A 72,089-nucleotide genomic window follows, 5' to 3' on the forward strand; every position below is an offset into this window, starting at 1 on the left:
CTTCGGTCAATAACCAATAGCGGAACCTGGATGCTTGAAAGATTGTGGATGTCGCCTAGATGGGGGGTGAATAGGCATTTTAAAATAATTACGATTTAGGCTTGAACAAATGCGGAATAAACCTAGCGGTTAATTTGTCAAGCACAAAACCTAAAACAACTAGGCTCACCTATGTGCACCAACAACTTATGCTAATCAAGATAAGCAACTATGTGATAGCAAGATATATGACAAGAAACAATATGGCTAGCACAAAGTAAAGTGCATAAGTAAAGAGCTCGGGTAAGAGATAACCGAGGCACGCGGAGACGATGATGTATCCCGAAGTTCACACCCTTGCGGATGCTAATCTCCGTTTGGAGCGGTGTGGAGGCACAATGCTCCCCAAGAAGCCACTAGGGCCACCGTAATCTCCTCACGCCCTCGCACAATGCAAGATGCCGTGATTCCACTAAGGGACCCTTGAGGGCGGTCACCGAACCCGTACAAATGGCAACCCTTGGGGCGGTCACCGAACACGTACACTTTGGCAACCCTTGGGGCGGTCACCGGTACCCGTCAAATTGCTCGGGGCGATCTCCACAACCTAATTGGAGACCCCGACGCCTGCGCGGAGCTTTACACCACAATGATTGAGCTCCGAACAACACCAACCGTCTAGGGCGCCAAGGCACCCAAGAGGAACAAGCTCTAGGGTGCCCAAACACCCAAGAGAAATAAGCTTCTCAAACTTCACTTACACGTATCACCGTGGAGAACTCAAACCGATGCACCAAATGCAATGGCAAGGGCACACGGAGTGCCCAAGTCCTTCTCTCTCAAATCCCACCGGAGCAACTAATGCTAGGGAGGGAAATGAGAGGAAGAACAAGACGGAGAACACCAAGAACTCCAAGATCTAGATCCAAGGGGCTCCCCTCACATAGAGGAGAAAGTGATTGGTGGAAATGTGGATCTAGATCTCCTATCTCTTTTCCCTCAAAAACTAGCAAGAATCCATGGAGGGATTGAGAGTTAGCAAGCTCAAAGAAGGTCAACAATGGGGGCAAAAACGAGCTCAAGAGATGGGGAACCATTGGGGAAGAAGACCCCCTTAAATAGGTCCCCACGAATCTGCCCGTTATGTACAGAATAACATAGGAGCGGTACAACCTCTATGAGCACCGGTACAACCGGTAACAGGCAATAAGTGGTACAACCGGCCCACAACCACCCAACAACCGCACCACAACAGAGACCAGTCCGGTGGTAGAGCGGTACATGACCGGTACAACCTCCGGACCAATTCTGGAGCGGTACAACCTCTCCAAACACCGGTTGTACCGGTCAAGCGGTACAACCTCTCCATGGGGCGGTACAACCTCTCTGTGTAAAACAGGCATTATCAAAACAGCCACAACTTTCGCATACGAGCTCCGAATTCAACGAAACCAAGTTTGATGGAAAGCTAATGACAAGGGCTAACACAATCTTGAGAGAAATATCAATATGAAGCAAATGAGAAAAGTACCATAATAAAATGGTGAGAACCCTTCCTCGGATAAGACCGGTAAAACCTCCAACACCGAAAACATCATAGACGATGCATGCGAACTCCGTTTTCGATGAACTCAAGCTTGTCATCAAGATGACCATAAGCTCTAAGACTCACAAATGAAACAAAACAAGAACCAAGAAATATGATGCAAGGATGCAATGGTTTGAGCTCTCGACGAATGATACGATCAAGCTACTCCCTAGAGAGCCCCCCTTGATGTACGGCAATCGATCCTACAACCTGGTCTCTGTTGGACCACCTTTCTTGATTGTGTTGGCTCGATGAAGACTAGTTGATTGCTCCCCCATACTCCACTATGGGTGAGCCACTCTTTGGCACATCTTCACAATTCCATTGACACCACAATGGACGGCAAGCTTCAAGCTTGATTGCTCCCCCATACTCCATTATGGGTGAGCCACTCTTCGAGTTGCTCCACTTGAACTTACACACTGCAAACTTGATAACGATCACCACTTGATGTCATCCTCCATGGGTTGTATGAGATCTTCCTCTTGATGCAAGACCATGGAAACATACCTAACCCCACAAAGAACTCTCACGTAGACCATGGGTTAGTACACAAAGCATAATGGACAATGCTTACCATACCATGGGATCACTTGATCCCTCTTGGTACTTCTTCTACGCTTTGTGAGTTGATCAACTTGATTCACTCTTGACTTAGTCTTGATCAACATTGAATCTTTCCAACTCTCTTCATTTGGATGATGTCTTGAAGGTAAACATGAATGATCACACAATCTTCTTCTTTAAGACATGCTTGCAATAAGCTCAACTCACACATGACCAATCTTTGGATAATTCCTTGAAAAACACTTTGTCCATCTCATAAACTCCTTGAAACCAACACATGGACTTCAAGACAATCCTATGGACAAATGCTTCAAATATAATTCAAGGCAACCGTTAGTCCATAGAGGTTGTCATCAATTACCAAAACCACACATGGGGGCACCGCATGTCCTTTCAATCTCCCCCATTTTGGTAATTGATGACAATCACTTTCAAGAGAGTTTATATAAGGAATTTTTTTATCACCATGCAATGCAAAAACCAATAATGCATGTGTATGAGATGAAAATGCTTAAGTACAAAACCAAAGCAAGAAGAAAAAACTCTCTAAACTTATCCACAAAACTCTCTAAAACTTCTCCCCCATTGGCATCGATTGCCAAAATGGGCGAAAAGCTTAGAAGGCCAATATAAATTGTGTTCCTCCATAAGTTGTGTATTTCTCAACAAGAGAGTGGAATGGCATACACATATCCAAAGGTAATACTTGGAGGAAGACCAACTATATTGAGGCACCAAGATTGCTAAAGGAAGATATGCCACAAAGACATAACAAAGAGAGACACAAGCAATCAGAAGAAACCAAATGAGGCAAGTAATCAACGGATATCAATTGAACCAACTAGACCAAACATCCTACGTGCCACAAGAATAAAGATATTGTGATATGAGCAAAGGAGTGTTCTAAAGAAACTAGAGAAGCTCCCCATGATTTGTGCACACATAAGAATTTTTGTATTTGGATACAAAGTGCACAAAACAGGATCACAGCTCCCCCAAAATCAATAGAAACTTACAACAAGTGCAAGTGAGCATATAGGAAACTAAACCTAGTACTTGCAACAAACACATGGTTGAGCAACAAGTAAAAGAGGCAACTTAAGAAAGGGCTCAACCAAAATGATGTGTGTGAGTCAAGGCAAAACACTTGAGAAGACTAAAGTATGGATGAGCATTAAGCATCAATAAAGTCTTGAAAGACTGAGGCACACGGTGCAAGGCCTATCATTCCCACACACAACTACAAATGGGTTCACAAGCTTACTAATAAGCATATAAAGAACATATGCTTGTGACAACCCGTTGTGAAGATAGAAGATGAAAGCCTCATCAAGACGTGGGATACCAATTAAGATGGCAAAAGCCTCGTAAAGATAAGCATGAGGAAAATAATCTTCACCACACAAGAGTGCATCAAGATGCAATGATAGAAGACACGCACTCAAGGCAATCGATCCTACAACCCGGTCTCCCAACTACCACTATGAGACCGGTAAAATAGAAAACCTATCAAGGGCAAACCTTTGCCTTGCACATAGTCCACTTGAGCTAGATGATGACGATCTTGACTTCCTCAAGTTGGACCACCTTTCTTGATTGTGTTGGCTCGATGAGGACTAGTTGATTGCTCCCCCATACTCCACTATGGGCGAGCCACTCTTTGGCACATCTTCACAATTCCATTGACACCACAATGGACGGCAAGCTTCAAGCTTGATTGCTCCCCCATACTCCATTATGGGTGAGCCACTCTTCGAGTTGCTCCACTTGAACTTGCACACTGCAAACTTGATAACGATCACCACTTGATGTCATCCTCCATGGGTTGTATGAGATCTTCCTCTTGACGCAAGACCATGGAAACATACCTAACCCCACAAAGAACTCTCACGTAGACCATGGGTTAGTACACAAAGCGTAATGGACAATGCTTACCATACCATGGGATCACTTGATCCCTCTCGGTACTTCTTCTACGCTTTGTGAGTTGATCAACTTGATTCACTCTTGACTTAGTCTTGATCAACATTGAATCTTTCCAACTCTCTTCATTTGGATGATGTCTTGAAGGTAAACATGAATGATCACACAATCTTCTTCTTTAAGACATGCTTGCCATAAGCTCAACTCACACATGACCAATCTTTGGATAATTCCTTGAAAAACACTTTGTCCATCTCATAAACTCCTTGAAACCAACACATGGACTTCAAGACAATCCTATGGACAAATGCTTCAAATATAATTCAAGGCAACCGTTAGTCCATAGAGGTTGTCATCAATTACCAAAACCACACATGGGGGCACCGCATGTCCTTTCAATCTCCCCCATTTTGGTAATTGATGACAATCACTTTCAAGAGAGTTTATATAAGGAATTTTTTTATCACCATGCAATGCAAAAACCAATAATGCATGTGTATGAGATGCAAATGCTTAAGTACAAAACCAAAGCAAGAAGAAAAAAACTCTCTAAACTTATCCACAAAACTCTCTGAAACTTCTCCCCCATTGGCATCGATTGCCAAAATGGGCGAAAAGCTTAGAAGGCCAATATAACTTGTGTTCCTCCATAAGTTGTGTATTTCTAAACAAGAGAGTGCAATGCCATACACATACCCAAAGGTAATACTTGGAGGAAGACCAACTATATTGAGGCACCAAGATTGCTAAAGGAAGGTATGCCACAAAGACATAACAAAGAGAGACACAAGCAATAAGAAGATACCAAATGAGGCAAGTAATCAACGGATATCAATTGAACCAACTAGACCAAACATCCTACGTGCCACAAGAATAAAGATATTATGATATGAGCAAAGGAGTGTTCTAAAGAAACTAGAGAAGCTCCCCATGATTTGTGCACACATAAGAATTTTTGTATTTGGATACAAAGTGCACAAAATAGGATCACAGCTCCCCCAATATCAATAGAAACTTACAACAAGTGCAAGTGAGCATATAGGAAACTAAACCTAGTACTTGAAACAAACACATGGTTGAGCAACAAGTAAAAGAGGCAACTTAAGAAAGGGCTCAAACAAAATGATGTGTGTGATTCAAGGCAAAACACTTGAGAAGACTAAAGTATGGATGAGCATTAAGCATCAATAAAGTCTTGAAAGACTGAGGCACACGGTGCAAGGCCTATCATTCCCACACACAACTACAAATGGGTTCACAAGCTTACTAATAAGAATATAAAGAACATATGCTTGTGACAACCCGTCGTGAAGATAGAAGATGAAAGCCTCATCAAGACGTGGGATACCAATTAAGATGGCAAAAGCCTCGTGAAGATAAGCATGAGGAAAATAATATTCACCACACAAGAGTGCATCAAGATGCAATGATAGAAGACACACAGTCAAGGCAAAAGCTTTCACGGAGCCACCAAAGAAATAACATAAGAAAGACAAGGTGGACATGAAAGAAAGGATATCAACTAGATATGCAACTTATCTCAAGTGTATAAGATTCTAGGTAGACGAAATCATGATGATATATATCTACAAAGAAGGATGTACACCCGAAATAGTTACAACACGAGGAACAAGATATCCAAAGGGAGGTCATACATATACCAATAAGATATTTGCTTGGAAGCATAGCACATGGCTAGATATGGTCTTATTGAATATAAATGAATTCCTACCACACACCCATCAGACATCACAACTAGCAACAAGAGATCATTGTTGGGATGCTTTGAGAAAGGGAACACGTATCACAAGAATGAATGAATAACATGCCATGATACAACCTACACAAGGTTGATGCAAGAAATGTGTGCATGAAGAATATGAAGATACTTGTTACCGAGTTAACATTGGAAGGATGTAGTAGATACCAATTGAAGGTAGATAGTAGTTCATTGATCATCCTAGCTCGACTCCAATAAGAACATGATGACAACACCTTCCTTGTGAGTGAGCCGAGCATCCAATGTACCTCCAATTGTTCCTAGAACAACAACACAAACAAAATGGTACCCAAACTCATTGGGACCAAAGAGTTAGAGAACCAATAATACATCGGACAAACTCCACATAAAAATGTGCATATAGATACGAAAATGAATTTCATGCACATCTCATCCAATTTGAGACTTGGTGGAGTTTCCCCTATATATTGGGTCAAAGAAAGAAAGCATGCCAAAGATACTACACGAAGTTAATATGCATGCTCAAGACTTTCAAGAACCGATACCAAATGACAAAGAAATACCAAGTGAAGACAAGATACCAAATGAATAAATCATCACTTGGAGGATATCAATAAAAGATACATCAAGGAATGAGATATCCATTGATACCCACTAAATAAAGGATATCAAACCCCCAAAAGAGAGGATGGTTCCAAACAAACGAAGCTCTCTACAAAGTTTCATGATGGCACAAAGTACCAAAATGAAAACGGCTTGCCTTCCACCAACACACGCTTGATAAGGATCGCAAGATGAGTGTTTTATAGAAAATAGGATAGCTCCCCCACGACTAGTGCATTATAGAGAATTTGCATTTGAATACAAAATGCACAAGGTGGGATCACCACTTTCACTATATCTAGAAAACACTAGACAAGATCAAGAAATAAACAAGATCCACAAGTGGTATGGAAGACAAATGGAGTTGATACATTCCTTGGCAAGATAAAAGGCAAATAAGGGCACAAGCCAATGTAAAGACGATCAATAAATTCTACCACAAAAGTGAGTACCAATTGTCAAAAGACAAGAAGTAAATGGAAATAGTTCCCGGTGGTAGATATCAAGGATATCCGACATCATCTTCACACCAAACAACAACCAAATTGCAACTTGTAGAGCTAACATGCCACCTAGGAACAAGATAATTTACAATATCAACTCTAGATGACAATATCTCAAATGTACACATTTTCTAGGCTAGTAATATACACATAGCATATTACTCCCCCATAATGTGATACCAATTAAAGATAGACAAGAGGCAATTAAAGGATCCAACAAGAGATAATTAATGGACTATTTAGAATTTGAATTTCTCATGAGAAGACATACCACATAGTGACTAGATAAGCTTGCAATATCAATACTAAGTGGTATTCCCCATGTACCCACCTTTATAGGATTGTGAAGTGCACAAAGCACATCACTCCCCCAAAATGGGATATTCCATTAATCTCTCACAAGAGCCAACTAAGAAATAAACAAGATGCAAAAGGCTCAACGCATGACACGCACGTACATGATGTGCAAACCAACACACACATACTTGATTGCTCAAGATAATCAAGTTGGAAGCACAACATATACAAACACATGCAAGGAACAAAACCAAAACATGCAAGGGGGCAAGTAACTTTTAATGTAAGTAATTGAGGTACAAGTTACCGCAAGGAGGCACATTGGATATAAGATATAATCTTGATGATTCAATTGACTTGGCTTGAGACAATAAGAATGATGAAGTCCCCTTAATTCTTCATAATGTAGCCAATTCTCCAATGACATCCATCACCACCTATTGATCAAGTTTGAGCTTGTTGGTCCCCAACCAAGTTGGGTCCTAAGAGGTTAGTCACAATAGGCTTGGCTACCCGAATGGTTCTTTGCTTCAAACCACTTTGAGTACCAACAAACTTGGCAACCACATTGCCAACCTTATCTTTCCCAAGAGAATAGACATCATCAATAATAATTGGGTTGTATAAGTTACCACTAGTGCATGAAGAGGCGAGGTGACCTTTCTCGCGACATAGGTAGCAACGTCTACTCTTCACTTTCTTCTCACTTGATTTCTCAACTTGAGAAGCATAAGCTTGAGTCTTCTTGGGAAGAGGCTTTTCTTCAACTTGAGGTTGAGAATGAGAGTGTACTTGTGGCCGCTTCCCTTGTTGCTTGTCACTAATGGGCTTCTTCTTCAATGGGCAAGATCTAACATGATGCCCTTCTACTTTGCACTTGAAGCAAACAATCTTGGCCGCATTCTTGACTTGTTCTTGGCCCTTCTTCTTGATCATGTTGGACTTGTTCTTATTGGAGTTGAATCCAAGTCCACCTTTGTCATTGGGGGATTTTTGCACACTCAAGATATTGTTGAGTGTGGATTTCCCTTCATGACTCTTTTCCAAGTCTTTCTTCAAAGAAGTGACTTGGGCCTTGAGCTCTTTGATTTCCTCTACATGGTTAGTCTCAACACAAGTACTAGAGGAAGTATAAGCTTCATCGTTAGAGCAACAAGGCAAGGAAAGCAATTCATCACAAGATGTACCAATATTGTGAGTGGATGAATTACAAGGACTAGCACATGGCAATATAGCATTTTGACTAGAAGTAGTGCTAGTATCCACATGAGGCTCACTAGATTTTACCTTAGCAAGCATGGCCTCATGAGCTATCTTTAGCACATTATGGGATACTATAAGATCATCATGAGAGCTTGAGAGCTTTTCATGGCTTTCTTCCAATTTCCCATAATTGCTAGATAGCAACTCAAGTTGAGCCCGTAGCTCAACGTTCTCCTTCAAAATGGATGCTTCACAAGTAATAGAATTAGTAGCACAAGCATCATCATTAACAACAATAGGAGAGGACAACTTGGCAAGCTCTTTTAAATAAGAAGCTTCAAGTTGATCATGAGATTCGGTGAGTTTGATGAGCTCACCCTTGATGACCCTTGAGCCATTTTCGAGGTGCTCAAAATCCTCAAGGAGTCTAGCATGAGCAACTTCAAGCTTAGCATTTTTAGTTTCAAAAACATTGGCCACCTCAAGAGCTCTATCATGAGATTCCTTCACTCTAGATAATTCTAGAGCAAAAGTCTCCTCAAGAGATTCCTTGGTGGTTTGTTCAAGATCAAGAGCTTGAGAGAGGTCCGCAATCTCATTAGCGTAATCACGCTCATGACCTTCCATTTTATCAATGGTGACCTCATGCTCCTCAAGACGAGATTCCAACTCATCAATATATTTCTTGCCCTCAATTGCAATAGACATGATTTCCATGAAGTTGGAACGAGCAATTTTATTCTTAAAAAGAGCTTTAAAAATCATTTCCCCCTTAATTTTTAAGGAGGCAACATCATCATTCTCTTCATCATAATCAACATCATCATCACTCTTTCCATCATCAATATCATCACAAGATATATTGGGATTCAAAGTGGGAGATACCTTTGAAGCCTTGGCCATAAGGCAAAATGCAATAGATGGTGATGTAGGATCCCTTGAAGCACCATTCAAGACCACATCTTGTTCCATGGAGTGTTGGGTTTCCTCTACATTGTTAGCATAACAATTCGAGGAAATATATGCATTTTTATCATGGCAACAAGACATAGTAAACATATCATCATAAGATTTAGTCAAGCAATTTCTACATGATATGCAAGAACTATCAACACAAGCATGTGCAACATTTGGAGTGCTCAGAGTGCTAAAGTCCAAAGATGAAGCATTGCAATAAGAAAGTGATGAAGGATTATTAACAATAAGCCCATTGCAATGTACACCACTACTCACCATGTCATTACCTTGTGGCAACCCACATGTAAGTGAAGTAGAAGAAGTTGAGAAGGCAACACGAACAAAGGTGGAGGGAGAACAATCATCTCCACAAATCTTGGACACACCATATCTATCTTGAAGCTTTGTCCACAACTCATGAGCATCCCGGAACGGCATGAGTTGAAATATAACTACATTGCTCAAAGCATCGAAAAGGCCCCAAGATGGGATCTCTCGGGTACAGAAGATTGCGGCGGTGGAATTAGGTTTTCGTGGTGCTCCTGGATGTTTGGGGGATACGTGGATATATATAGGAGGAAGAAGTACGTCGGTGGAGCCGAGGGGCCCAGGAGGGTGGAGGGCGCGCCCAGGGGGGTAGGCGCGCCCCCTCCCTCGTGCCCTCCTCGATCATTTCTTGACGTCCACCCCCAGTCTCCTGGATCACATTTTGTTGAGAAAATCACGTTCCTGAAGGTTTCATTTCGTTTGGACTCCGTTTGATATTCCTTCTTCGAAACCCGAAAATAGGAAAAAATAGCAATTTGGGCTGGGCCTCCGGTTAGTCCCAAGAATGATATAAAAGTGTAAAATAAAGCCCATTAACATCCAAAATAGATAATATAATAGCATGGAGCAGTAAAAAATTATAGATACATTGTAGACGTATCAAACATCCCCAAGCTTAATTTCTGCTCGTCCTCGGGTAGGTAAATGATAAAAGAAGAATTTTTGATGTGGAATGCTTTCTAACATATTTGTCAATGTAATTTTTTCTTTATTGTGGCATGAATGTTCAGATCCAAAAGATTCAAGATAAAAGTTAAATATTGACATAAAAATAATAATACTTCAAGCATACTAACTAAGCAATCATGTCTTCTCAAAATAATATGGCCAAAGAAAGTTATCCCTATAAAATCATATAGTCTGGCTATGCTCTATCTTCACCACACAAAATATTTAAATCATGCACAACCCCGATGACAAGCCAAGCAATTGTTTGATACTTTTGATGTTCTCAAACTTTTTTAATCTTCACGCAATATATGAGCGTGAGCCATGGATATAGCACTATATGTGGAATAGAATGGTGGTTGTGGACAAGACAAAAAGGAGAAGATAGTCTCACATCAACTAGGCATATCAACGGGCTATGGAGATGCCCATTAATAGATATCAATGTGAGTGAGTAGGGATTGCCATGCAATGGATGCACTAGAGCTATAAGTATATGAAAGCTCAACAAAAGAAACTAAGTGGGTGTGCATCCAACTTGCTTGCTCACGAAGACCTAGGGCATTTTGAGGAAGCCCATCATTGGAATATACAAGCCAAGTTCTATAATGAGAAATTCCCACTAGTATATGAAAGTGACAACATAGGAGACTCTCTATCATGAAGATCATGGTGCTACTTTGAAGCACAAGTGTGGAAAAATGATAGTAGCATTGTCCCTTCTCTCTTTTTCTCTCATTTTTTTATTTGGGCCTTATTTTCTTTCTTCCTTTTGGCCTCTTTTTTTCATCCGGAGTCTCACCCCGACTTGTGGGGGAATAATAGTCTCCATCATCCTTTCCTCACTTGGGACAATGATCTAATAATGATGATCATCACACTTTATTTACTTACAACTCAAGAATTACAAATCAATACTTAGAACAAAATATGACTCTAAGTGAATGCCTCCGGTGGTGTACCGGGATGTGCAATGATGCATGGGTGACATGTATGAAGAATTATGAAGGGTGGCTTTGCCACAAATATGATGTCAACTACATGATCATGCAAGCAATATGAGAATGATAAAGCGTGTCATAATAACGGAACGGTGGAAAGTTGCATGTCAGTATACCTCGGGATGGCTATGGAAATGCCATAATAGGTACGTATGGTGGTTGTTTTGAGGAAGGTATATGGTGGGTTTATGGTACCGGCGAAAGTTGCGCGATACTAGAGAGGCTAGGAATGGTGGAAGGGTGAGAGTGCGTATAATCCATGGACTCAACATTAGTCATAAAGAACTCACATACTTATTGCAAAAATCTATTAGTTATCAAAACAAAGTATTATGCGCATGCTCCTAGGGGGATAGATTGGTAGGAAAAGACCATCGCTCGTCCCCAACCGCCACTCATAAGGAAGGCAATCAATAAATAAATCATGCTCTGACTTCATTACATAACGGTTCACCATACGTGCATGCTACGGGAATCAAAAACTTCAACACAAGTATTTCTCAAATTCACAAATACTCAACTAGCATGACTCTAATATCACCATCTCCATATCTCAAAACAATTATCAAGTATCAAACTTCTCATAGTATTCAATGCACTTCTATGAAAGTTTTTATATTATTCGTAAAAGCAAATTTCCATGTTGTTCTAAAGGACTCTCAAAATAATATAAGTGAAGCATGATAGAACAATAGTTTCTATAAAACAAATCCACCACCGTGCTCTAAAAGATATAAGTGAAGCACTAGAGCAAAAACTATATAGCTCAAAAGATATAAGTGAAGCACATAGAGTATTCTAATAAATTTAAAATCACGTGAGTCTCTCTCAAAAGGTGTGTACAGCAAGGATGATTGTGGTAAACTAAAAAGTAAATACTCAAATCATACAAGACGCTCCAAGCAAAACACATATCATGTGGTGAATAAAAATATAGCTCCAAGTAAAGTTACCGATAGACGAAGACCAAAGAGAGGATGCCTTCCAGGGCATCCCCAAGCTTAGGCTTTTTGGTGTCCTTGAATTTTACCTTGGGGTGCCATGGGCATCCCCAAGCTTAGGCTCTTGCCACTATTTGTTCCATAATCCATTAAATCTTTACCCAAAACTTGAAAACTTCACAACACAAAACTCAAAATAGAAAATCTCGTGAGCTCCGTTAGCGAAAGAAAACAAAACACCACTTCAAGTTACTGTAATGAACTCATTATTTATTTATATTGGTGTTAAACCTACTGTATTACAACTTCTCTATGGTTTATAAACTCTTTTCTAGCCATAGATTCATCAAAATAAGCAAACAACACATGAAAAATATAATCTGTCAAAAACAGAACAGTCTGTAGTAATCTGTAGCTAACGCAACTTCTGGAACCCCAAAAATTATAAAATAAAATTATGGACGTGGGGAATTTATCTATTAATCATCTTCAAAAAGAATTAACTAAATATCACTTTCCAAATAGAAATGGCAGCGATTCTTGTGAGCGCTAAAGTTTATGTTTTTCACAGCAAGATCAAAAAGACTTTCCCAAGTCTTCCCGACGGTTCTACTTGGCACAAACACTAATTAAACACAAAAAACACGACCAAAACAGAGGCTAGATAAATTATTCATTACTAAACAGGAGCAAAAAGCAAGGAATAAAAATAAAATTGGGTTGCCTCCCAACAAGCGCTATCGTTTAACGCCCCTAGCTAGGCATAAAAGCAAGGATAGATCTAGGTATTGTCATCTTTGGTTTTAGGGAAGAAAAGAGCAAACTTATTATCTATGACATTAATCTTTCTATTTTGATAAAGCACATGGCCGTTAATGGTAGAAGAAATATTAAGCATTTTACGGAAATTTGTATCTAAACTAACTTTCATCTCTTTGATAGATTCGTTTTGGTAGGAGAGCAAAAGAGATGTGGATTCAACCTTCTCATTCATGGGGTGCCCAAATATGGTTTTCATATTTTCATAAGTATCTACGGCATCCCCTTCAAGAAAACCTTCTTAAAATATAGAATCTAAGACATGCTTAAACGAAGAAGGTAGGGCAACATAAAAGCTCTTTAAGTAAATTTCAATTTGGTATTGGGGCACATAACTGGCCCGGATCCTTAATAGTCTATCCCAAGAATCTTTCAAAGATTCATCGAGTAAATAACGAAAAATTCTGGAATCATCTTCATCAAAATTATTAAGATTCTCATTGATAACTCCGGCAGGTCTTTCCATAGCATCATTATTTATGAGCTTAGAGAGGACAAAAGGACTATCCAAGGTAAAACCCGAGAGATAACCCTTAGCCCTTTTTGAATCGGCCATGGTACAAGAAAACAAAAGGGAAAGGAGACGGATAAAATGGAAAGGGTGAAGTGGGGGAGAGGAAAACGAGAGGCAAATGGCAAATAATGTAATGCGAGGGATAAGAGTTTGTGATGGCTACTTGGTATGTCTTGACTTGTGCGTAGACTCTGACAACGGTGCCAGAAATGGCTCGTTGTTAGGAGTCAAATCTTGACTTGACTTGGCGCAAATCTCCCCGGCAACGGCGCCAGAAATCCTTCTTGCTACCTCTTGAGCACTGCATTGGTTTTCCCTTGAAGAGGAAAGGGTGATGCAGTAAAGTAGCGTAAGTATTTCCCTCAGTTTTTGAGAACCAAGGTATCAATCCAGTAGGAGATCACGCTCGAGTCCCACACACCTACACAAACAAATAAGAACCTCGCAACCAACGCGATAAAGGGGTTGTCAATCCCTTCACGGTCACTTACGAGAGTGAGATCTGATAGATATGATAAGATAATATTTTTGGTATTTTTATGATAAAGAGAAATAAAGATGCAAAGTAAAATAAATGGCAAAGGAAATAACTAAGTGTTGGAAGATTAATATGATGGAAGATAGACCCAGGGGCCATAGGTTTCACTAGTGGCTTCTCTCAATAGCATAAGTATTACGGTGGGTAAATGAATTATTGTCGAGCAATTGATAGAAAAGCAAATAATTATGAGAATATCTAGGTATGATCATGTATATAGGAATCACGTCCGAGACAAGTAGACCGAAACGATTCTGCATCTACTACTATTACTCCACACATCGACCGCTATCCAACATGCATCTAGAGTATTAAGTTCATAAGAACAGAGTAATGCTTTAAGTAAGATGACATGATGTAGAGGGATAAACTCATACAATATGATATAAACCCCATATTTTTATCCTCAATGGCAACAATACAATACGTGTCAGTTCCCTTTCTGTCACTGGGATCGAGCACCGCAAGATTGAACCCAAAGCTAAGCACTTCTCCCATTGCAAAAAAGATCAATCTAGTAGGCCAAACCAAACTGATAATTCGAAGAGACTTGCAAAGATAAACCAATCATACATAAAAGAATTTAGAGAAGAATCAAATATTATTCATAGATAAACTTGATCATAAACTCATAATTCATCGGATCTCGACAAACACACCGCAAAAGAAGATTACATCGAATAGATCTCCAAGAAGATCGAGGAGAACTTTGTATTGAGTTCCAAAGAGAGAGAAGAAGCCATCTAGCTAATAACTATGGACCCATAGGTCTGAAGTAAACTACTCACACATCACCGGAAAGGCCATGGAGTTGATGTAGAGGCCCTCCGTGATCAATGCCCCCTCCATAGGAGCTCCGAAAAAGCCCCAAGATGGGATCTCTCGGGTACATAAGGTTGCGGCGGTGGAATTAGGTTTTCGTGGTGCTCTTGGATGTTTGGGGGATACGTGGATATATATAGGAGGAAGAAGTACGTCGGTGGAGCAACAAGGGGCCCACGAGTGTGGAGGGCGCGCCCCCCTGCCTCGTGCCCTTCTCGATCGTTTCTTGATGCCCACTCCAAGTATCCTGGATCATGTTTGTTGAGAAAATCACGTTCCCGAAGGTTTCATTCCATTTGGACTCCGTTTGATATTCCTTTTCTTCGAAACCCTAAAATAGGCAAAAAAACAGCAATTTGGGCTGGGCCTCCGGTTAGTAGGCTAGTCCCAAAAATGATATAAAAGTGTAAAGTAAAGCCCATTAACATCCAAAATAGATAATATAATAGCATGGAGCAATCAAAAATTATAGATACGTTGGAGACGTATCAAATAGATCAAATGGAAAGAATAGCTTTGAGGTGGTTTAGTACCCTGCAAACAATTCCTATCTTTTGTTCTCCGCTAATAGGAACCCGGGAGTGATTCTTCATTACACTTTGAGGGATAATCATATGATCCAACTATGTTAGCATTGTTGAGAGATTGCACTAGCGAAAGTACGGACCCTAGGCCTTGTTTTTAAGCATTGCAATACCGTTTTTGTGCCTGTTTACTATTAGTTACCTTGCTGTTTTTATAATTTCAGATTACAAAAGCCAATATCTACTATCCATATTGCACTTGTATCACCATCTCTTTGCTGAACTAGTGCACCTATATAATTTGCCGTTGTGTTGGGTGTGTTGGGGACACAAGAGATTTCTTGTATTTGGTTGCAGGGTCGTTTGAGAGAGACCATCTTCATCCTACACCTCTCACGTATTGATAAACTTTAGGTCATCCACTTGAGAAAATTGCTACTATCCTACAAAACTCTGCGCTTGGAGGCCCAACACGTGTCTACAAGAATAAAGTTGCGTAGTAGACATCAAGCTCTTTTCTAGCGCCGTGGCCGGGAAGGTGAGTGCTTGAAGGTATATCTTTAGATCTTGCAATTGAATCTTTTAGTTTGTTGTTTTATCACTAGTTTTTTTATAAAAGAAAACTACAAAAAATGGAATTGAGGTTGCATCATATTATTGACCATCTTTATAATATCTTTCTTGAAATGTTGGTTCTGAAAATTGTGCTCAATTGTTAGAAGAAGAAGTCAATAAAATGTTTGGCACACAATATTTGAATGATGAGCATGATTGCAATGTTTTTAGTATGAATTATTTGAATGTCCATGATGTTAATGATATGCAAAGCTACAAGCTTGGGGATGCTATGTTTGATGAAGATGATATTTTTTGGCCCCCAAGTTTTGATGTGTAAATTTATTATGATGAAAGCATGCCTCCTATTTATGATGATTATATTGATGAAAGTGGGTTTGGAAGAGTGTCAACTTTAGGAAGTAATGATCCCACTATTTTGGAGGGTGTTGAATCTTATTGTGATAATTATGAAACTGGATTTAGAGAGGTCATGACTTTATTTATTGATGAATCCATTATTTCGGAAGAGGTTACAATTGATTGTGACAACAAAGTTGCTATCTATGATGATTATGGTGATGAGATATATGTTATAGAGAATAATTATAAGCATGAAACTTGTCATCATGATTCTTATTTTCAATCCCATGATAGTTATTTTGTTGTGTTTGCTCCCACTACTATACATGAGAATAATTTTGCTTATGTGGAGAGTAACAGAATTTCTATGCTTATGCATCATGAAAAGAATGATTTATGTGATAGCTATATTGTTGAATTCATTCATTATGCTACTAAAAATTATTATGAGAGAGGAACATTTGCTTGTAGGTATTGCAATAATATCGAGTTTCCTCTCTATGTGTTGAAAATATTGAAGTTTTCCTTGTTTTGCCTTCCTATGCTAGTTGATTCTTGTTCCCATAAGTTGTTTGCTCACAAAATCCCTATGCATAGGAAGTGGGTTAGACTTAAATGTGCTTGCCATGTGATTCATGATGCTCTCGTTATGTTTCAATTCTTATCGTTTATGTGAGCATCATTGAAATCGTCATGCCTAGCTAAAAGGCATTAAAGAAAAGCGCTTGTTGGGGGACAACCCAACACTTCTACCTACTATTTTCGTGTGTTCACATGATTATGCTACTGTATTTACCATGTTTTATTGCTTTTGTTTCAATAAAGTGCCAAGTAAGACCTTTCAGTTGGCTTATGGTGATAGTTGATTTGATCTTGCTGAAAAACAGAAACTTTTGCGCTTAGGAAAACAATTCTCATTTTTAACAGAAGCGTGATAAAATTCTAATTCTTTTTGAAGAAGATTAATAGACAGATTTCTCAGGCTGTCCTAATTTTCCAGAATTTTTGGAGTAGCAGAAGTATGGTTCGAGTACAGATTACTACAGACTGTTTTGTTTTTGACAGATTCTGTTTTCAATGCATAGTTTGCTTGTTTTCTAGTTTCCATGGCTTATATTTCTCAATATAAATTGTGGAAATGATATGCTACAGTAGGCATTGTGTGAGAACAATTATGAATCTTGTCTTTGACAGTACCAAAAGTGAAATGGTTTTCTCTGTATCATACTAACCCATCTCACAACGTTCCATTAAGTTTTGTGTGATTTAAGTTTTCTAGTTTTGGGTGAGATATCGATATGAGGAGAATAAGGAGTGACAAGACCCTAAGCTTCGGGATGCCCAAGTGTAACACCCACTATGCGGCTATATCTCCCACGTGTCGAGGCACGACTTAGAGGCATAACCGCATGGTGGTTTTTTCACAAGAGGGGTAATCTTCACACAATCCCATGTACTGAATAAGAAAGGGATAAAGAGTTGGCTTACAATCGCCACTTCACACAAATAACAAGTTAAACATACATCATCCAGAGTACAATCAATGTCCGACTACGGAACCAAAATAAAGGAAGACAACCCCAAATGCTAGACCCCCAATCGTCCCAACTGGGCTCCAGTACTGATCATCAGGAAACAAAACATAGTAACGACCAAGGTCCTCGTAGAACTCCCACTTGAGTTCGGTAGCATCACCTGCAGTGGTATCATCGGCACCTGAAACTGTTTGGAAGTATCCATGAGTCACGAGGACTCAGCAATCTCACACCCGCGAGATCAAGACTATGGGTAGGATAAGGTAATGAGGTGGAGCTGCAGCAAGCGCTAATCAAATAAGGTGGCTAACATACGCAAATAAGAGTAATATGAGAAGTTACGCAAGGGTCGAAAAGATATAAGTGATCAAGAAGTGATCCTGAAACTACTTACGTTCAAACATAACCCAAGACCGTGTTCACTTCCCGGACTTCACCGAAAAGAGACCATCACAGCTACTCACGCAGTTGATTCATTTTAATTAAGTCAAGTGTCAAGTTCATTACAACCGGATATTAACAAATTCCCATCTGCCACATAACCACGGGCACGGCTCTCGAAAGTTTATACCCTGCAGGGGTATCCCAACTTAGCCCAACACAAGCTCTCACGGTCAACGAAGGATATTCCTTCTTCCGGAAAGACCCGATCAGTCTCGGAATCCTGGTTACAAGACATTTCGACAATGGTAAAACAAGACCAGCAAAGCCGCCTGATGTGCCGACAAATCCTGATAGGAGTCGCACGTATCTCGTTCTTAGGGCACACCGGATGCACCAGACATCGGGTTGGCATAGACCCTGGTGGCCTAGGGGGCGTCGGACATCACCCAGGTTGGACCAACACTCAGAGGAGCACTGGCCCTGGGGTTTAAAATTAAGATGAACCTTGAGTCTGCAGAACCCAAGGGAAAGGTATAGGTGGTAGGTAGGCAAATGGTAAAACCAAGGTTGGGCCTCGCTGGAGGAGTTTTATTCAAAGCGAACTATCAAGGGGGTCCCATAACCCCAACCGCGCAAGGAACACAAAATCAAGGAACATAACATCAGTATGACGGAAACTAAGGTGGCAAGAGTGGAACAAAACACCAGGCATAAGGCCGAGCCTTCCACCCTTTACTAAGTATATAGATGCATTAAATTAAATAAGAGATAAAGTGATATCCAAAATATCCATGTTCCAACATGGAACAAACTTCAACTTCACCTGCAACTAGCAACGCTATAAGAGGGACTGAGCAAAAGCGGTAACATAGCCAAACAACGGTTTGCTAGGAAGGTGGGTTAGAGGCTTGACATGGCAATATGGGAGGCATGATATAACAAGTGGTATGTAGCGCGACATAGCGATAGAACGAACAACTAGCAAGCAAAGATAGAAGTGATATCGAGGGTATGGTCATTTTGCCTGCAATGTACTCAGAGTTGTCGAAAGCTTGGTCCTCGTTAGTGTACTCAACAGGTTCCTCGTTCACGTACTCGTCTCCCGGCTCTACCAAAAGCAAGAACAAGCAACGGAACAACAATCAATCACGGTGCAATGCACAAGCAACATAATGCAATACATGGCATGATATGCAAGATATGATATGCAATGCATATGAGTGCTCCGGAAAGAAAAGGATGATCAAGGCATCAACTTGGAAAACCAAGTATGCCACTGGAAACATGAGGTGTTTTCGGTCGAAATCGATATAAGGATCACCGGAAACAGATGCACGGTTTGCAAATGACAAGCAATACAAGGATGATGCAAATTTGTGATTAACAGCATGATAGCATTTATAATGCAACAAGAAACTAAGGTACTGCACTCCAACATAGCAACAAAGCATATGAGCATAAAGTACACATGAAGATTTACAAAACATGAACACTAAGCGCCTGCTAGTTCACACTAGAACAGGTCCAAACAAGCATGGCAAAAGTGCAAAAGATATCAGGTTCACAGACTTAGTGAAAATACTAACATGTCAAAAACAACATCAGGAAGCAATGTTTAGAGCAAGCAAACAACATGCTACAGGAACATATCATAGCAAAAAAAGGCATGGCATGCTTCTACTAAAAGCATAGAACAAAACTCCCTTGCCGAACATGAGCCAAAAAGGCATAGAAGATATAATGGCACCCATGTAAACATAGCAAGTTTTATAAATAGATTCAGACTTGGAAGAAAAACAGAGCATGGCATAAACAGATTCATGATAGCAACTTTGAAAGCTCATGCCACTCACCACAAAGCATTACATGACAACACAATCATACCAACAGTAAGAAGACATGTTCATGAAGCTAAAAAGGGCAAGAGCAAGTTCATAGGGCACATGCATCACTAACAAAGCACGTGGCAATATTGATTGACATGTTAACAATCTGCCAGGAACAATATTTAGCAAATGTAGAGCAAGGAAATGACATACTAGAGTACTCCATAATTGCAATCAGAGGCATGTATGGATAGAGCATAACCACATGAACAAAACATCCTTACTGAAGTATCTCAAAATTTGCATGGATATCATGGTAGCAACATGTTTATAAGGCATCAAAATAACATCAGGAAAAGGACTTGGCAAAATACAACACTTGCACCCCTGTAAAGATGGCATGAGGGCGATCATAAAACATGTAGACATGATGCTCATAGGATGCACACACAAAATGCAACAAAAATGACAAATCATCAAGTTCTGTTAAGAATCAGCAGTTAACATCATATATCACTCTTGCAATGATAATAATGGCGTCAATATGTACAGTAACATGCATGAAAATGCCACTAACATGAAGAGGATAACGAGACGAACATTTTGATATATCATATGCGCAAAACGGAGTCACGGGCATGGAGATATGACATGATGAACAAGTGCATATGATGTTAGGATTTCAGGACTAGGTAGAATTTACACCTCGCGGGAAAAATGGACGTGGAGGACCCGGGATGGGTACGCAGCGTTTGGATCGAGGGAGTGGTGGATCTCATCCCACTCCCCAGATCCAGTGACTCCGGTGAGGCGGCGGCCTCCAGCGAACTCCGCTGATGCGGCACGGACGACGGGGAGGCGCGGCACAGCGGCGACGGTGAGGTGGCGCAACAGCGGCTCGGCGGCGGGGCGGTGCGGTGCGCCAGCGAGGAGGCGGCTGCGGCTCGGTGGCGGTGGTGTGGTGGCATGGCGGCAGAGCTGGCGACGGGTGGTGCGGGGAGCAAGGCGGGGGTGCTAGGGCAGCGCGGCGCCAGAGTGGAGCGGGGTGAGGGCGCGGGCGGCGACACGCGCGGGCCCGGCAGAGGCGACGAGGCGCGGGTGTCGACAGTCGCTGGCGAGCGACGGCGGCGGCGTGGGGATCCAGCATGCAACTGTGGCGAGCGGGCAGGTGCGGGCCGGATCTGGGCCCTGGGTGGCGCGACGAAATGGGGCGCTGGCGGCGGTGACATGGTGCGACGTGAATGGAGGAGGGAGGCGGAGGAGGTGACATGGCATCACGTGATTGGCCGGAGTGATGTGGAGGCTGGACATGTCTGGCACGGACGGATGTGTCCGGCGGCGCGAGGAAGAGGAAGGCTAGGGTTTAACCGCGATTTTGGACGGGAGAGGCCACTATATAGGTAGGGGGAGCTAGGAGTGTCCAAATGAGGTGCGGTTTTCGCCCACACGATCGTGATCCAACGACGGAGAGCATGGAGGGGGTTTAGATGGGTTATTGGGCTATTTTAGGGGTGTTGGGCTACAACACCAAAGAGGCTATTGCGGTTACCCGGTTAACCGTTGGGGCATCAAATGACCTCCAAATGGAACGAAATTGACAGGTGGTCTACCAGTGATTTACCAAGGCCACTTGACAAATCTCGGCCCATTCCGAGAACGTTTTTCTCCCGCTCACGAAAAGAGACAAGAGGGGTGCACTGGGTGCATGTGGGAATGTCGGATTGCGAAATGAACAATAGGGAAAATGCTCGGATGCATGAGATGAACACGAATGCAAATGAGATGCACATGATGACATGAGATGAACAAAATGCAAAACGAAAGGCAAAACCCAACCACGAAGGGAATATCATATCACATAGCCTAAAATAGCAAGATACGGAGTTACAAATATGGAAAGTTACATCCGGGGTGTTACAACACACCACCACTACAAGAGGATCTCGTCCCGAGATCTAGGATGGCACCGGGGAGAAAAGGAAGAGGAAGAGGAAGGTAAAACTAAGTTGCTTCTTCGACAAACGAGTGAAACCAAAGAACCTTGAGAGGTTAACATTATGAAAAGAATACAACGAAAATGAACGAAGTTGAAAACACTCCGATAGAAAAGAGGAACAAGGAACATTGCAAAAACCTTGGGGTTGCCAAGACATGAATGAAGAACTCCAGCGACTAGGAAGGACATGCAACCACTCCGGTTGAAATGGAATAAGCAAGGAATGAGAACGAAAGAATGCGGCAGCACTCTGGTAGAGAAGAGAAGCAAAACTTGACAAAATTGGAAGAACTTGAAAAGAGGACACAACACTCTGGTTAAATGGATAAGCATGAAAAAAACACGATCCTCAATTCGAGATGATGAGTGAAGAGAGCAACCTCACAATGCCTCCGAAAGAAATAAAAGAATGGAATGAAAGGAACGGAGAATAAAACATCATGTGCTACCTCAAATGAATTTGAGAGAGCATCCTTGTCGGTGTCAAAACCGGCGGATCTCGGGTAGGGGGTCCCGAACTGTGCGTCTAGGCCGGATGGTAACAGGAGGCAAGGGACACGAAGTTTTACCCAGGTTCGGGCCCTCTCGATGGAGGTAAAACCCTACGTCCTGCTTGATTAATATTGATGATATGGGTAGTACAAGAGTAGATCTACCACGAGATCAGAGAGGCTAAACCCTAGAAGCTAGCCTATGGTATGATTGTTGATGTGTATGTTGTCCTACGGACTAAAACCCTCCGGTTTATATAGACACCGGAGAGGGTTAGGGTTACATAGAGTCGGTTACAATGGTAGGAGATCTGAACATCCGTATCGCCAAGCTTGCCTTCCACGCCAAGGAAAGTCCCTTCCGGACACGGGACGAGTCTTCAATCTTGTATCTTCATAGTCCAGGAGTCCGGCTGAAGGTATAGTTCGGCTATCCGAACACCCCCTAATCCAGGACTCCCTCAGTAGCCCCTGAACCAGGCTTCAATGACGACGAGTCCGGCGCGCAAATTGTCTTCGGCATTGCAAGGCGGGTTCCTCCTCCAAGTACTTCATAGAAGATTTTAAACACAAAGATAGTGTCCGGCTCTGCAAAATAAGTTTTCCACATATTGCCATAGAGAGAATAATATTTACACAAATCTAATCTGCTGACGTATTCCGTAGGTGCGACACACCACGGCCAAGCCTTTATCCGAGTCGTTTAATTATCCCACCTCAGCGCGTCATGCGAGGCGGTTTCCTTGGCACGTCTTGTCAAAGCAGAGATCGTGCCCCCTTATTCCGGGATTCTCATCAATACGGGCGTGGGTAACCCAACCGCGCCTTTGATTACGGCGCTTGGAGATAAGCAAGTTTTACCAGGCTGGTGGGGACATGTAGTCGCGTCCACCCATATAAGGGGATAAGGATCCACCTTTTCACCCACGCCTTCTTCCTCCTTTGCCTATCCATTCTTGCGCACTCGAGCTCCAGCGCCCAAGTCCGCACTACCACCTCAACCTTCTCCAGTCATGTCCGGAGCGGGAGGCAAGTGGATGGTCTCCTCCGTCACGGAGGGACACATCAAAAAGCTGAGGAAGGCCGGATATCTGGCTAGCGACATCGCGCACCGGCTTCCCGAAAAGGGGCAGCTCATCCCCACTCCTAGGCCCCATGAGAGGGTGGTATTCCTCCCCCATTTCCTCCGCGGACTGGGCTTCCCTCTGCATCCATTTGTCCGGGGGCTCATGTTCTACTACGGCCTGGATTTCCACGATCTGGCCCCGAACTTCGTCCTCAACATCTCGGCGTTTATCGTCGTGTGCGAGGCTTTCCTCCGCATCCGCCCCCATTTCGGCCTATGGCTTAAGACTTTCAACGTCAAGCCGAAGGTGGTGCGCGGCAGCCAGGCGGAGTGCGGCGGTGCCATGGTTGGCAAGATGGCCAACGTCCTGTGGCTCGAGGGCTCCTTTGTGGAGACCCTGAAGGGGTGGCAATCATGGTGGTTTTACGTCACCGAGCCGCGCGACGCCGAATGGGTCACACCCCCTGAGTTTCGATCCGGCCCCCCTACGCGGCTCACCTCCTAGAAGGAGACAGGCCTGTCTTGGGGTAAAAAAGGAGAGCTGACCAGACTCCAAACATGCATCCAAACCCTGGTGGACAAGAAGCTCAAGCTTGTCAACGTAGTCCAGGTTATGCTCATCCTCCTGATCCTCCCGTGTCAACGACGGGCCTTCAATCTGTGGGAGTTCGACCCGGCGCAGCATCAAACTCTAAACAGGCTCTTCGACACGACGTACGAAGATGCCTGGAGGATGCTTTTCAAGGGCGCCGAGGCTCCCGCATCCGCTGCCGAGGATCGCGGATTCAGTACTCAGCATCACGCTCATGTGATAAGCTGTTTTTGTCCTTTTACAGGGTATCAGTTTTTCATAGTTTGACTCTATGCGGGATCTAAGCTCCCTTATCTTTGACAGGATTGGCAGGTGACGTCCGGACAGATCAACTGTCCGGCTCCTTTGCCCGAAGGCCCAGCGGACGCTCGCTTGGCGAAGCTGCTGGTTCCGGCGCCCTATGTGGTGCCGGAGAAGAAGGCCACGAAAAGAGCCACGGGGACTCGAAAGAGTGCCCGGCGCCAAGAGGTGTCGGATTCATCATCCGACGGTCCCGAAGCACCTTCGTCTCGTGAAGACGAGGAGGAGTAAGAAGAAACCTCTCCCCTCCAGCGGGAGGAGAGAAGAAAAGGAAGGCCGCCCTCTCTGAGGAGGCCGGAGGGTCCAAGAAGGGGAAAACCCTTCCTCCGGACTACTCCGCCGACGCCGACGACGGCGGAGAGGAGTGGCAGCCTAGGGCCAAGCCCCTGGCAAAATCGTAAGTATCCGGATACCGGAGTAATTCATAGTATTCGTTTATCGCACAACTTTCCCTTATGTCGAATATGCTTATGCAGCCCACCCAAAGACTGGCTCAACGCGTCGTCGAGCGGCTCACTGGACTCGTCGAATGTGAACTCGCTTCCGACGGCTTCCTCCCCCCGCCCTACGGACGACACCTAGGTGTTGTCCCAACAGGTTCCAAGCAGGGAGGAGGTGGTCCCGGAGGCGCCGCAAGGCGACCTCCCGGACTCCAGGAGTAAAGGGGATGAAACCCCCCAGGGCTCCAAGTCCGGCTCTAGGCCGGACACAGCTCCGGAACGTTCAAAGGTTCTGGAGTCCGGCGAGGGACCTCCTCCCAAGACGAGCAAGTCCACCATGCCGGCGGCCCCCGTCCAACCGGAGGCGCCGGACAATATGTTGGAGGCGCTCCAAGGCGCCTCCATCGACGAGGAGCACCGCACTATTATGAGTGCGGTGGTCCAGAAGGTTCAGTCCGCCAAGAGCGGACTGACTGAAGCTTGTACTAGCCTTTTGACAGGCTTTGAGGTAAGTAAATAATGTGTAAATAATATTACCGCATAGACAGTAGCCCCTGATGCTCTGTTGGGCGTTCGGGAAGAAAAGCCGAATAGAGGATCAAAGAATTCGCAGGAGTCTAACAAAAGGAGTCAATATGCATATGCAGGCTTCTCTGCTGGCGTCCGCCGTACTGACTGCGGAAGTGGACACGCTGAAGCAGAGCCTCGAGAAGTCCGAGCAAGAGCTCGGGCGTGCCAAGAAGCAGCTCGAGGAGAAGGAAGGTAAGAAATACCTTGGTTGAATATGTATATAAAAAAGGTGCAATTGCAAGAAATGACAGGATTAACATGGCTATTGTAGGGGCCACATCTGAGGTGGCGACCCTTAAGCAAGCGCTGCTCGAGGCCGAGAAGAGTGCGGCCGCGGAGCGCACCGAGCGGGAGAGGTATGAGGCCGAGGTTGGCAAGGTGCGGCAAGAGCTCCAGGTTCTCATGAAGAAACATGAGAGTTTGGAGCTTGACTCGAAGACGCGAGCGTCCGAGCTCGCGGCGGCTATTGAAAATGCCAAGTCTGCCAAGACCGAATCCCAGAAGACCCTCCAGGAGTTGGATGAGGTGAAGAAGATAGCGGCGGGTAAGGCATTCTTTATGCAAAGTAAACACATAAACGTGAGTTACTTGATACTTACCCGAATCCGGAGCTCTCCAGGGGCATTTGCAGATCTTCCCCGGAGTGTATCCGATGCCGCCGCATTCTATCGAGCCGAGGAGGGCAGCTCGACGGAGAAGGTGTTCTGGTCTCAGTATGCTGAGGCCGGACACCCCGTGCCCCTGAGCGACCAGCTGAAGCAACTGGTCGAGCTCCACAAGGCGGCCGAACAGGCCATGAAGGGCCTCCTAGTTCGGCTGTGGCCTGGAGAGGCTCTGCCTGGGAGCTATTTCGGGCTGGTGCGGCGGCTGGTGGAGGCCTGTCCAAGGCTCGAAGTCATCAAGCGCTCCGTCTGTATTGAAGGTGCCCGTAGGGCCTTTGCCCGTGCTAAGGTGCACTGGGGCAGGCTGGATGCGGAGAAGCTTGTGAAGGACGGGCCACCAGCGGGGAAAGAGCATCGCAAGCCCGAAAATTACTATAAGGATGTTCTGAAGGGTGCCCGCCTTGTGGCGGATGAATGTACTAGGGATGTAATTTTTGAGTAAAACTCGCTCGTTTTTGTCCTGTGCGCTGAAAACTTGTTCATATGCGCTGAGCAATGCTGCTTGAATTTAAAATATTACCTTCTGTGCGGCTGTTTATCAATACTGAGAGATGGCGAGTCGTCGGCTTCTGCCCCCTTGCCGCTAGTGCTGGGGTGTTCGGGGATAAACCTGGGCGCTCTTTTTCCCATATTTGGGTCCTTCGAGGGAGGCGCTCAGCCCAACGAACGAGGCAATCGGACTATAATGCGTGAACACTCTCACTTAGCCATAGAATTCTATAATTTTAAATTTCGGCGAAGCCCCTAGTATTCGGAAGACCGAGTTCGGGGCGCTATCCACGCCTTGGCCGGACAGAGCCGACTCCTCGCCCTAAGCGGCATAAGTCTTTAGGGACTCGAAAAAACCTCTCGAACAGCGACCAGCTCTCGCTTCATCATGACAGTCAGTTTTAGCTTTCTCCACTGAGGTGCTCGGCCCAGCTCAACTGGGGCACAATCGCAGTGGTTCTCCTAGTGCTACCTTAGCCGATATAGCGGAACGTAAGGCACCAAAACATAGGAGCCGGGCAAACCCAACTATTGACCCAAGACATGATTCGGAGCCGATGCATATAATGCTATAAGTTCGGGGTGCCGCACTTGTGAAAGTGTTCGGACTTCTCACACCATATTGAGGGGTGCTAAAAGCCCCTGGCGTATTTTGGCCGTACCAAGTTGTACGGGTGCAACATGTCGTTAAGGAACATTTATTTATAAAAAGATAATGCAAAAATAGACAAAAGCTATGCATTGTTTATTAAAAATAGCGGCGATCAAAGCAGAGCGATACAAGTAATGCGATAAACGAAAAGTTAGACTATTTAACATGTCTGCTCCAGGGGCAAGCTGCGGAATAGTAGGCGAAACAGGTATACTGCTCGTGATAGAGACCACCTGGGATTTCCGTAATGCGGCATGGCTTGTCTGCTTCCCTGGTTCTTGCATCGTTTGTGCGGCAATTGAACTGCCGAACAGGCCTTCCGAAGAGTAGAGTCCTGGAAGTAAGAGAAAAGTAAAAAATCTGCAGCCCCTGGTGCGGTTTAAGCCGTTTTTTGGGCGTGCCATGATGGTGCCCCTCCCCCTATGCCCATGGTATTTCTAGAGCGTAGTTATGTACGCGAAGTACTGGCGTCGCCTTTTTGCGAGGGTTGGGGTTGGGGCCGCATTGCTACGCCTGCTCGGAACGTGCCAGGCGGTCTTGTTGTAGGTTACTCCGGGCGCGCTTGACGGTGTCCGGACGTTTAATGGCCGGACTGGAGAACTGCCTGGAGAGGCTGCTTTGTACTTCCGCTGCAAGGGCCGCCGTGTGCTCCTCCGTTCGGAGGGAGCGTTCGGTGTTTCCATTGACCGTAATTACTCCACGAGGGCCTGGCATCTTGAGCTTAAGGTATGCGTAGTGCGGTACCGCATTGAATTTGGCGAATGCGGTTCGTCCGAGCAGTGCATGATAGCCACTGCGGAATGGGACTATGTCGAAGATCAATTCCTCGCTTCGGAAATTATCCGGGGATCCGAAGACCACTTCAAGTGTGACTGAGCCTGTACAGTTGGCCTCTACACCTGGTATTACGCCTTTAAAGGTCGTTTTGGTGGGCTTAATCCTCGAGGGATCGATGCCCATTTTTCGCACTGTATCCTGGTAAAGCAGGTTCAGGCTGCTGCCGCCGTCCATGAGGACTCTAGTGAGATGAAATCCGTCAATAATTGGGTCTAGAACCAATGCGGCAAATCCGCCATGACGGATGCTAGTGGGATGGTCTCTTCGATCAAAGGTGATCGGGCAGGAGGACCATGGGTTGAACTTTGGGGCGACTGGCTCTACCGCGTATACGTCCCTTAACGCGCGCTTCCGCTCCCTTTTGGGGACGTGGGTGGCGTATATCATGTTCACCGTCCGCACTTGTGGGGGAAAACCCTTCTATCCATTGTTGTTCGGCGGCCGGGGCTCCTCGTCGTCATCGCTATGCAGCCCCTTGTCTTCATTGTCGGCGCTTAACTTGCCTGCCTGCTTGAACACCCAACAATCCCTGTTGGTGTGATTGGCCGGCTTTTCGGGGGTGCCATGTATTTGGCACAAGCGGTCGAGTATTCGGTCCAAGCTGGACGGGCCCCTAGGATTCCTTTTGAATGGCTTTTTCCGCTGACCGGATTTAGAGCCTCTGAATCCGGCATTAACTGCCGTATCCTCAGCATTGTCGCCGTTAATGCGGCGCTTCTGCTTGTTGCGACGCGACCTGCCACTAATGTCCCTGGTGTCCGAACTACCAGGGTTCTTGGTCATATTGTTGCTACGAGCAAGCCAGCTGTCTTCTCCCGCGCAAAAGCGGGTCATGAGTGTCGTGAGTGCTGCCATAGATTTCGGCTTTTCCTGTCCGAGGTGCCGGGCCAGCCACTCGTCACGGATATTGTGCTTGAAGGCTGCTAGGGCCTCAGCGTCCGGACAGTCGACTATTTGATTTTTCTTTGTTAGGAACCGTGTCCAGAATTGCCTGGCCGATTCCTCTGGCTGCTGAATTACGTGACTTAGGTCATCGGCGTCTGGGGGTCGCACATAAGTGCCCTGGAAATTGTCGAGGAATGCGGCTTCCAGGTCCTCCCAACAACTGATTGATCCTGTTGGCAAGCTGTTGAGCCAATGCCGAGCTGGTCCTTTAAGCTTGAGTGGGAGGTATTTGATGGCGTGAAAATCGTCGCCGCGGGCCATGTGGATATGAAGGAGATAATCCTCGATCCATACCGCAGGGTCTGTTGTGCCATCATATGATTCGATGTTTACGGGTTTGAAACCCTCGGGGATTTGATGATCCATTATTTCGTCTGTAAAGCACAGTGGGTGTGCGGCGCCTCTGTACTGGGCGATATCATGACGTAGCTCCAATGAGCTTTGTCTACTGTGTTCGGCCCTGCCGAATTTGTGGCCGGCGTGACGGTTACCGTCTCGAGCCGTGGGGTGCCCACGCGATCCGTAGATCGATCGTGTTTGCCTTGCCTTGTCCTCCAACATGTCTCGTAAGTCCGGCGCATATTCCCGTGCCTTGGTACGGGGTGCGGCTTGAGTGGAGGGCCGGGAGGCCTCTCTGTCGCGGCCACGAGGTGGCCGTTCGGCCGCATCAAGTGCTTCCTCCTCTAATCGGGGTAGCAACCTGCGCTTTGGGTAACTCTTGGAGGGGCGTTCGAGTTTATGCTCTTCGGCCGCAAGGACTTCAGTCCATCTGTCAACCAGCAAATCTTGATCAGCTCTGAGCTGTTGCTGTTTTTTCTTGAGGCTTCTTGCCGTGGCCATAAGCCTGCGTTGGAAACGCTTTTGCTCAACGGGATCCTCTGGCACGACGAATTCGTCGTCGTCGAGGCTTGCCTCGTCTTCGGAGGGAGGCATATAATTATCGTCCTCGACCTCTCTGTCTGCCGCTCTCTCATGAGGGCTGGTTTCTCCATCCTCCTGTGCTAAACCTTGCTGGAGGGGGTTTTCTTCGGCACTCTCCGGAGTATTATTATCTCCCGTGCTGGAATCACCGTTTTTGTGTTGGCGGGATTTTGAGCGGCGCCGCTGACGCCGGCGCTTTTGCTGTTTCTTGGAGGGGTCATCCTCCGCTGTTCCATCGCCATCTCCCTCTTTTGGGGTGTCCACCATGTATATGTCATATGACGAGGTGGCTTTCCAGGGCCTAGTAGGCGCTGGTTCTTCATCATCTCCTTCATCGGTGTCCATACCGTCGATGTCTTCGGAGTCGAAGTCGAGCATGTCGGTTAAGTCGTCGACAGTGGCTACAAAGTGGGTGGTGGGTGGGTTTTGAATTTCTTCATCGTCCGTACCCCAACCTTGCTGACCATAGTCCGGCCAGGGCTCTCCTGATAAAGAGAGAGACTTCAGTGACTTCAGGATATCGCCGAAAGGCGAGTGCTGAAAGACGTCCGCGGCCGTGAACTCCATGATCGGCGCCCAATCGGATTCGATCGGCAGGGGCGCGGAGGGTTCGGAGTCCGGAGAAGAATCCGGCTCCATGGAGTCACGAGTCTTGCAGAGTACGGGGCTGGTGTTCGGCTCAACCGCCGTTGGGATCACAGCCCCCGAGGTGGCGTCCAACCGCCCATCCTCGATTGGCGCAGTTGGCTCCGAACTAAGGGTCAGAGCCGATGCAGGTGCGGCCTCCAGGGCACTGTTCGGCGGCAGAGCTAGATCATGCTCGTCGTGACAGTGCGGCGCGCTCGGCAGTGGTTCGAATCCGTCGAAGATCAAGTCCCCGCGGATGTCAGCCGTGTAGTTTAAACTTCCGAATCTGACCTGACGGCCAGGGGCGTAGCTTTCGATCTGCTCTAGATGGCCAAGTGAATTGGCCCGCAGTGCGAAGCCGCCAAAGACGAAGATCTGTCCGGGGAGGAAGGTCTCACCCTCGACTGCATCGCCATTGATGATCGTAGGAGCCATCGGGCCTGACGGCGACGGCACAGAGGAACTCTCAATGAAAGCACCAATGTCGGTGTCAAAACCGGCGGATCTCGGGTAGGGGGTCCCGAACTGTGCGTCTAGGCCGGATGGTAACAGGAGGCAAGGGACACGAAGTTTTACCCAGGTTCGGGCCCTCTCGATGGAGGTAAAACCCTACGTCCTGCTTGATTAATATTGATGATATGGGTAGTACAAGAGTAGATCTACCACGAGATCAGAGAGGCTAAACCCTAGAAGCTAGCCTATGGTATGATTGTTGATGTGTATGTTGTGCTACGGACTAAAACCCTCCGGTTTATATAGACACCGGAGAGGGTTAGGGTTACATAGAGTCGGTTACAATGGTAGGAGATCTGAACATCCGTATCGCCAAGCTTGCCTTCCACGCCAAGGAAAGTCCCTTCCGGACACGGGACGGAGTCTTCAATCTTGTATCTTCATAGTCCAGGAGTCCGGCTGAAGGTATAGTTCGGCTATCCGAACACCCCCTAATCCAGGATTCCCTCAATCCTTAAAAAGAAGGATTGAACGGACTTGTTGAAGAATCAACAACGAGAAGAACAAGCTTGTTGAGGGCTTATGGAAAACATCTCAAAACTTGAGGTGAAATCCTGCCACAAACGGAAACAATTGCTTGCTTTAGATCGACAAGGAGATGAAAAACTTCTTCCACCAAGAGGATAGGAGAAAAATTGGATCATAGATAAGCACCACAATAACAACATTCCTTAGGGACGGCTTTAGGTGAAATTTATACCATGCTAACATCAACGAAGGAAAATGATGGGATTAAATATCTCATTCTTGACAACATGTGAATCGCGAAACATGAATGGGAATTGTGAAGAATGACATAACACCACCTCAAAAGATAATGTAACAAAGTTGCTCTTTAGAAGGCAAGATGAAGAATGCTTGAGCTCCTCAAACAAAACTTGTGTTGGGCACCATGTTTATTTTAGAGTAAAGCTTGGCAGATCATAAATTGGAGAGAAATCTTGAAGAATAATTGAAGAATGAAAGGAATCCTTGATGAACCCCCATGTAGAGCCTCCATGAAAAACTTCGGTAATAAAAGAATGATCAAATGAAAGGGAAAGTTGAAAAGAACTTTGGGATAAGCCTTGTAATGATTAGATGAAGCTTTGAAATGATATAATTGAAATAACTTGGAGCTCCGTAAAAGAAAGATGAACAACTCTGAAAGAAGAAATTAGATCCCTTGGATGAAACAATAATAAGAATTACGTTACGCGTATCCTTCATCAATTTAAATTGATGACATGCAGCAGATTTGGCATACTACTTATTGTTGTAGAAAGGATTAAGATAGATATGGCGCAAACTTGAGAAGGTCTTGATGGATCCACGGGTGGGGTTTGGAAATAACGAATGAATTGATATGATAACGAAGGAAGAGAAATCTTGAATGAACCGCCGTAAGAATTGAAAATGAACGAAGAAAAGATAAGGAAACACCGGGAAGAATTAGAAAATGAATGAAGATACTTGAGAGAATTTAGATACAAGTGAACGAAGAGATCCCGAGCTGATTATATAATACTTGAATGATGCACCAGTATGATTTGGAGAACGAGAGTTGAAAGCTTGAATGGATAATTCTGAGATGATGGCTCCGGAGAATCTAACTGAAAACACTCTTGCATTGCTCCAGATGGGTGAAAAGAATTTTCACAATCAAAAACAATTATGAGATGATGGCATAAAGCTAGCACCACGAATCTTTGGAAGAACGGGCAATGATTTAAGAGGAACTCCTCTTTGGTGTTCAAAATCCAAGAATGACGACGAGAAACACCACCAAGAATTGTTTAGACACTCTGCGAGAATCAAAAGCGAAGAGGTTGATCCAATGATGAAAAGAATTTGACAGATCTTTGAGAAATACATATGACTGATGATAATTCATTCTTATGTCAAACTTGGAGAAGAATTTGAGAATAGCTCCGGGAAAATAGAAGAGTCAGGTAAGATCCTTGGAAAAGACCTGTGGGTTAGGGCCCACTAAAAGAAAACACCGTTGAACGATTGCTTAGGAAGAGATAATGCACCGGTTGATTTGAACATCTTGATTGAGGTAACAACCTCGAAATAGCTTGAAAGGATCAAGAATATAAACTTGAATCTTCTGTCATAATCTTAAGCACTCCGGAACAAATGAATAACAAGAAGTGAAAGATTACGAGGTGCACCAGTATGAAAAACATTTGAAACGAGGAAAATGATATGTTCAACAAAGCTTGAATTGAATACACCGGAGAATAAAAGAACGAAGAATGATTAACTCGAAGCTCCATTAGTATCTTCCTGAGAATCACCAAATAAAAACATTGACGGAAAGGAATGGAGTGGCTTCCCATCAATTAAGGATACTTGATTAAGAAATCTGAGTCCTTGAAGAAAAAGGGTGGGGGGCGGGAAACAAAGACAACTTGGGACGGATGAAACAAACACCGTTTAGAGAACTTAGAATTGAACATGCGGATGTTGAAAATGATCGGACCCACTTGAAGAGGAGCACGCCGGTTAGAAAAGAATTAACATGACAATCTTGATGCTCGAAAGGATTAGCACTCCCATAGAAATATGAGAACACCGCTTGGAAAAGGTATGGAATCAACACTTGACATTGAAGCAACTCGAATACCACAACAAAACAAAACAAGGATTGGCTTAGGAAATAAGGCGGAGACGAACATATGATAGATCCCATATCGTATCATGTGTATGTTGGAAAGATATCCTACGAGATACTTGAGTTCCCACCTATAAACTCCCGGAACTTTCTGATTATGCAATATGGTGTTGGGGATACAGGGGAAGCATAATATATATCACACAACTAACAAGCCCTACACTCCAACTGTATCCATCCGTCAACACATAACCAAGAAAACTCCGGAAATCGTGTACCTCAACCTTTGAAAAGCATCCGTTATACGAGTTATGGCAATACTCCCGAACTCCCGCCCAAGTACTGGGTGGCTTCGAGGTTATCTCACCAACAACTGCATAAAAAAGATTTTCAATGTCGGGAGACCTCATCAGAGCGACGAAGGGACTGAGGAGTAAAAAGAATCCTACTCTGCGGTATATACAATTCTAAGACTCAAAACATTATTGTTCTAGACTCGACAACGTAAGTGAATCGATCAAGCAGGGAGCTCCTTAGTCGGGGATGGCTCTGATTACAAACTTGTAACGCCCACAATGCAGCTATATCTCCCACGTGTCGAGGCACGACTTAGAGGCATAACCGCATGGTGGTTTTGTCGCAAGAGGGATAATCTTCACACAATCACATGTACTGAATAAGAAAGGGATAAAGAGTTGGATTACAATCGCCACTTCACACAAATAAAAAGTTAAACATACATCATCCAGAGTACAATCAAGGTCCGACTACGGAACCAAAATAAAGGAAGACAACCCCAAATGCTAGACCCCCGATCGTCCCAACTAGGCTCCACTATTGATCATCAGGAAACGAAACATAGTAACGACCAAGGTCCTCGCCGAACTCCCACTTGAGTTTGGTAGGATCACCTGCATTGGTATCATTGGCACCTGCAACTGTTTGGAAGTATCTGTGAGTCACGAGGACTCAGCAATCTCACACCCACGAGATCAAGACTATTTAAGCTTATGGGTAGGATAAGGTGATGAGGTGGAGCTGCAGCAAGCGCTAAGAAAATAAGGTGGCCAACATACGCAAATAAGAGTAAGATGAGAAGTTACGCAACGGTCGAAAAGCTATAAGTGATCAAGAAGTGATCCTGAAACTACTTACGTTCAAACATAACCCAAGACTGTGTTCACTTTTCGGACTCCACCGAAAAGAGACCATCACGGCTACTCACGCAGTTGATTCATTTTAATTAAGTCAAGTGTCAAGTTCTCTACAACCAGATATTAACAAATTCCCATCTACCACATAACCGCGGGCACGGCTCTCGAAAGATTATACCCTACAAGGGTGTCCCAACTTAGCCCATCACAAGCTCTCACGGTCAACGAAGGATATTCCTTCTCCCGAAAAGTACCGATCAGTCTCAGAATCCCGGTTACAAGACATTTCAACAATGGTAAAACAAGAGCAGCAAAGCCACCCGATGTGCCGACAAATCCCGATACGAGTCGCACGTATCTCATTCTCAGGGCACACCGGATGGGCCAGACGTCGGGTTGGCATAGACCCTGGTTGCCCAGGGGGCGCAGGACATCGCCCAGGTTGGACCAACACTCAGAGGAGCACTGACCCGGGGGTTTAAAATAAAGGTGACCCTTGAGTCTGCAGAACCCAAGGGAAAGGTATAGGTGGTAGGTAGGCAAATGCTAAAACCAAGGTTGGGCCTTGCTGGAGGAGTTTTATTCAAAGCGAACTGTCAAGGGGGTCCCATAACCCCAACCGCGTAAGGAACGGAAAATCAAGGAACATAACACCGGTATGACGGAAACTAAGGCGGCAAGAGTGGAACAAAACACCAGGCATAAGGCCGAGCCTTCCACCTTTTACTAAGTATATAGATGCATTAAATTAAATAAGAGATAAAGTGATATCCCAACATATCCATGTTCCAAAATGGAACAAACTTCAACTTCACCCTATCCATGTTCCAAAATGGAACAAACTTCAAATTCACCTGCAACTAGCAACGCTATAAGAGGGGCTGAGCAAAAGCGCTAACGTAGCCAAACAACGGTTTTCTAGGAAGGTGGGTTAGAGGCTTGACATGGCAATATGGGAGGCATGATATAACAAGTGGTATGTAGAGCGACATAGCGATAGAACGAACAATTAGCAAGCAAAGATATAAGTGATATCGAGGGTATGGTCATCTTGCCTGTAATGTACTCAGAGTTGTTGAAAGCTTGATCCTCGTTAGCATACTCAACAGGTTCCTCGTTCACGTACTCGCCTCCCGGCTCTACCCAAAGCAAGAACAAGCAACGGAACAACAATGAATCACGGTGCAATGCACAAGCAACATAATGCAATACATGGCATGATATGCAAGATATGATACGCAATGCATATGAGTGCTCCAGAAGGGAAAGGATGATTAATGCCTCAACTTGGCAAACCAAGTATGCCGCTGGAAAGATGAGGTGATTTCGGTCGAAATCGATATCAGGATCACCGGAAACGGATGCGTGGTTTGCAAATGACAAGCAATAAAAGGATGATGCAAATCTACGATTAACAGCATGATAGCACTTAGAATGCAACAAGAAACTAAGCTACTACACTCCAACATAGCAACAAAGCATATGAGCATAAAGTACACATGAAGCTACAGGAACATATCATAGCAAACAAAGGCATGGCATGCTTCTACTAAAATCATAGAACTAAACTCCTTTGCTGAACATGAGCCAAAAAGGCACAGAAGATATGATGGCACCCATGTAAACATAGCAAATTTTATAAACAGATTCAGACTTAGAAGAAAAACAGAGCATGGCATAAACAGATTCATGATAGCAAATTTGCAAGCTCATGCCACTCACCACAAAGCATTAAATAACAACACAAGCATACCAACAGTAAGAAGACATGTTCATGAATCTAAGCATGAAAAGAGCAAGTTTATAGGGCGCATGGATCACTAACAAAACACATGGCAATATTGATTAACATGTTAACAATCTGCCAGGAACAATATTTAGAAAAAGTAGAGCAAGGAAATGACATGCTAGGCTACTCCATAATTGCAACCAGAGGAATGAATGGATAGAGCATAACCACATGTACAAACATCCTTACTGAAGTATCTCAAATTGTGCATGGATCTCATGGTAGAAACACGTTTACAAGGCATCAAAATAACATCAGGAAAAGGACTTGGCAAAATACAACACTTGCACCCCTGTAAAAATGGCATGATGGATATGATAAAACATGTAGACATCATGCTCATAGGATGCACACACAAAATGCAACAAAAATGATAAATCATCAAGTTCTGTTAAGAACCAGCAGTTAACATCATATAGCACTCTTTCAATGATGATAATAGCGTCAATATGGACAGTAAAATGCATGCAAATGCCATTAACATGAAGAGCTTAACGAGACGAACATTTTGATATATCATATGCGCAAAACGGAGTCACGGGCATGGAGATATGACATGATGAACAAGTGTATATGATGTTCGGATTTCAGGACTTGGTAGAATTTAGACCTCGCAGGAAAAATGGACGTGGAGGACCCGGGACAGAGGGATCCGGGACGGGGACGCAATGTTTGGATCGGGGGAGTGGTAGATCTCATCCCACTCCCCAGATCCCGCGACTCCGGCGAGGCGGCGGCCTCCAGCGAACTCCGGTGAGGCGGCACAGACGATGGGGAGGCGCCGGGCGCGGCGCAACGACGACGGCTCGGCGGTGCAATAGCGGCTTGGCGGAGGGGCGGTGCGGTGCACGGACGAGGAGGTGGCTGCAGCTCGACGGCGGTGGTGCGGTGGCGTGGCAGCGGATCTGGCGACGGGTCGCGCGGGGAGCGAGGCGGCGGCGCGGAGCGCTCGTCGGTGACGGCGCTAGGGTGTAACATCCCAAATTTTCAATTTGGAATGCTATACATAGGTCATTCATGCATATCATATTTTTATTGCATTCTATTTCGCGACCCTCGAAATTCTAAGCAACTCAGGGACCCTCGGAGAGAGTAGGGGATTTCACGATTTTTCATATTTGAATTCTATCAAATATTGAAACAAGGATTATTTTGGTTTTAATAAATTTTCTCTTCGAAAATATTTCATACCAAAATATTTGAGAGGAGATAATATGACTTCTCTAAAATAAATGAAATATTGGAGGAAAAATATTAAAATCAAATAAAAGATTTTTTATTTGGTTTTTATTGCAATTTTATGTGAATTAGGAAAAATACTCGTTTTTCAAAATTGCATTTTAGGCCCAATTAAATGTTCACCTTATCCGGCATATTTTTAGAGGACAAGGAAAATTTATTTCGGGATTTTTGGAGTCCCTTTAGTATTCTTTTTTCTTTTTTTCCTGCGCGTCGGATTTTTTTAAAAGGTAACCGACCTACGGGCCGTATCCGGCCCGGACTCCTCAGCCCCCCCTTTATAAAGCACCCCGCAGCCCACCCCGCCGCCCCATCCCGCAACCCTAGCCGCCGTCGCTCGGTTCCCGCGCCGCGCCCCCTCGCCGCGCCGCCGCACAAGCCGCCGCCACCGACTTCGCCGGAGTTAGCCGCCGCCGCCGTTTTTTCGGTTTATTTCGGTAAATCCTAGATCTAGATCCGTTTTTCCGTCAGTTTATTTATTTTGTGGACGTTCGTCCGTTCGTTCGTTTTAATGAATGTCGTTCACCCGTTAGTGTGACAAACAGCGAACGTTCGTTCGTTAGCCTGTTCATCCGTTTTTCTTTTCCTAGGGTTTTTTGCAATTATTCTCGATCGCGATCTCTGATCCGATTTTTGTTGTAGTTTATCTTTTCGCTCGTTTATTGGAATTAGACGATTCAAGCGCCTGGATCTTTGTCTCAAAACCCTCTTTCCGTTTAATCAACTTAAACAAGATTTTGGTACTGTAAAATTTGACTTTAGTCCAGATTAGTAATCGGATCTTGTTTCTTTCGCCATTTGAGTTTCGTTGCTCCGTTTGATTTGATTCTTTTTGCAAATCGGAGTTCTTAAGTTGAACTGTCTAGTTAGATCTTCTTATTTGAGTCTTACCAATGCATCTTTGCTTGTTTTGGGCACCTGGGGATATACCAGTGTTGTCCTAGGAGATCCTGAGGATATACCGTGTGATCCTCCTACGGTCCGCCACCCAGGCTCAAGGGATCATAAGATTATTCATGCTACAAACTTCCGTGTGAATCCACAAGCCATTATGGGCTCTGGCATAGTTGAGTATGTTGTGTGACCTCTTTCAGTGGTGGGCTAATAGATGTAGAGGGAAAGTAGGTGTAACTGTCCACCCGGAGTAAAGAGTTAATGCTTCTGAAAGACTATGTCTCGGTCATCCATTTCTTAAACACCCTGCAGTGCGAGAAATACAACGGAGGAGATCGAGTCTTGTGGGGAAAAGTGCGCAAACCTCTGCAGAGTGTATAAACTAATCATGGTTAGCCGTGTCCCTGGTTATGGACATCTTGAGTATCTAGTATTTGGATTATCCTACTGTATCTCATCACTCTAATTTAATTTGCTGGGATGATAATTACTTTTAATTGGGATTGAGATGGGGGTACCACTCTAAATGTTTCAACTACCATGATAGTTAAATAAAATATATTCCTTTGTTGTAGGGAAAAATTGGCTTTTCGCAAAAACCATATAACCATAGAGCCTCCACCAGCCATATATGCATGCAGTGATAGCATTTATCTATTCATTGCTCTACTATGTTACATTGCCAGCATATTCCATGTGCTGACCCGTTTTTGGGCTGCAGCGTATTATGTTGCAAACTTTTCAAACGAGGAGTAAGACACGATAGGTCGTTTGTCATGCACTCAGCTATGCTGTTGGAGTTGATGGACTGACTTTATCTTCCAAGTCTTCCGTTGTTATCACATTAGATGGCCTTAAGCCATATTTATTGTAATAAGTTCTCTCTTGAGACATTCGATGTAATAAGTGTGTGATTGCCACTCTATTATAAATCCTTCGAGTACTGTGTGTGTCAGCATTACCGATCCAGGGATGACACTGAAGCACAGAGACTTGGCTGTTTGAGGTCGGATCGCTACAAGATGGTATCAGAGCACACGTTGAATGTCAGACACGACCACTAAGAAAAGCCATAGGTCACTCTTCTCTACTCATTTCTGACTCCTCTCCATTTTCTACACTTTAGGATGGTGGGCACGAGGAACAAGTTTGCACAACCGGATGAAGACACATCCTCTGGACGACACTTGAAGGAAGTCACTAGATACGTGAACATTGGAATACCAAGATTCACCGGGACCTACAACACCACTTTACCAGAAGAGGAGCGCTGGATGATTCAAGTTCAAGTTCCAGGAAGGACGTTCACGCCAGTCACTAAACCCATAGAGTTTTCCTTTGATGCACCCACTTGGAGTCTAGGCAAGAGCATGGCAGCCCACATTGCTATGGGGCGTATTGGAGAAGTCTACAAAAAGGAGTTGAAGGACACCATATACCATATATGTGGACGCTGATATGAGCAATGGGAGATGATCAGCACCAGGAGGGATAGATCCATTGCAGCATTCATCTAGGAGTTAAACGAACACATTCGTCGCCAGGAGAACCAGATGTGCGCAAGCATGATAGATTTGAAGAAGGCAATGACCAGGATCGCCGAGCTAGAAGAGGAACTCAAGGCTACACGCGACGATTATGAGGAGGAAGTCATCGTACTAGTGGAGAATAATGACAACCTAACAAGGAAGCTAGGAGTTTTTATGGGAGACCCCGTGCCAGGAGGAGAAGACAACGAACCTAAGGAGATTCGTTCTGAAGACTACATCATCATAGACGACACCGACTCCGACCCCGATGATAGTGATGATGATTATGAAGAGAAGATGGAGCGAACATCATGGAGTCTTCCACTGAGCAATATTTCTAGATGACCACCATATGACTAGTAGTATTTCCACATGTATATAGTAATAGTCCGAGCACTTTTAACGATAGTTCTAGACCGTTTGTATGCCCTTGCTTGATTGATTGAGTGAAATGATATGATTGTGTTTGTCTCATGTGCATATGAGTAGTGCTTTCTCACTAGACCTCGTTCTATTCTAATCTCTTCCCTCTAAACCCATCAGATGCCTCTGAGACGTGACCCTGGTTTTGCTTTCCCACTGGAGCTCACTTAGCTGATCCAGCAGCAAAATGCCTTGATGCAGTTGTTAGTTCAGAACCAAGGCAACAACAACAACCCTCCGCCACCACCTCCAGTTGACAACTTAGCCCGCTTTCTGAGGTTGCAACCGCCGATGTTTCCCAGTAGCACCGAGCCTATAGTTGCGGATGATTGGTTACACAGGATAGGAAGGGAGTTGACCACCGCAGGTTGCACAGATGCGGAGAAGATGCGTTTTGCCGCACACCAATTGGATGGACCAGCAGCCGCATGGTGGGAGAATTACACAACCACTTTTGGAGCAGTTTCAGCAAGCATTCCGCACAACCCACGTATCCACTGGAGCTATGAGCATGAAGAAGCATGAGTTTCGCAACTTGTGCCAGGGAAATCGTAATGTGGCTCAGTATGTAGATGAGTTTAGTAAGCTATCTCGTTATGCCCCTGATGATGAGTTTATGGAAGGGCTAAACAATGAGATGAGCATGCAGTTGATGGTGGCAACATTCAACAACTACCAGGAGTTGGTAGATAAGGCTCTTATGATTGAAGGGAAGTAGTAGCAGATTGAGAATCGCAAGAGGAAGTATGAGGGGAAGTACAATTCTGGAGCTCAGCAGAAGCCCCGTCTCACCCCGAACTCGGGAGGACTTGTCCATAACCATGGAGGCCACACTCACAATGGAGGAAGTTCACATAATCATAATGGCCTAAGGAATGGGAATGGGAACGGAGAAAGTAGCAATCAGAACCGCTCTAACCCAGCCACACCCGCCAAGAAGGATCAAAGTCACATTACCTGTTTCAAGTGCGGGAAGACTGGGCACTACACCAACGATTGTCTAGAATTGAAGAACAACAATGGCAATGGAAGCACTGGGAAGAAGCCCAACCCTTTCAACAGAGGACAAGTGAACCACGTGAACGTGGAGGAAGTTGAGGAGCAGCCAGATGCAGTTATCGGTAAGTTTTTGGTTAAGTCTTTTACCGCAATTGTTCTTTTCGATACTGGTGCAACGCATTCATACATATCAAGGGGATTTGTGGATAAGTATAAGTTGCCCACTAAGGTACTTAGGACACCCTTGTTAGTAAGTTCGCCAGGAGCCGTGTATATGGCAAGTCAAGGATGTTTTCAGATGTCATTGACCATTGGAAGACATATTTTTCCCTCAGACATGATAATTTTGGAGTCACAAGGATTGGATGTGATACTAGGAATGGATTGGCTATCGATGTATGGGGGAAACATCGATTGCGTGAGTAAGTCGATTTTACTCACCACCCCGGAGAGAAAAAGGATCAAGTATGTATCCAGTCATTCACCAAGGAGAACCCAAGTACATTCTCTCACGGGAGTTGTTCAGGAGGAAGTGACGGTAGTGAAGGATTACCCGGATGTATTCCCGGAGGAGTTACCAGGCATGCCACTAGATCGAGACATAGAGTTTTTGATAGAGCTGTTGCCAGGCACCGGGCCAATATCTAAGAGACCATACCGGATGCCCGCAAATGATCTGGAGAGATCAAGAAACAGATTAAGGAGTTATTGGAGAAAGGTTACATTCGACGGAGCTCATCACCATGGGGAGCCCCAGTGCTGTTGGTTCAGAAGAAGGATAAGTCCCTAAGAATGGTTGTTGATTATCGGGCATTGAATGAAGTAACGATCAAGAATAAGTACCCACTACCGATGATCAATGATTTGTTTGACCAGCTGCAAGGAGCAAGGGTGTTTTCGAAGATGGACCTGCGATCAAGTTACCACCAGTTGAAGATTAGGGAAAAGGATATACCCAAAACAGCGTTCACCACAAGGTATGGGCTATATGAGTATACAGTTATGTCATTTGGATTGACTAACGCCCCCGCCTATTTCATGAATATGATGAATAAGGTGTTCATGGAGTTTTTGGATAAGTTTGTTGTGGTTTTCATTGATGATATCTTGGTATACTCGAAGAATGAAGAGAAATACAAGGAGCATTTGCATTTAGTTCTCGAGAAGCTCAGGGAACATCAGTTATATGCCAAGTTCAGCAAGTGCGAGTTTTGGTTGAAGGAAGTTGGATTTCCTGGACATGTTATATCAGGAGAAGGTATAGCAGTGGATCCCACCAAGGTTTAGTCATTCACTGAGTGGTTGGCACCCACCTCAGTTGGAGAGATCCGCAGTTTTCTTGTACTTGCGGGATACTACCGAAGATTTATTGAAAATTTCTCCAAGATTGTGAAGCCTATGGCGACGTTGTTGAAGAAGTACACCAAGTTCCATTGGACTGAAGAATGTGAAGCAAGTTTCCAGGAGTTGAAGAAACGTTTGACTACAGCCCCAGTGCTGATTCTACCGGATATACGCAAGGATTTCCAAGTGTATTGCGACGCGTCTCGTTTAGGACTTGGAGGCATGCTTATGCAAGACGGAAGAGTTGTTTCATATGCCTCACGACAGCCTCGACCGCATGAATTGAATTATGCCATGCATGATTTGGAGTTAGCAGCCGTAGTGCATGCCTTGAAGACCTGGAGACGCTTTCTTATTGGAAATCATTGTGATGTGTACATGGATCACAAGAGCTTGAAGTACATTTTTTACTTAGAAGGAGTTGAAACTCAGGCAGAGGAGATGGTTGGAGCTCATAAAGGATTGTGATATGAAGTTGCATTATCATCTAGGCAAGGCCAATGTCATAGCAGATGCTTTGAGCCAGAAGAGTTATGTCAATACCCTCGTAAGCGGAGGAATGCCAAAAGAGTTAGCAGAGGATCTTAGGGAACTTCGTTTGGAGATAGTTCGTACAGGTTTTGTTACAACCATGGAAGTTCAGTCTACATTGTTGGGAAAGATTCGAGAAGCTCAGAAGGATGACAAGGAGATAGCCGAGATAAAGGAGAAGATGAGCGAAGGAAAAGCCAAAGGTTTTCGTGAGGATGAGCACGAAACCTTATGGTTTGAGGACCGTGTATATGTGCCCAATAATGCAGAGATCAGGAAGTTGATACTACAGGAAGCTCATGACTCGCCATACTCGATACACCCCGGAAACACCAAGATGTATTTGGATTTGAAGGAGCGTTTCTGGTGGACGGGTATGAAGAAGGATATTGCCGAGTATATAGTCGTATGTGATGTATGTCAGAGAGTGAAGGCAGAACATCAGAAGCCAGCAGGATTACTACAGCCTATGCCGATACCCGAATGGAAGTGGGATAAGCTTGGCATGGATTTTATCACCGGATTGCCCAGGACCCGATTGGGATATGATTCTATCTGGGTAGTAGTGGATCGATTGACCAAAGTAGCTCACTTTATCCAAGTGAAAACCACCTATACCAGTGCAAAGTTGGCCAAGATATACATGACCAGAATCGTATGTCTGCATGGAGTTCCGAGGACCATCGTATCAGATAGAGGAACATAGTTTACTTCAAAGTTTTGGCACCAGCTGCACCAGACCTTGGGAACTAGGCTCGAGTTCAGTACAACTTTTCACCCGCAGACAGATGGACAGACATAGAGAGTCAATCGGATTCTGGAGGACATGTTGAGAGCTTGTGCACTAGATTATGGATCTAGTTGGGATGATAATTTGCCTTACATAGAATTCTCGTACAACAATAGCTACCAAGCTAGTTTGAAGATGGCACCGTTCGAGGCCCTATATGGAAGAAGGTGCAGAACACCGTTGATGTGGGATGAAGTTGGAGACCGCCATTTGTTTGGACCGGATTTGATTAAGGAGTTCGAAGAGAGAGTTAAACTAATTCTAGATAGACTGAAGGTAGCTCAGTCCAGACAGAAGAGTTATGCAGACTCAAAACGCAAGGAGGTAGTCTATGAAATCGGAGACAGGGGGTATCTGAGAGTGTCACCACTTCAACGAGTTAAGCGTTTTGGAGTTAAGGGAAAGTTAGCCCCGAGATTTGTGGGATCGTATCGTGTTTTGGAACGTATGGGAGAGGTTGCCTACAAGTTGGAATTACCCAAAGTACTGTCAGGAGTTCATGATGTGTTTCACGTATCTCAGTTGAAGAAGTGTCATGTAGAGATGGCCGATATTCCTCTGAGAGATACGGTGCCCCTAGATGCAATTCAGTTGGATAGTGACTTGACATATGAGGATAAACCTATCAAGATTCTCGAGTTTGCTAGCCGGGTTACTCGCAGCAAGGTTATCAAGTTTTGCAAAGTTTAGTGGAGCCACCAAACGGAGGATGAAGACACCTGGGAACGAGAGGATGATCTATGCAAAGACCACACACACCTATTTTCTAGCCAACCTGAATCTCGAGGGCGAGATTCATCTTAAGGGGGTAGGTTTGTAACATCCCAAATTTTCAATTTGGAATGTTATACATAGGTCATTCATGCATATCATATTTTTATTGCATTCCGTTTCACGATCCTTGAAATTCTAAGCAACTCAAGGACCCTCGAAGAGAGTTGGGGATTTCATGATTTTTCATATTAGAATTCTATCAAATATTGAAACAAGGATCATTTTGCTTTTAATAAATTTTCTCTCCGAAAATATTTCATACCAAAATATATGAGAGGAGATAATATGACTTCTCCAAAATAAATGAAATATTGGAGGAAAAATATATAAATCAAATAAAAGATTTTTTATTTGGTTTTTATTGCAATTTTATTTGCATTAGGAAAAATACGCATTTTTTAAAAATTGCACTTTAGGCACAAATAAATGTTCACCTTGTCCGGCATATTTTTAGAGGACGGGGAAAATTTATTTCGGGATTTTTGGAGTCCGTTTAGTATTCTTTTTCCTTTTCTTCTGCGTGTCCGAATTTATTTTTTGAAAAAGGTAACCGACCTACGGGCCGTATCCGGCCCGGACTCCTCAGGCCCCCCCTTTATAAAGCGCCCCGCAGCCCACCCCGCCGCCCCACCCCGCAACCCTAGCCGTCGCCGCCGCCGCTGCCGCTCGGTTCCCACGCCGCGCCGCCGCCGCCACCGCGCACGCCGCCGCCGCCGCCGCCAACTTTGCCGGAGTTAGTCACCGCCGTTTTTTTGGGTAAACCCTAGATCTAGATCTGTTTTTTTATTTTTATTTTTCCGGTTTATTTTATTAGATCGGTTTTTTCGTCGATTTATTTATTTTGCGGACGTTCGTCCATTCGTTCGTTTTAACGAACGCCATTCACCCGTTAGTCACAGACAGCGAACGTTCGTTCGTTAGCCTGTTGGCCCATTTTTCTTTTTCCAGAGTTTTTTGCGATTATTCTCGATCGCGATCTCTGATCCGATTTTCATTTTAGTTTATCTTTTCGCTCGTTTATCGGAATCAGGCAATTCAAGCGCCTGGATCTTCGTCTCGAAACCTTCTTTCCGTTTAACCAACTTAAACAAGATTTTGGTACTATAAAATTTTACTTTAGTCTAGATTAGTAATCGGATCTTGTTTCTTTTGCCATTTGAGTTTCGTTGCTCCGTTTGATTTGATTCTTTTTGCAAACCGGAGTTCTTAAGTTGAACTGTCTGGTTAGATCTTCTTATTTGGGTCTTACCCGTGCATCTTTGCTTGTTTTGGGCACCTGGGGATATACCAGTGTTGTCCTAGGAGATCCCGGGGATATACCGTGTGATCCTCCTACGGTCCGCCACCCAGGCTCAAAGGGATCATAAGATTATTCATGCTAGAAACTTCCGTGTGCAGCCACAAGCCATTATGGGCTCTGGCATAGTTAAGTATGTTGTGTGACCTCTTTCAGTGGTGGGCTAGCAGATGTAGAGGGAAAGTAGGTGTAACTGTCCACCCGGAGTAAAGAGTTAATGCTTCTAAAAGACTGTGTCTCGGTCATCTGTTTCTCAAACACCCTGTAGTGCGAGAAATACAACGGAGGAGATCGAGTCTTGTGGGGAAAAGTGCGCAAACCTCTGCAAAGTGTATAAACTAATCATGGTTAGCCGTGTCCCCGGTTATGGACATCTTAAGGATCTAGTATTTGGATTATCCCACTGTATCTCATCAGTCTAATTTAATTTGATGGGGTGATAATTACTTTTAATTGGGATTGATATGGGGGTACCACTCTCAATGTTTCAACTACCATGATAGTTAAATAAAATATATTCCTTTGTTGTAGGAAAACATTGGCTTTTCGCAAAAACCATATAACCATAGAGCCTCCACCAGCCATATATGCATGTAGTGATAGCATTTATCTATTCATTGCTCTACTGTGTTACATTGCCAGCATATTCCATGTGCTGACCCGTTTTCGGGCTGCAACGTATTATGTTGCAAACTTTTCAGACGAGGAGTAAGACACAATAGGTCGTTTGTCATGCACTCAGCTATGCCGTTGGAGTTGATGGACTCACTTTATCTTCCAAGTCTTCCGATGTTATTGCATTAGATGGCCTTAAGCCATATTTATTGTAATAAGTTCTCTTTTGAGACATTCAATGTAATAAGTGTGTGATTGCCACTGTGTTATAAATATTTTGAGTACTGTGTGTGTCAGCATTACCGATCTAGGGATGACACTGAAGCATAGAGGCTTGACCGTTTGAGGTCGGGTCGCTACATAGGGCGGCGCGGCGCCGGAGTGGAGCATGGCGAGGGCGCGGGCGGTGGCGCGCGCGGGCCTGGCAGAGGCGACGAGGCGCGGGTGTCGGCGGTCACCGGTGAGCGATGGTGGCGCTAGGGCAAGGAGGAGGTGGCGCGGGGATCCGGCGTGCAACGACGGCGAGCGAGCGGGCACGGCCCGGTTCGGCCCGGGGCGGGCCAGATCTGGGCCCCCGGTGGCGCGGTGAAGTGGGGCGCTGGCGACAGTGATGTGGCGCAACGTGAATGGAGGAGGGAGGCGCCGGAGGTGACATGGCATCATGGGATTGGCCGGAGCGATGTGGAGGCTGGACATGTCCGGCGTGGATGGATGTGTCCGGTGGCGCGAGCAAGAGGAAGGCTAGGGTTTGACTGCGATTTTGGACAGGAGAGGCCAATATATAGGTAGGGGAGCTAGGAGTGTCCAAATGAGGTGCGGTTTTCGCCCACACGATCGTGATCCAACGACGGAGAGCATGGAGGGGGTTTAGATGGGTTATTGCGCTGTTTTGAGGGGTGTTGGGCTGCAACACCAAAGAGGCTTTTGCAGTTACCCGGTTAACCGTTGGGGCATCAAATGACCTCCTAATGGAACGAAATTTGACAGGTGGCCTACCGGTGATGTACCAAGTCCACTTGACAAATCTCGGCCCATTCCAAAAACGTTTTTCTCCCGCTCATGAAAAGAGACAAGAGGGGTGCACCAGGTGCATGTGGGAGTGTCGGATTGCGAAACAGACAACAGAGAAAATGCTCGAATGCATGAGATGAACATGAATGCAAATGAGATGCACATGATGACATGAGATGAAATGCATGATGTGAACAAAATGCAAAACGAAAGATAAAACCCAACCACTAAGGGAATATCATATCACATAGCCGAAAATAGTAAGAGTCGGAGTTACAAATATGGAAAGTTACATCCGGGGTGTTACAACAAGCCACCCGAAGTTAATATGCAATGAAGATCCAAGCATGTAAGCTTGGGGATGCCCCGGAAGGCATCCCCTCTTTCGTCTCCAACATTATCGGTAACCTCACTTGGAGCTATGTTTTCATTTGTCACATGATATGTGTTTTGCTTGGATCGTTAAATTATTTTGTTAGGATTTACTTGCTATTATTTAGAATAATGGTTTGCATCTTTTATTTCAATAAAAGTGGCAATGATAGCCTTTGTCATGCTTATTTTGCAAGTATACTTGTTGCTGTTTGAAAACAGAAAGTTTACCGCTATTGCAAAAATTCCCTAGAAAAGTCAGAATGTGATAAAATATTGAAACTTTTTGCGAAATGAGATCTGATAAATTTTCTACAGTGTGGTAAATTTTCATAATGTTTGGAGTTGAAGAAGTATTGAGACTCTTGCATTCTTTACAGACTGTACTGTTTTGGCAGATTGCTGTTATGTTTGCATATGTTTGCTTGTTTAATGATTCTATTTGAGGATAGGTGTATTAAATATGCAGACACATTTAGTATGCAATGTTAAATAATAATTTTAGTGATTTGCTACAATATAGAATGATAAGGTTTTTGCATTGGTTTTTACTAACTTATCTCACGAGTTATTGTTGAGTTTTATGTGGATGAAGCTTTTGATATTTAGGAAAACCGTGATATGAGAGGAATTAAGGAGACACGAAAGCTCAAGCTTGGGGATGCCCAAGGCATCCCAAGATAATATTTCAAGAAGTCTCAAGCATCTAAGCTTGGGGATGCCCCGGTAGGCATCCCACCTTTCTTCTTCAACAATTATCGGTTAGTGTCAGTTGAGCCTAAGTTTTTTGCTTCTTCACATGATGTGTGCTATCTTTGGAATGTCATTTTATTTTGTTTTGCTTGCGGTTTTAATAAAAAGCTTAGATCTGAAAGTTTTTAAATAAAATAGAGTCCTCAAATAATTGCCAGGGAGGCCAAGTAAGTGTCATTCACATCCCGTCAATGAAGTTCTTTTCTATGGAATTGCTCTAGTGCTTCACTTATATCTTTTTGAGCACGGTGTGCTTTAGTATTTTTGAAGAAATTCTCTCTTTCTTCACTTAAATTAATTTGAGATAAAGAAATATTATGCTCATGATCTTCATTCATATCTTTTCGGAGTAGCTTGTCATTTACTCTTGTCCTTCACTTATATCCTATGAGTAAATTGTTGAATAAATTGAATGTCATGAAGTTGAAATCATATCATGCCTAGTGGTAGCTTCACATTGGGTTTAGAAAGTGAAATCTTTTGAGGCTTGGCAATCACAATATTGGTCATACAAGCAATTCATGAATAATTAGTATAAGGAAGAGAACTTTCACATATAAATACACTATCATGGAAATCTTTTGTGATTGTGAGCCCCCATCAAAATTTTATATGCCAAAATTGTTGACGTTGGACAAGGAAGAGAACGTAATGATTTATGTTCGTTCATATTCACATAGAAGTTATATTGTCATAGATCCTTGAACATGTGGTGCTTGCCCCCATCTTTGCTAGCCAAAAATTCCGCACCAAGTAGAGATACTACTAGTGCATCCAAAAACCCTTAAACCCAAATCTTATTTTCAAGAGGCCACTATACCTACCTATATGCGGTATTCTTTTGTCGTTCTAAGCAAATTTGTATGTGCCATCTCTAATATTCAAAATAAATTTCTCTTTTCTGTGCTCATACCGCTCGCGAGGCGGTGAGGGGTGGCCAATATTTTCCATGCTAGATGTGTTATTCTCATGATGAGTGTTTATTCACTTGTCATTGCACGAGAGTAAGGCAAAGGTATTAGGGATGCCCAGTCCCAAAATAAAAAATGAATTTACTTTATGTTGTAAAATAATAATTCCTTGGAAAGTGTTTGTATGGTGGGCACCTGTGGATACGGTTAGCCATGGAAAGTGAAAGTATGGTGGAAAAAGGAATAAACTTTATTTTCTGTTTGGGAACCACCTATGATATATCTAGCATGGAAAGTGTTGGGAGCTCTAAGTCTTTTTTGTTGGTGGGAAAAGTATGCCTCTCAAAATGTTTTTATCTCTCAATTTTCGCTTTGAGCTCTGGCACCTCTACAAATCCCTACTTCCCTCTGCAAAGGGCCTATATTTTACTTTTCCGTATGCAAAGAGTCAAAGTTTTTCTCTCTATTCCTTTTTATTTTTCTTTTTTGGCAAGCATCATGTGGTGAGGAAATATATAGGCACATATGTCTAGTTGAATATGGGTAGCATAAGTTATTATTGTTGACATCACCCTTGAGGTGAATACGTTGGGAGGCAAAATTATAAGCCCCTATCTTTCTATGTGTCCGGCTGAAACGTTTTGCTCATGTGTACAAGGTGAGTGTTAGCAATCATAGAAGACCATATGATGGTTGAGTATGTGGAGCTCTTACTTAAACTCTGTTGAACAAGTTGAATTGCAATTGCTTGGTGACTAAGAGCATAGGTTGTTGGGTTTCAAGAGAATTCATTGTTCGAACCTTAACATGTGAATTGGTTCCCACTATAACATGAGAAGTTTCATAAGAAAGAATTGTTGTTATGATGCTAGGAAAAAGTGATTGAAATTATCACTGCTCAAACTTGTGCACTTTGCTAGCATTCACACTTCATAAATTATTTCTTTTATCATTTACCTACTCGAGGACGAGTAGGAATTAAGGTTGGGGATGCTGATACGTCTCCAACGTATCTATAATTTATGAAGTATTCATGCTGTTATCTTATCATTCTTGGGTGTTTTACAATCATTTTATAGCAACTTTATATCATTTTGGGGACTAACCTATTGACCCAGTGCCCAGTGCCAGTTGCTGTTTTTTGCTTGTTTTTTACATTGTAGAAAATCAATATCAAACAGAGTCCAAACACCGCAAAACTTTTTGGGGATTTTTTTTGGACCAGAAGGAAGCCGATGGGCCAAAGCTGCACCTGGGGGTGCCCCAAGGGGGGCACAACCATCCAGGGCACGCCAGGCCCCCCTAGCGCGCCCAGGTGGGTTGTGCCCACCTCGATGACCTCCGGCACCCCCTCTTTGCACTATAAATTCCCAAATATTCTGAAACTCTTCTGGGTTAACCTAGATAAGAAGTTACGTCGCCGTAGGGCTCTGTAGCAACCGAAAACCAATCTAGACCCGTTTCGGTACCCTGCCGGAGCGGGGAATCATCTCCGGTGGCCATCTTCATCATCCCGGCAGCCACCACGATGAGGAGGGAGTAGTCCACCCTCGGGGCTAAGGGTTTGTACCGATAGCTATGTGTTTAATCTCTCTCTCTCTCTCTCTCTCTCTCTCTCTCTCTTTCTCGTGTTCTTGAGATGTCACGATCTTGATGTATCGCGGGCTTTGTTAATATAGTCGGATCATATGCTGTTTTCCCATCTCTATCTTGTTGTGCTGAATTGAGTTTTTCCCTTTGAGATTTCGTGGTTATCAGATTGAATACTTTTATGGATTTGAGAGCACTTGATATATGTCTTGCAATTGAATATTCGTGGTGACAATGGGGTATCATATTGATTCACTTGATATATGTGTTGGCACTCAACTTGCGGATTCCCGTCGTGACATGGGGGCAATCTATGCATAGGGGTTGATGCATGTTCTTGTCCTTGTTTCTCCGGTCGAAATCTTGGGACAATTTTGTAGTTCTTTGTGTGGATTTAGTATTATGAATATGAATATGCTTAGGTGTTATTATAGTACGAACTCTAGGGTAGATCGAACGGAAAAAATAGCTTTGCGTTATTTTAGTACAAACTCTTGAATAGATCGAACGGAAAGAATAGCTTTGAGGTGATTTAGTACCCTACAAACAATTCCTATCTTTTGTTCTCCACTAATAGGAACTCAGGAGTGAGTCTTTGTTACACTTTGAGGGATAATCATATGATCCAACTATGTTAACATTGTTGAGAGATTGCACTAGCAAAAGTACGAACCCTAGGCCTTGTTTTTAATCATTGCAATACCATTTTTGTGCCCATTTACTATTAGTTACCTTGCTGTTTTTATAACTTCAGATTACAAAAACTAATATCTACTATCCATATTGCACTTGTATCACCATCTCTTCGCTGAACTAGTGCACCTATACAATTTGCCATTGTATTGGGTGTGTTGGGGACACAAGAGATTTCTTGTTTTTGGTTGCAGGGATGTTTGAGAGAGAACATCTTCATCCTCACCTCTCACGGATTGATAAACCTTAGGTCATCCACTTGAGGGAAAATTGCTACTATGCTACAAAACTCTACGCTTGGAGGCCCAACACGTGTCTACAAGAACAAAGTTGCATAGTAGACATCACATACCTAGTTCAATCTCATTACTGGCATGTCTCTTTACTCGTTCCGTAATGACATAGACAAAACACCGTGTCCCTAGTAAGCCTCTACTAGACTAGCTCGTTGATCAAAGGTGATTAAGTTTCCTAACCATAGACATGCGTTGTCATTTGATTAATGGGATTACATCATTAGGAGAATGATGTGATGGACAAGACCCATCTGTTAGCTTAGCATAATGATCATTAAGTTTTATTCCTATTGCTTTCTTCATGACTTATACATATTCGTTTGACTATGAGATTATGCACCTCCCGGATACCGGAGGGATACCTTGTGAGCTATCAAACGTCTCAACGTAACTGGGTGATTATAAAGATGCTCTATAGGTATCTCCGAAGGTGTTTTGTTGGGTTGGCATAGATCGAGATTAGGATTTGTCACTCCGAGTATCAGAAAGGTATCTATGGGCCCTCTCGGTAATGCTCATCATAATAAGGCTTGTAGGAAATGTGACTAATGAGTTAGTTGCGGGATGATGCATTACGAAACGATTAAAGAGACTTGCCAGTAACGAGATTGAACTAGGTATGGAGATACCGATGATCGAATCTCTGGCAAGTAACATACCGATGACAAAGGGAATAATGTATGTTGTCATAACGGTTTGACCGATAAAGATCTTCATAGAATATGTGGGAGCCAATATGAGCATCCATATTCCGCTATTGTTTATTGACCGGAGAGGTGTCTCGGTCATGTCTACATAGCTCTCGAACCCGTAGGGCCCGCATGCTTAATGTTTGATGACGATTTGTATTATATGAGTTATGTGATTTGGTGACCGAATGTTGTTTGGAGTTCAGGATGAGATCATGGACATGACGAGGAGTCTTGAAATGGTTGAGAGGTAAAGATTCATATATAGGGTGATAGTATTTGGACACCAGAAGTGTTTCGGGGCTACCGGGTACGTATCGGGTCACCGGAAGGGGTTCCGGGCAACCCCCGACAAACTATATGGGCCTAATGGGCCTGGTGCGCCCCCCTCATGTGGGCTGACCAAATTGGAGTAGAAAAGGGTAAGGAGGAAAGGAAAAAGGGAATAGGATTCCCCCATCCCTTCCTACTCCGAATAGGAATAGGAAAGGGGGGGGGGCGAATTGGGAGGACCCCAAGTAGGATTCCTCCTACTTGGGGAGCCCCCTTGGCTGCCTCTCCTCCCCTCCAACCTATATATACGAGGAGGGCACCGCTAGAACACACAACAAACATTGTTAGCCGTGTGCTGCGCCCTCCTTCACAGTTTACGCCTCCGGTCATATTCACGTAGTGCTTAGGTGAAGCCCTACGCGGATCACTTCACCATCACCGTCCCCACGCCGTCGTGTTGACAGAACTCTTCCTCGACACTTTGCTGGATCTAGAGTCTGGGGGACGTCATCGAGCTGAACGTGTGCAAAACTCGGAGGTGTCGTACGTTCGGTACTTGATCGGTCGGAACGTGAAGAAGTTCGACTACATCAACCGCGTTGTCAAACGCTTCCGCTTTCGGTCTACAAGAGTACGTGGACACACTCTCCCCCTCTCATTGCTATGCCTCTCCTAGACAGATCTTGCGTGAGCGTAGAATTTTTTAAATTGCATGTGGCGTTCCCTAATAGTGGAATTCGAGCCAGGTCTATGCGTAGATGATATGCACGAGTAAAACACAAAGAGTTGTGGGCGGTGATCATCATACTACTTACCACCAACGTCTTATTTTGATTCGGCGGTATTGTTGGATGAAGCGGCCTGGACCAACCTTAAATGACCACGTTCATGAGACCGGTTCCACCGACAGGCATGCAACTAGTTTTGCATAAAGGTGGCTGACAGGTGTCTGTTTCTCCAACTTTAGTTGAATCGAATTTGACTGCGGCAGGTCCTTGTTGAAGGTGAAAACAATAAACTTGATAAATCTTCGTTGTAGTTTTGATGCGTAGGTAAGAACGGTTCTTGCTAGAAGCCCATAGCAGCCATGTAAAACTTGCAACAACAAAGTAGAGGACGTCTAACTTGTTTTTGCAGGGCATGTTGTGATATGATATGGTCAAGACATGATGTGATATACGTTATTGTATGAGAGGATCATGTTTTGCAAAAGTTATCGACAACTGGCAGGAGCCTTATGGTTTTTGCTTTATTGTATGAAATGCAAACGCCATGTAATTGTTGGGGAACGTAGCATGAATTTTCAAAAAAAAATTCCTACGATCACGCAAGATCTATCTAGGAGATGCATAGCAACGAGCGGGGGAGAGTGTGTCCACGTACCCTCCTAGACCGAAAGCGGAAGCGTTAGATTAATGCAGTTGATGTAGTCGAACGTCTTCATGATCCAACCAATCCAAGTACCGAACATACGGCACCTCTGTGTTCAACACACGTTTAGCTCGATGACGTCCCTCGAACTCTTGATCCAGTAGAGGGTCATGAAGGAAATATGCCCTAGAGGCAATAATAAAGTTGTTATTTATATTTCCTTATATCATGATAAAGGTTTATTATTCATGCTAGAATTGTATTAACCGGGAACTTAGTGCATGTGTGAATACAAAGACAAACAGAGTGTCAGTAGTATGCCTCTACTTGACTAGCTCGTTAATCAAAGATGGTTAAGTTTCCTAACCGTAGACATGAGTTGTCATTTGATGAACGGGGTCACATCATTAGAGAATGATGTGATTAACTTGACCAATCCGTTAGCTTAGCACTATGATAGTTTAGTTTATTCCTATTGCTTTCTTCATGACTTATACTTGTTCCTATGACTATGAGATTATGCAACTCCCGAATACCGGAGGAACACTTAGTGGTTGTTTGGCTAGCAAGTATTAGCCACGGGTATATATAAAACCAGTTTTTAGCTGATGTTTAGCTAAATCAGTTTTACTAGTCAGCTTATGAATAACCCGTTTGTAGGAAAATTTGTTTGGCTTGCTCCTAGCTGCCCCCATGACCTTCTCGCTGATCAAAAGAGCTCCTCCTATGACCTCTTCTCTCACACATTATCACTTCCCCAGATTGGTTATTTGAGATGATTCACAAGCTCCGACGTTTGATTATTTTTCCATTCTTTGTCCTTGTTCTCTTGACGCCATTGGTGGCCTTCCCTCAGGCCGGCCTGGATGACTCCGGGTGCAGAACCCTAGAGGCGCCTCTCCTGTCCGTCTACCTTTCCGCTCCTACCATCCTCGCCAGCGTTGGGTTCCATGGATAGAGAATGCACCGCACGGCTGTACCGTCGAAGTACTCCACTGTCTCGACGTCGTGCGTCTCATGTATCCCATGCATGTCGAGAGAGTCCATGGAGGTGAGGTCGTCCCAGACCAAAATAAGCATGCCAACGTCCCCTTGTGCTTCAGGAGCTCGCAAAGGGTGGCGCACATCACCATCAAGGCATGGTCGGCCGTTGTCCCAGGTGGCATAGGTCGCTGATGGCGTTGTCACGTCCTACAGGCACCATCCCTGCTAGTAACTCTGGCATCCAACGAGCGGGATCCCCGGCACAAACGCAACGACAACCATGTTGTGGCCAGAGGACGAGCTCTAGGAGTCGCCGGCGAGTGGAGTCCTAGGCTGGGTACGAACGCAACAACAACAATGCCGTGGCTGGAGGAAAAGCACTTGGAACGGCGGCCATGTCATTGCTGGAGGACGAGCGGGATGACCATTCGTACTAGGCAGCGGCACACCGACACGGCAGCGGACTAGCGTGTGGACAACAATTAGTTGCGATGGAGTATATGCAGAACATGTTTTTACAAAAATGACTAATAGTCATTTTTCCACAAGCGCATAATTTCAGCTTTATGGAAACCAAGTTCTCCATATCCATAGATTTGTTAGAGTAGCCAAACATGGTTTTATTCTGTTATGTTCGTTTCCTGGTTTATAGAGAATAGGTGATGTACATTCCACCTATCAAAACAACCCCTTAGTGTGCCATCAAACGTCACAACGTAACTGGGTGACTATAAAGATGCTCTACAGGTGTCTCCAATGGTGTTTGTTGAGTTGGCATAGATCGAGATTAGGATTTGTCACTCCATGTATCGGAGAGGTATCTCTAGGCCCTCTCGGTAATGGCACATCACTATAAGCCTAGCAAGCAATGTGACTAATGAGTTAGTTGCGGGATGTTGCATTCGGAATGAGTAAAGAGACATGCCGATAACGAGATTGAACTAGGTATTGAGATACCAATGATGGAATCTCGGGCAAGTAACATATATCGATGACAAAGGGAACAACATATGTTGTTATGCGGTTTCACCGATAAAGATCTTCGTAGAATATGTAGGAACCAATATGAGCATCCAGGTTCTGCTATTGGTTATTGACCGGAGATGAGTCTCTGTCATGTCTACATAGTTCTCGAACCCGTAGGGTCCGCATGCTTAACGTTCGATGGCAATCGGTATTATGAGTTTATGTGTTTTGATGTACTGAAGGTAGTTTGGAGTCCCGGATGTGATCACGGACATGACGAGGAGTCTCTACATGGTCGAGACATCAAGATTGATATATTGGAAGGCTATGTTTGGACACTGGAATGGTTTCGAATAAGTTCAGGCAATTACCGGAGTACCAGGGAGTTACCGGAACCCCCCGGGGAGTCAATGGGCCTTAATGGGCCATGGTGGGAGAGAGAAGGAGGTGGTCAAGTGGGGGCACCCCCAGCCCAATCCGAATTGGGGAGGGGGCCGGCCCCCTTTCCTTCTCTCCTTCGCCCTCTTCCTTCTTCTCCTAGTCCAACTAGGGAAGGGGAAACCTACTCCTACTAGGAGTAGGAATCCCCCTTGGGGCGCGCCATGGAGAGGGCCGGCCCTCCCCTCCTACACTCCTTTATATACGGGGAGGGGGCACCCCATAGACACACAAGTTGACAGTTGTCTTAGCCGTGTGCGGTGCCCCCCTCCACGGATTTCCACCTCGGTCATATCATTGTAGTGCTTAGGCGAAGCCCTGCGTCGGTAACTTCATCATCACTGTCATCACGCCATCATGCTGACGAAACTCTCCCTTGGCCTCAACTGGATCAAGAGTACGAGGGACGTCACTGAGCTGAACGTGTGCAGATCGCGGAGGTGTTGTGTGTTCGGTACTTGATCGCTTGGATCACGAAGACGTTCGACTACATCAACCGCGTTACTTAACGCTTCCACTTTCGGTCTACGAGGGTATGTAGACACACTCTCCCCTCTCATTGCTATGCATCTCCTAGATAGATCTTGCGTGATCATAGGATTTTTTTGAAATACTGCATTCCCCAACAGGTCGAGGGAGAGTCCCAAAACATGATGGCATGGTGATGGTGATGTGATCCGTGCAGGGCTTTGCCTAAGCACTACGACACTATGACCGGAGGAGTAAACTATGGAGGGGGGCACCGCACACGAATAAGAGAAATCTTGGTGTGCCTTTGGGGTGCCCCCGCCCCCGTATATAAAGGAGGCGGGAGGAGGTGGCTGGCGAGGGGTGGCGCGCCATGAGGGGGGAGCCCTACTAGGAATCCATTCCTAGTAGGATTCGCCCCCTTTCCTTCCAATGGAGAGGGGGAAAGGGGAAAGGAGGGAGAGGCAGAAGGAAAGAGGGGGCCGCGCCCCTCCCTGATACGTCCATTTTGCATCATGCTTTTATATCAATATTTATTGCATTATGGGCTGTTATTACACATTATGTCACAATACTTATGCCTATTCTCTCTTATTTTACAAGGTTTACATAAAGAGGGAGAATGCCGGCAGCTGGGATTCTGGCTGGAAAAGGAGCAAATATTAGAGACCTATTCTGCACAGCTCCAAAAGTCCTGAAACTTCATGGATGATGTTTTCCAAATAAATAAAAAACATTGAGCGCAAGAACTTCACCAGGGGGGCCACACCCTACCCACGAGGGTGGGGGGGCGCCCTACCCTTCCTGGGCGCGCCCCCTACCTCGTGGGCCCCCTGGTGGCCCTCCGGTGACCATCTTCTGCTATATGGACTCTTTCGATGGGAAACCAATCATAAGCCATCTTCTCGGATGAAACTCCGCCGCCACGAGGCGGAACCTTGGCAGAGCCAATCTAGGGTTCTGGCGGGGCTGTTCTGCCGGGCAAACTTCCCTCCCGGAGGGGGAAATCATCACCATCATCATCACCAACGCTCCTCTCATCGGGAGAGGGCAATCTCCATCAACATCTTCATCAGCACCATCTCATCTCAAAACCCTAGTTCATCTCTTGTATCCAATTCTTGTCTCCAAGTCCGGGATTGGTGCTAGTAGGTTGCTAGTAGTGTTAATTACTCCTTGTAGTTGATGCTAGTTGGTTTAATTGGTGGAAGATCATATGTTCAGATCCTATATGTACATTAATACCCCTCTGATTATGAACATGTTTATGCTTTGTGAGTATATACTTTTGTTCCTGAGGACATGGGAGAAGTCTTGCTATTAGTAGTTGTGTGAATTTGGTATTCGTTCGATATTTTATGAGATGTATGTTGTCTCTCCTCTAGTGGTGTTATCTGAACGTCGACTACATGACACTTCACCATTGTTTGGTCCTAGAGGAAGGCATTGGGAAGTAATAAGTAGATGATGGGTTGCTAGAGTGACAGAAGCTTAAACCCTAATTTATGCGTTGCTTCGTAAGGGGCTGAATTGGATCCATATGTTTCATGCTATGGTTAGGTTTACCTTAATACTTTTGTTGTATTTGCGGATGCTTGCAATAGAGGTTAATCATAAGTGGGATGTTTGTCCAAGTAAGGGCAGCACCCAAGCACCGGTCCACCCACATACCAAATTATCAAATTACCGAACGCGAATCATATGAGCGTGATGAAAACTAGCTTGACGATATTCCCATGTGTCCTCGGGAGCGCTTTACATCATATAAGAGTTTGTCCAGACTTGTCCTTTGCTACAAAAAGGATTGGGCCACCTTGCTGCACCTTATTTACTTTTGTTACTTGTTGCTCGTTACAAATTATCTTATCACAAAACTATATGTTACCACTTATTTCAGTACTTGTAGAGAATACCTTGCTGGAAACCGCTTGGCATTTCCTTCTACTCCTCGTTGGGTTCGACACTCTTGCTTATCAAAAGAACTACGATAGATCCCCTATACTTGTGGGTCATCAAGACTCTTTTCTGGCACCGTTGCCGGGGAGTGAAGCGCCTTTGGTAGGTCAAATTTGGTAAGGAAAAATTTATATAGTGTGCTGAAATTTAGTGTCACTTGTTACTATGGAAAGTAATCCTCTGAGGGGCTTGTTCGGGGTATCTTCACCCCAACCAGTAGAGCAAAGAGTTGCTCCTCAACCTACTGAACCTACTGAAAATGAAAATGCTTGCTTTGAAATTCCTCTGGGTATGGTAGAAAAACTGCTAGCTAATCCTTTTTTGGGAGATGGAACAAAACATCCTGATGAGCATCTAATATATGTGGATGAAGTTTGTGGATTATTTAAGCTTGCAGGTGTACCCAGAGATGTTGTTAAGAAGAAGGTATTCCCCTTATCTTTGAGGGGAGATGCATCGACATGGTATAGGCTATGTGATGATATGGAGTCTTGGAACTACAAACAATTGAAATTGGAATTTCATCAAAAGTTTTATCCTATGCATCTTGTTCATCGTGATCGTAATTATATATATAATTTTTGGCCTCGCGAAGGAGAAAGCATCGCTCAAGCTTGGGGGAGGCTTAAATCAATGTTATATTCATGCCCCAATCATGAGCTCTCAAGAGAAATGATTATTCAAAAAAAATTATGCTCAGCTTTCTGATAACAATAGCACCATGCTTGATACTTCTTGTGCTGGCTCTTTTATGATGAAGACTATTGAATTCAAATGGGATTTATTGGAAAGAACTAAACGCAACTCCGAAGATTGGGACCTCGACAATGGTAAGGAGTCAGGTATGACACCTAGTTTTGATTGTGTTAAATCTTTTATGGATACCGATATTTTTCGTAAATTTAGCACTAAATATGGATTGACTCTGAGATAGTAGCTTCTTTCTGTGAATCTTTTGCTGCCTATGTTGATCTCCCCAAGGAGAAGTGGTTTAAATATCATTCTCCCATAGAAGTAAAAGTAGCTGCACCTATTAAAGTTGAAGAAAAGACTATTACTTATAATGATCCTATTGTTCCTACTTCTTATGTTGAGAAACCACCTTTCCCTGTTAGGCTAAAGGATCATGCTAAAGCTTCAACTGTGGTTCGTAAAAGCAATATTAAAACATATACACCTCCTGAGCAAGTTAAAGTTGAACCTAATATTGCTATTGTTAAAGATCTCTTGTCTGATAATATAGATGTGCATGTTATTTATTTCTGTGATGAAACTGCTAGAATTGCTAAACCCCGTGATATAGATAAACCTAGACCTATGGTCGGTATGCCTGTTATTTCTGTTAAAATAGGAGATCATTATTATCATGGCTTATGTGATATGGGTGCTAGTGCTAGTGCAATACCTATTGACTTATACAACGAAATTATGCATGACATTGCACCTATTGAGTTGGAAGATATTGGTGTCACAATTAAACTTGCTAATAGAGATACTATTTCACCAATGGGAATTGTTAGAGATGTTGAAGTCTTGTGTGGGAAAACTAAATATCCTACTGATTTTCTTGTTCTTGGCTCCCCACAAGATAGTTTTTGTCCCATTATATTTGGTAGACCCTTCTTAAATACTGTTAATGCTACCATGGATTGCAAAAGGGATGTTGTTACTGTCGGTTTAGATGATATGACTCATGAATTTAATTTTTCTAAATTTAGTAGACAACACCGTGAAGAAGAATTACCTAGTAAAGATGAAATTATTGGTCTTGTGTCTATTGCCATACATCCTACTGATCCTTTAGAACAATATTTACTAGACCATGAAAATGATCTGTTTATGAATGAAAGAAGGGAATTAGATGAAGTATTCTTTAAACAAGAACCTATTCTGAAACATAATTTACCTGTTGAAATCCTAGGAGATCCTCCTCCACCCAAGGGTGATCCCGTGTTTGAGCTTAAACCGTTACCGGATACTCTTAAATATGCTTATCTTGATGAGAAAAAGATATATCCTGTTATTATTAGTGCTAACCTTTCAGAACATGAAGAAGAGAGATTATTGAAAATTCTGAAGAGGCACCGTGCTGCTATTGGGTATACTCTTGATGATCTTAAGGGCATTGGTCCCACTCTATGCCAACATAAAATTAATTTGGAAGAAGATGCTAAACCAGTTCGTGATCATCAACGCCGTCTGAATCCTAAAATGAAAGAAGTGGTAAGAAAGGAGATACTAAAGCTCCTTGAGGCAGGTATAATTTACCCCGTTGCTGATAGTCAGTGGGTAAGTCCTGTCCACTGTGTCCCTAAGAAGGGAGGTATTACTGTTGTTCCTAATGATAAAGATGAATTGATTCCTCAAAGAATTATTACTGGTTATAGGATGGTAATTGATTTCCGCAGATTAAATAAGGCTACTAAAAAGGATCATTACCCCTTACCTTTTATCGATCAAATGCTAGAAAGATTATCCAAACATACACATTTTTCTTTCTAGATGGTTATTCTGGCTTCTCTCAAATACCTGTATCAGCCAAAGATCAATCAAAGACTACTTTTACATGCCCTTTTGGTACTTTTGCTTATAGACGTATGCCTTTTGGTTTATGCAATGCACCTGCTACCTTTCAAAGATGCATGATGGCTATATTCTCTGACTTTTGTGAAAAGATTTGTGAGGTTTTCATGGACGACTTTTCCGTCTATGGATCTTCTTTTGATGATTGCTTGAGCAACCTTGATCTAGTTTTGCAGAGATGTGAAGAAACTAATCTTGTCTTGAATTGGGAAAAGTAGCACTTTATGGTTAATGAAGGTATTGTCTTGGGGCATAAAGTTTCTGAAAGAGGTATTGAAGTTGATAAAGCCAAGGTTGATGCTATTGAAAAGATGCCATGTCCCAAGGACATCAAAGGTATAAGAAGTTTCCTTGGTCATGCTGGTTTTTATAGGAGGTTCATTAAGGACTTCCCAAAAATTTCTTGGCCTCTAACTAATTTATTACAAAAAGATATACCATTTGTTTTTGATGATGATTGTGTAGAAGCATTTGAAATACTTAAGAAAGCATTGATCCCTGCACCTATTGTTCAGCCACCTGATTGGAATTTACCCTTTGAAATTATGTGTGATGCTAGTGATTATGCTGTAGGTGCTGTTCTAGGACAAAGAGTTGATAAGAAACTAAATGTTATTCAATATGCTAGTAAAACTCTAGACAATGGTCAAAGAAATTATGCTACTACTGAAAAAGAATTCTTAGCAGTTGTATTTGCTTGTGATAAGTTTAGACCCTATATTGTTGATTCTAAAGTAACTATTCACACTGATCATGCTGCTATTAAATATCTTATGGAAAAGAAAGATGCTAAACCTAGACTTATTAGATGGGTTCTCTTGCTTCAAGAATTTGATTTACATATTGTTGATAGAAAAGGAGTCGAGAACCCCATTGCAGACAACTTGTCTAGGTTAGAAAATGTGCTTGATGACCCACTACCTATTGATGATAGCTCTCCTGATGAGCAATTAAATGTCATAAATGCTTCTCATACTGCTCCATGGTATGCTGATTATGCTAATTACATTGTTGCTAAGTTTATACCACCTAGTTTCACATACTAGCAAAAGAAAAAGTTCTTCTATGATTTGAGGCATTACTTTTGGGATGACCCACATCTTTATAAATGAGTAGATGGTGTTATTAGACGTTGTGTACCTGAGCATGAACAGGAACAGATCCTACGCAAGTGTCACTCCGAAGCTTATGGAGGGCACCATGCTGGAGATAGAACCGCACATAAGGTACTACAATCTGGTTTTTATTGGCCTACTCTCTTCAAGGATGCCTGTAAGTTTGTCTTATCTTGTGATGAATGTCAAAGAATTTGTAATATTAGTAGATGTCAAGAAATGCCTATGAATTATTCACTTGTTATTGAACCATTTGATGTTTGGGGCTTTGACTATATGGGACCTTTTCCTTCCTCTAATGGTTATACACATATTTTAGTTGATGTTGATTATGTTACTAAGTGGGTAGAAGCTATTCCAACTAGTAGTGTTGATCATAACATTTCTATTAAAATGCTTAAAGAAGTTATCTTTCCAAGGTTTGGAGTCCCTAGATATTTAATGACTGATGGTGGTTCACATTTTATTCATGGCGCTTTCCGTAAAATGCTTGCTAAATATGATGTTAATCATAGAATTGCATCCACTTATCACCCTCAGTCTAGTGGTCAAGTAGAATTGAGTAATATAGAACTCAAATTAATTTTGCAAAAGACTGTTAATAGGTCCAGAAAGAATTGGTCCAAGAAACTTGATGATGCATTATGGGCCTATAGAATTGCATATAAAAATCCTATGGGCATGTCTCCGTATAAAATGGTCTATGGAAAAGCATGTCACTTACCTCTCGAACTAGAACACAAGGCTTATTGGGCTATTAAAGAACTAAATTATGATTTTAAACTTGCCAGTGAGAAGAGGTTATTTGATATTAATTCACATGATGAATGGAGAACCCAAGCCTACGAAAATGCCAAGTTGTTTAAAGAAAAGGTTAAAAGGTGGCATGATAAAAGGATACAAAAGCGTGAGTTTAATGTAGGTGATTATGTATTGCTATACAACTCTCGTTTAAGATTTTTTGCAGGGAAACTTCTCTCTAAATGGGAAGGTCCCTACGTTATCGAGGAGGTCTACCGTTCCGGTGCCATAAAAATCAACAACTTCGAAGGCACAAATCCGAAGGTGGTAAATGGTCAAAGAATCAAACATTATATCTCAGGTAATCCCATAAATGTTGAAACCAATGTTATCGAAACCATAACCTCGGAGGAGTACATAAAGGACACTTTCCGGAACGTTTCAGACTCCGAAAAGGAATAGGTATGTGGTACGGTAAGTAAACCGACTCCAAAACAGTTTTTAAGGCAATATTTCTCCGTTTTGGAATATTTAGAAAAATAGAAAAATAAGCAGCAGTCCGGAAAAGACACGAGGGCCCCACGAGGGTGGAGGGCGCGCCCTACCCCCTGGGCGCACCCCCTACCTCGTGGGCACCTCGTGTGCTCTCCGGACTCCGTTTTCTGACAGGACACGTATTTTGGTCAGTAAAAATTCATTATATAACCTCCCGGGAGTTTTGACTCCCGTATCACACAAAAATCGCTTGTCTTTGTTTCGAGTTGTTTTTCTGACAGATCTAGATTATCATCACGTCTCCAAGTGCACCCAAGGACAAGTTCTTCGAGAAGGTCATCAACCCTTACCTACTGGAGGTGAAGCAACACCCTCAAACCATTGAGATGCATGATGGGTTGCTGCACATCCGTGATGCTGAGGGACCGAAGGGGACCGGAAGCGTGGAGACGAGGCTCGAAGCAATGGAGCAACAAGTTTTAAAGTGTCAGGCGGTGGTGGAGCATGGACTCAACTCCAACTACATGATGATCACAGGGTTCACCAACAAACACAAGCTAGATGCCCACAACATCGGGGAGACCATCTTCAAGCTTCACGAGAAAATTGAGCACCTCCAAGCTCAAATCTATGACCTGCAAAACCAAAACTGTGAGTATGAATATATATTCAAAAGGATGAGTTTGGCTGCAGATTTGAGGATCCCGGAGACTCTGTCATCCTTCTATGATGGTGAGCCTATGCCTTGGAAGAAGGACGACAAGCCTACGCCATCAACAACATCACCACCGTCTCCTCCAACAAAGAAGAATTGAGTATCTGGTATGGGCACTCCGCTTGGCGACTGCCAAGCTTGGGGGAGTGCCCCGGTATCGTATCACCATCACCTTTATCTTTACCATTTTTCTTAGTTCGATCCTTTTGATAATATCTTAATCTAGTAGAATAAAAGTTCTTAGTATGATCTAGTTGTGAGTTTTGCTTTATTATCCTTCTATGTAATCGAATCCATGAGCTATATAATAAAGATTAGTGTTGACTCAAGGGCTTGATTATTTTTGCCATGATCCCAAGTGAATAAAGGAAAAGAGAAAGAAATAAAAAGAAACAAAGAGATCATGTGAGTCTTATGGAGAGTAATGAGCTCACATAGAAAGAGTATGATGAATGAAAGTTATCGAGGGTTGACAAACATAGTTTTGGTCATCGTTGCAATTAATAGGAAGTAATAAAGAAAGATAGGTCTTCACATATAAATATACTATCTTGGACATCTTTTATGATTGTGAGCACTCGTTAAAATATGACATGCTAAAGAGTTGACATTGCACAAGGAAGACAACATAATGGGTTATGTTTTCTTACATCTGAGATAAATTATATCGTCTTGGATCCTCCAACATGTTGAGCTTGCCTTTCTCCCTCATGCTAGCCAAATTCACTGCACCAAGTAGAGATACTACTTGTGCTTCCAAATACCCTTAAACCAGTTTTGCCATGAGAGTCCACCATACCTACCCGTGGATTGAGTGAGATCCATCAAGTAAGTTGTCATCGATGCAAGCAATAAAAATATTGCTCTCTAAATATGTATGATTGATTGGTGTGGAGGAAATAAGCTTTATATGATTGTGTGATATGGAAGTAATAAAAGCGACTGGCTGCATAATAAAGGTCCATATCATAAGTGGCAATATAAAGTGATGTTCTTTCACATTAGGATTTTGTGCATCCAACCATAAAAGCGCATGACAACCTCTGGTTCCCTCTACAAAGGGCCTATCTTTTACTTTTATCTCCTTTACTGAGTCATGGTGATCTTCACCCTTCCTTTTTACATTTTACCCTTTGGCAAGCACAATATGTTGGAAAGATCCCGGTATATATGGCTTATTGGATGTGGGTTTTCATGAACTATTACTGTTGACATTACCCTTGAGGTAAAACATTGGGAGGCAAAACTATAAGCCCCTATCTTTCTCTATGTCCGATTAAAACTCCATACCCATAAGTATTGCGTGAGTGTCAGCAATTGTGAAAGACTATATGATAGTTGAGTATGTGGACTTGCTGAAAAGCTCTTATACATTAACTCTTTCCTATGTTATGATAAATTGCAATTGCCTCAATGACTGAGATTATAGTTTGTTAGTTTTCAATGAAGTTTTCAATTCATACTTGATAATGTGACTGAATTATTACTCTAGCATAAGATATCATATGACAAGAATTATATAAGTAGTTGTTCTAAGAATGATCATGATGCCCTCATGTCCGTATTTTATTTTTATCGACACCTTCATCTCTAAACATGTGGACATATTTTTCGATTTCGGCTTTTCGCTTGAGGACAAGCGAGGTCTAAGCTCGGGGGAGTTGGTACGTCCATTTTGCATCATGCTTTTATATCAATATTTATTGCATTATGGGCTGTTATTACAAATTATGTCACAATACTTATGCCTATTCTCTCTTATTTTACAAGGTTTACATAAAGAGGGAGAATGCCGGCAGCTGTGATTCTGGCTGGAAAAGGAGCAAATATTAGAGACCTATTCTGCATAGCTCCAAAAGTCCTGAAACTTCACGGATGATGTTTTCCAAATAAAGCAAAAAATTGAGTGCAAGAACTTCACCAGGGGGGCACACCCTGGCCACGAGGGTGGGGGGCGCGCCCTACCCCCCTGGGCACGCCCCTACCTCGTGGGCCCCCTGGTGGCCCTCCGATGACCATCTTCTGCTATATGGACTCTTTTGATGGGAAAAAATCATAAGCCATCTTCTCGGACGAAACTCCACCGCCACGAGGCGGAACCTTGGCGGAGCCAATCTAGGGTTCTGCCGGGGCTGTTCTGCCGGGGAAACTTCCTTCCCGGAGGGGGAAATCATCGCCATCATCATCACCAATGCTCCTCTCATCGGGAGAGGGCAATCTCCATCAACATCTTCATCAGCACCATCTCATCTCAAAACCCTAGTTCATCTCCTGTATCGAATTCTTTTCTCCAAGTCCGGGATTGGTGCTAGTAGGTTGCTAGTAGTGTTAATTACTCCTTGTAGTTGATGCTAGTTGGTTTAATTGGTGGAAGATCATATGTTCAGATCCTATATCCACATTAATACCCCTCTGATTATGAACATGTTTATGCTTTGTGAGTAGTTACTTTTGTTCCTGAGGACATGGGAGAAGTCTTGCTATTAGTAGTCATGTGAATTTGGTATTCGTTCGATATTTTGATGAGATGTATGTTGTCTCTCCTCTAGTGGTGTTATGTGAACGTCGACTACATGACACTTCACCATTGTTTGGGCCTAGAGGAAGGCATTGGGAAGTAATAAGTAGATGATGGGTTGCTAGAGTGACAGAAGCTTAAACCCTAGTTTATGCGTTGCTTCGTAAGGGGCTGAATTGGATCCATATGTTTCATGCTATGGTTAGGTTTACCTTAATACTTTTGTTGTATTTGCGGATGCTTGCAATAGAGGTTAATCATAAGTGGGATGTTTGTCCAAGTAAGGGCAGCACCCAAGCACCGGTCCACCCACATACCAAATTATCAAATTACCGAACGCGAATCATATGAGCGTGATGAAAACTAGCTTGACGATATTCCCATGTGTCCTCGGGAGCGCTTTACATTATATAAGAGTTTGTCCAGGCTTGTCCTTTGCTACAAAAAGGATTGGGCCACCTTGTTGCACCTTATTTACTTTTGTTACTTGTTGCTCATTACAAATTATCTTATCACAAAACTATCTGTGACCACTTATTTCAGTACTTGCAGAGAATACCTTGCTGGAAACCGCTTGTCATTTCCTTCTGCTCCGCGTTGGGTTCGACACTCTTACTTATCGAAAGGACTATGATAGATCCCCTATACTTTTGGGTCATCACTCCCCTTGTCCAATTCCAATTGGGCAAGGGGGGGGGTGCGCGCCTCCTCCCGTGGCCTGCCTCCTCTCGACTATGGCCCATTAGGCCGATTAACTTTCTCGGGGGGTTTGGATAGCCTCCCGGTACTCCGATAAATCCCCGAACCTTATCGGAACCATTCCGGTGTCCGTATATAACCTTCCAATATATGAATCTTTACCTCTCGGCCATTTCGAGACTCTTCGTCATGTCTGTGATCTCATCCAGGACTCCGAACAAACTTCAGTCACCAAAACATATAACTCATAATACAAATCGTCATCGAACGTTAAGCGTGCGGACCCTATGGGTTCAAAAACTATGTATACATGACCGAGACACATCTCCGATCAATAACCAACAGCAGAACCTTGATGCTCATATTGGTTCCTACATATTTTATGAAGATCTTTATCGGTCAAACCGCATAACAACATACGTCATTCCCTTTGTCATCGGTATGTTACTTGCTCGAGATTCGATCGTCGGTATCCTCATACCTAGTTCAATCTTGTTACCAGCAAGTATATTTACTCGTTCTGCAGTGCATCATCCCGTAACTAACTCATTAGTCACATTGCTTGCAAGGCTTATAATGATGCGCATTACCGAGAGGGCCCAGAGATACCTCTCTGATACTCAGAGTGAGAAATCCTAATCTTGATCTATGCCAACTCAACAAACACCTTTTGGAGACACCTGTAGAGCATCTTTATAATCACCCAGTTACGTTGTGACGTTTGATAGCACACAAGGTGTTCCTCCGGTATTGGGGAGTTGCATAATCTCATAGTCAGAGGAATATGTATAAGTCATGAAGAAAGCAATAGCAATAAAACTAAACGATCATAATGCTAAGCTAACGGATGGGTCTTGTCCATCACATCACTCTATAATGATGTGATCTCGTTCATCAAATGACAACACATGTCTATGGTCAGGAAACTTAGCCATCTTTGATTAACGAGCTAGTCAAGTAGAGGCATACTAGGGACACTCTGTTTTGTCTATGTATTCACACATGTACTAAGTTTCCGGTAAATACAATTCTAGCATGAATAATAAATATTTATCATGATAAAGGAAATATAAATAACAACTTTATTATTGCCTCTATGTCATATTTCCTTCAGTCTCCCACTTGCACTAGAGTCAATAATCTATATTACATAGTAATGATTCTAACACCCATGGAGTCTTGGTGCTGATCATGTTTTGCTCATGAGAGAGGCTTAGTCAATGGGTTTGCAACATTCACATCCGTATGTATTTTGCAAATCTATATGTCTCCCTCCTTGACATGATCGCGGATGAAATTGAAGCGTCTCTTGATGGGTTTGGTTCTCTTGTGAAATCTGGATTCCTTTGCTAAGGCAATTTCTCTAGTATTGTCACAAAAGATTTTCATTGGACCCGATGCACTAGGTATTACACCTAGATCGGATATGAACTCCTTCATCTAGACTCCTTCATTTGCTGCTTCCGAAGCAGCTATGTACTCCGCTTCACACATAGATCCCACCATGACGCTCTACTTGGAACTGCTCCAACTGACAGCTCCACCATTCAATATAAATACGTATCCGGTTTGTGACTTAGAATCATCTGTATCAGTGTCAAAGCTTCCATCGATGTAACCATTTACGACAAACTCTTTGTCACCTCCATAAATGAGAAACATATCCTTAGTCTTTTTCAGGTATTTCAGGATGTTCTTACCGATGTCCAGTGATTCGCTCCTGGATTACTTTGGTACCTCCCTGATAAACTTATAGCAAGGCACACATCAGGTCTGGTACACCACATTGCATACATGATAGACCCTATGGCTGAGGCATAGGGAATGACTTTCATTTTCTCTCTATCTTCTACAGTGGTTGGGCATTGAGTCTGACTCAACTTCACACCTTGTAACACAGGCAAGAACCCTTTCTTTGAATGATCCATTTTGAACTTCCTGAAAACTTTATAAAGGTATGTGCTTTGTGAATGTCCAATTAAGCGTCTTGATCTATCTCTATAGATCTTGATGCCCAATGTGTAAGCAGCTTCACCGAGGTCTTTCATTGAAACATTCTTATTCAAGTATCCTTTTATGCTATCCAGAAATTCTGTATTATTTCCAATCAACAATATGTCATCCACATATAATATTAGAAATGCTACAGAGCTCCCACTCGCTTTCTTGTAAATACAGGCTTATCCAAAAGTCTGTACAAAACCATATGCTTTGATCACACTATCAAAGTGTATATTCCAACTCCAAGAGGCTTGCACCAGTCCATAAATGGATCGCTGGAGCTTGCACACTTTGTTAGCACCTTTAGGATCGACAAAACCTTCTAGTTGCATCATATACAACTCTTCTTTAAGATATCAATTAAGGAATGCAGTTTTGACATCCACTTGCCAAATTTCATAATCATAAAATGCGACTATTGCTAACATGATTCGGACAACTTAAGCATCGCTATGGGTGAGAAGGTCTCATCGTAGTGAACCCCTTGAACTTGTCGAAAACCTTTCACAACAAGTCGAGATTTGTAGGCAGTAACATTACCGTCAGCGTCAGTCTTCTTTCGCAACAAGTCTCTATGGCTTGCCGGTCATTGGGCAAGTCAACCAAAGTTCACATTTTGTTCTCATACATGGATCCCATCTCAGATTTCATGGCCTCAAGCCATTTCGCGGAATTCGGGCTCATCATCACTTCCTCATAGTTTGTAGGTTCGTCATGGTCAAGTAACATGACTTCCAGAACAGGATTACCGTACCACTCTGGTGCGGATCGTACTCTGGTTGACCTACGAGGTTCGGTAGTAACTTGATCTGAAGTTTCATGATCATCATCATTAGGTTCCTCACTAATTGGTGTAGGAATCACTGGAACTGATTTCTGTGATGAACTACTTTCCAATTCGGGAGAAGGTACAATTACCTCATCAAGTTCTACTTTCCTCCCACTCACTTCTTTCGAGAGAAACTCCTTCTCTAGAAAGGACCCATTCTTAGCAACGAATATCTTGCCTTCGGATCTGTGATAGAAGGTGTACCTGTCGGTGTCAAAACCGACGGATCTCGGGTAGGGGTCCCGAACTGTGCGTCTAAGGTCGATGGTAACAGGAGACACGGGACACGATGTTTACCCAGGTTCGGGCCCTCTCTATGGAGGTAATACCCTACTTCCTGCTTGATTGATCTTGATGAATATGAG

The sequence above is a fragment of the Triticum aestivum genome, chromosome 2A (genome assembly GCF_018294505.1).
Source record: "Triticum aestivum cultivar Chinese Spring chromosome 2A, IWGSC CS RefSeq v2.1, whole genome shotgun sequence".
Lineage (NCBI taxonomy): Eukaryota > Viridiplantae > Streptophyta > Magnoliopsida > Poales > Poaceae > Triticum > Triticum aestivum.